The sequence below is a fragment of the Amborella trichopoda genome, chromosome 10 (assembly GCF_054954075.1).
Source record: "Amborella trichopoda isolate Santa Cruz 75 chromosome 10, AtrichopodaSantaCruz75HAP2 v2.0, whole genome shotgun sequence".
NCBI lineage: Eukaryota > Viridiplantae > Streptophyta > Magnoliopsida > Amborellales > Amborellaceae > Amborella > Amborella trichopoda.
This window is the reverse complement of record NC_142345.1, coordinates 11,020,416-11,092,504: the sequence shown is the minus strand read 5'-3', so window position 1 is coordinate 11,092,504 and position 72,089 is coordinate 11,020,416. Positions and strand designations below refer to the sequence as shown.

Sequence of the window (72,089 nt, the reverse complement as noted above, 5' to 3'; positions counted from 1 at the left end):
ACCTTTAATCCATGGAGGGGTGTCTCTTGTGAAGCCATCGGAACCCGCTCCAATACCAATTGATGCAGTAAGAAAATAAAACCAAAAAATTGATAATAAAAAGAATAAAGGTTGAGAGAAAAATACCCTCTCTCAAAGGTCTACAAGGGAATCCACACCCAAAACAATCTCTTCAAGAGACCAACTTTTATTCAATTCATAGACTGATTTACAATGAAAGGAGATGTCCCTTTAAATAGAATAAAATAAGATAACTAATAAAAAAGCTTCTCTCTACACCTATTCCTATTTTCTCTCTCTCATATTCATGTGCCAAAATTGGGCTTCTAGATAGCCACATTTTCCTTCTCATGTTTTACCCCAAAAAAAACCCTAAGTTGGTTATTGTTGATAAAGATAAACTCTCTTCTAAATTTACCCTTATCCTAATTATATCCCTCAAACTAACCTAATCGATACAAGATAAACACAATATAAACTCTAAAGTCTTGTCCTGTTAATTATCCCTGCACACTCCTTAAACAAAAGAATAATTAAAATAATCCTAATAAATAACCCTAATAATTTCTCATTATTACGTCATTACCCTTTCTTTCCTTCTTGATTCCGCAACCCTTCTTTGGCCTAGTCACGAAGGGGCAGGGTTGCATCAATCTCTAGAAAAAGTGTTCTTTTAGTTTCTAAAAGAAATTAGGAGTGGCGCATGAGGTATTTCATTACTTTATATAAAATAGGCGAATATTTAGATGTCGTTTTCGTGGCTGGATGTCAGTGTAATTATTAATTATAATATAATATATAATATTGCATCAAAATAATTTAAAAAATAAGAATTTCTCATTTAAAGTGAAATTAGTATCACATCAGCTAAATCGGCGGTTTCGGCCTAAAATAATTCTTAAAAAATCACCATAATTTCTTTAAAATCTAGTTTCTTAAATTTAAAAAAAAATAGTGGAAATTACATTATGGTTTTTCTTTATTGTATTAAAAAAATGAAAATACTGATAACTTGTTTCATTATTTTAATAACAATTTAATATAATTTAAAATTATATTAAGTTTTTATTTGTTGTATAAAATAAATTATTATAATAATAACAAATTACCAATAAGTATTTGTTGATATTTGTAAAAGTTACACATATATTAATTTAAAATTACATTCTATAATAAACATAAACATAAGATAATCTATATAACAATAATAGTTTATTACATAATATAGTAATTTAATATATTAAATTATGTGATCTTTTAATATATTTATAACAATAAAAATTTCAATTTAAAAATAACAATTTTAACTAATTATACATTTTATTTTGAAAGCACCTGAACTTAGCCCGAGCAACAAAAACACCTACATCTTGGCACGAGCAACAAATAAGCATTACCTTTAGTACAAGGTGGTCACAATTGATCTCAACCATTGAATGTAAAATTGGGTGGCTGCATTTATTTTATTGCCAAGTTCAAACTTTAAAAAAAAAAATTTCGGACTTTGTGGCACACCTAAACCATCAAATTTTTCATCAAATAATTGTAAATAATTGTGACCTTGATGTAAAAACGGTAAATGGTCTGATTGTAAACAATCCCTTTCTTAATATGTTCGTCGAGGTACAATATTATTGAACTTAGTGCGAGGGAAGGAAAAAGCCTCAGGGAATCTAGGAAGACAAAGGCTTTATAAAGTCCATGGGTCTGCAAAGTAAAATAGCATTAACCATGCGTGTTAGGGCATGTCCCAAAATGCTTTTGTTGGGCTACCATGTGGTGTGTTTGTACTTTTCAAAAAAAAAAAAATCGGCTGTCTCTCTTTTTTTTAAAAAAAGATTATTACGTAGTTTCAAAAAATAAAATTTTAAAGCAATTTTTTTTTTAAAAAAAAAGATTATTATCAAATGCGGTTTCATGATGTCAAAACCGATGTAGACCGTATCCGATTTGTGACATCATCAATTGAATTCTCTGTAGCAAATCGTTCGGATTTCATTTATTAACGGATTCAACGCGATGACACTCATGCCCGATCTAGATCGAGTCGGCATTTTTTTTAACCTTGGAGAGAACTGGCCATTGGGGAGAGAGTGGATAGGAGCCTTCAAGGATTAATATATTTTCTTTTTTCTGAACATGTGGCTTACCGGTTCATGAAGTGCCCCCTAACATTTTTTTTCTTCATATGGCACAACCACATCTTACTATGTTATCCCAAACATAATAAACAAAAGTGGTACTACTCTAAGAGAAAGCTCCAATAGGACTTATCAACTGACTTATGCCCTACCCTACTTAGAGAGTATAGAAGGAAACACTTTGGTCCACTCTGCTATTCAAGGTTATAGGCCTTTCTCCCTCCCATTTATTAAGAAAAGCGCAATTATCACTCCTATCGCTCTCATTTTTCAAAAATTTAAAAAAGCACTAAATTTTCATATATTATGCCCAGACATTTTTTCCCCTTCTTTTTTTCTTAATACTTAAAATGCCCTTGCTACGCATCTGTTAGGCCTGCAGAACGTTTCGATGCTATGGATCGAACAGATTTTTAGTGTTCCTAGTTATATGGACCTCCATCATTGCCGCTATGGACCTATAAGGTCTGTAGCTGTGCAACCTCTGTAGCATTTTGGTGCTTTTTAGAATTCAAGAAAGTCCATGAAGCATCAAAATTTGCACTGCTATAGGCATAATAAGACTATAGTGCTATCATTACAGATCCATTAGGTCTGTTGTGGTCAAAGATGCGATGTGTTTTTGTTAAATCCATATTGCTTTCCAGTACTACAGACCTACTAGATCCAATGTGAGAGCATTTTAGGTATGCATAAAAAAGTTAAAAATGGGTATGGGCATAATTTATTAAAATTTTAGATATTTTAAAATTTAAAAAGTAATAGGGGATATAGACGATAGATTCCCTGAAGAACATCCAACAAAAAGCTCATGATTTACTTTTAACAAATAAGTTTTTCAGAATTTTTTCTACTCCATTTATTAACAAAGTTGGTGGGTGTCCTAAAGAGAGCCTTATTATTCATGAAAAAGATAAGGATGAATATCAATCATTTCCCTTATGTGGGATGAATATTTAAGGAGCACATATACTAGTACTATGCATCTCCTCCCTCACCCAAAACACCTCCTTAGGAGATTGTTTTCATAAATACATAATAGTGACTTCATTATTTTTAAAAGAAAAATTTTGAATTTTAAGCCTTGTGACACTTAGATCTAGCCCTTTATAAAATTGGACAATCTATATTCTATCTTGAGGATTTAGAGAAAATTACATACATATCCGTTGTACTTTATGTTATTATAGTTATATCAAATAGTTTCCGTTATTATTCATCTGTCCATTTTTTATCTTCCATAATGCCTTTTTTATAAAAAGACAACTTTGCCCCTTTTCGGATGTTTAACATCCAAATTTTTGCAATTTTCAGACGTTCAACATCTGAAAATAGCCACAGCTCCAACAATGATTTTTCTCATTTTCGGATGTTCAACATCCGAATTTTTGAGATTTTCGGATGTTCGACATCCAAAATTTTTCGCGCCAACATTTCTCACGTACAGGCGGAAACTTTTTTATTTTTATTTTTATAAAGTTGGGAAAAATCGATAATTGAAGCATCATACCCCTTTTACTATCCCTTAATACAGTAACCCACAAAGTTGAAGAGATTGACTCACTATTTGGACGTGATTGGTACCGTTCTTACTATTTCTTTTTACTGTTGATTAATTGAAGTTATTATTTTTTAGGATATATTATTTTGTTAATAATACTTGTTGTGTATTTTTTATTAATAAAAGGAATTTATTTAATATTGATGAAGTTATTTGTTGTCTGTAATTATTTGTTGTTTGTATGATGATGATACATTGTATTCCTTGTTTTGGCTAAATAATTCTTAAACTTTTTTGTTTGTATTAAAATTTGTTGTTTATTTTGTGTTTATGTGAGTATTTGTTGTTTTCTTTTGTTTAATGTTTATTACTCTCAATTTTAGTAGTACACTATTTCAATCTTTTATGTAATACTCAAATTTTATAAACCCTTAAGAAGTTAGAAATATCTCAATTTTTTCTATATATTTAATACAGTAGTATTGATGATGTTAGTGAAAATTTAAAATGTTAATGAATGCCGGTATCATCTAGTTGATTTTGCAATCCACAACAGTTTTGCTTTAAAGTTTGACAAAAGTGAATTAGGACGGGTGTGGGCAAGTTGCAAGGCAGAGGAATGCACATGGCAAGTGTAGTGCTTACGAGTTGCCAATACCACATACTTTAAAGTGAAGTCTATGGTTAAGGAGCACACATGCATTTGTCCAACGGGGAGGATCCATCAGCCATTAGCTCGTTGATTGGGTGGCAAAAAAGATTAAAGACCGCCTTCTTGACCAACAAAAAATTAAAGCAAAAGACATTGTAAAAGATCTTCAACGTGATCACGGGGTCAGGCTTTCCTACATGCAATCTTGGCGAGGAAAAGAGGTTGCTAGATAGATGATAAATGGTCACATGAACAACAATACCATGACCTCCCCCTGTATATTGAGAAGATCAGAAGAACCAACCCGGGAACCAAAGTTCGCATCCACACAGATGAAGGCAGGTTCAATGACTATTTATTGTTTATCGTCCATGCATTATGGGTTTTGTTAATAGATGCAAATGCAGGCCATTAATTCCTAAAAGAAAAGTATCAAGGCATTTTATTATGCGTCATTGCGCTAGATGCAAATAATGGGCTCTTCCCATTGGCATTTGCAGTGGTTGAGAAGGAGAACTACCATAGTTAGTATTAGTTCTTAAGTATATTGAGTGAGCTATTGAATGGGTACCCTAATCTGTCTGCCTTAACCATTATATTAGATCGACAAAGAAACATGTCAGAAGCAATCGAAAAATATTTTCCCACATGTTTTCCATTATTTTACATGTGACATATGGGAGAGAACTTCAAGGGCTTTATGAAGAGATCGGCAAATATTGAAGTATTGCTGATGCTGTTTTGGAAGGCTGTTCGTTAAGCGACCATTGATGGTTTTGAAAAATTAATGTTTGATATAGAATGTGCAGACCCAGAAGCATATGATTAGATTAAAAATATTCCCCCCAAATTTTCGGCAGATGCCTATTTTCCAAGGTCTAGATACAGTCATCTTACCTCAAACATGGCCGAGTCTTTCAATGCTTGGATTTTATAGGCTCGTGAGAAGACAATCGTTACAATGTGTAAAGAAATAAGGGTACAGTTGATAACCAGGTTTGAAGAGAAGAGGGAGTTAAGTAATACTTGGAGTGGTATGCTAGTACCGAAGGCCAAAAAATTACTTGATATGCGAAAGATGAAAGATCAATTTTTGCACACAGTTATATCAGTCATCGACACGCAGTTTGAGATCCATTATCTTGAAAAGAAGTACGATGTCGATTTAACGCATTGGACATGCAGTTGTAGAAAATGGCAACTTAGTGGCATTCCATGTGCTCATACCATTGCGGTCATTAACCATATACATTTGGATCCCACTATGTACAGTCTTAAGTATTTTACAGTGGAATACTTTAAAAGGGCATTTGAAACTCCATTTGTGCCTGTCCCTGATGATATTGAGTTGATAGGTATTTACAACCAGACAGTGTTGCCACCAAGGACTACACGCTTTCACAATAGGCCAAAAAAACAACGAAGAATATCTGAGACGGAAGATCCGATCACCAGGCCTTTGAAGTGCAAACGATACAGCGCAGAGGGTCATAATAGGAGGACATACAGAGAACCGATAGAGTGAATTACTTGATGTTAATATTGTATTCTTGTATCGAATTATGAATTTCATGAATTAATGAATGGAGTAAATATTTTATTTTTGTTGTCAAAATTGTGTTAGTGCAATTGGATTTCTTTGTTGTCATAAATCTTCTAATGGAGAATTTGGAGCCCTGTCTAAAACTATTATGAGTTTCTTAATCTTTGTTTCAAGAAAGATGATTTCAATATTCCAAACCTTGAAGTCCATTTTTTTTCTCATGTCCATGCAAAAATCTGAGTCCATTTTTTTCTCTTCCAAATCATAAAGTCCATTGTTTTCTCATGTCCATGCAGAAGTTCAACATTCGAAAAAATACGACTGTCAAAATACAAGAACTTCCTGGATTATGGCAGTCAATTTTCGGATGTTGAACATCCGAAATTTTGACCAAAAATATGACATTTTCGGATTTTAGATGTTGAACATCCGAAAATTGCCAATTTTCGGATGTTAAACATCCGAAATCATTTTCGGATTTTGCACATCTGAAAATGTCATATTTTTAGATGTTCAATATCCAAAAATGTGACTGTCAGAATCCAGCAACTTCCTGGATTTTGATAGTCATATTTTTTAATGTTGAACATCTGAAATTTTGACTTTTCGGATGTCCAACATCCGAAATTGTTTAGACATCAGATTGATCATCTGGACATCAATATACATGAACATGAGAAAAAAATGAACTTTAAGGTTTAGAAATGATAAAAAAATAGACTCAAATTTTTGCATGGACATGAGAAAAAAATGGACTTCAAGGTTTGGAATATTGAAATCATCTTTCTCGACACAAAGATTAGCATACTCATAATAGTTTTAGAAGGGGCTCCAAATTCTACATTAGAAGATTTATGACAATGAAGAATTCCAATTGCACTCACACAATTTTGACAACAAAAACATAATATTCACTCCATTTATTAATTCATGAAATTCATAATTCGATACAAGAATTCAGCATCCGAAAGCGATTTCTGTCACATGTTCAGTTTTTCTATCACATGTTCAACTTTCCCAAGTTCAATTTAGTTCACATGATTTTTGTCACATGTTCAACTTTCCCTAGTTCATCTTCCCTTTCATGGTCATGCCACATGTGCACATTGAGAAACTCAAACTAAAAACAATTTTAATGTGCAAATTTAATACACATGTGCCACATGCCAGTCTTCACCTCTCAGTGATTATTTTCAGAAACTCAAATTATTAAACAATTTTAATACGCAACAAGCCACAAACTTCATTAATCTGTAAAAGCTTAAACAAAAGTAGAAAGAATGACTTAAGTGAAAGTAGAAATGATCAATACAAAATTCATTCAATAAATTGGGTAGGTCAAAATGACCAAGTGTTCCAATACATTACACCGGTCAAGACCCCATTACACTGGTCGCATTCTCTTAGGTTGTTACTGTTTATTTCGTGTGTTATCTTTTGGGTTCCTCAACTACAGGTTGTGTGGATGGAACTAGGTCGTTTACAGCCCGACTACTTTCACCCACTCCATTATGTCTGGCCTCGTCAGGTACACCTTCATCATTATATTGACGTTGCAAAATTTCCATCCTGGCTTCTATGTCACCCATGTCCACACCTACAAACTTAGACAACATTTCAAACGTGTTGTTAACACAATTATAAACTTCAGAATACCACTTATGTCTAAGTGTAAGTGCTTCTGCTAACATGACTGTAAATGCTTGAACTGCCCTAACCTGCACAAACAAGATTGCACAATTAATATATTTAAACAATTTCATAAAACTAATAGGTAAATAAAATACTATAAGAATTTGTAGGCCAATATAAATGTACTAATTGGTCCTCATAACTTCGAGGTCTCATTATATACTATGGTTCATGAGTAGGAACACATCTTCTTCTTCCTGGATATGAGGTTGCAATATGTTTTTGGGTGGGTTAGCGACGTTATGTATTAGAGGATAGGACACCAGATTGTACCACGTCTTCTATTCCTCTGAGAGCAACTCATTGTCAGTATCTTCTACAGGGCAACCCATTGTCTGCATTCACAGTTTGCCAATCTCGTTGTCCACCTTGTCAGCTAGCCCTCTTATTAACATCCAAGGGATTTCCTATGAATACCATGTTTAGCTCCAAATTGTCAGCGTACTCGATCTGGTATATACGGCTCCGCAATATCGTCAAATATCAGTGTTGTAATGCACATTGCAATTTGATATGCCTGCTACCTATCATCTGAAATGACCTCATCAGACTTGAAATAGGGATTCTAGATTACTTGTTATATGATATGCAATCAGTCAATAAAAATAATTACAAATACTTAAATACATTTGAAAGTAATCAATATCTAACCTCATTAGGTTGGAGGTTATCAAATTCTTGTCTGATGGGAGGTATTAGGTTATGTGGATTGCCATGATATTTCTTTGGTGGCTCCCATCTTTTGGCCCTACGCATATTTGGAGAGATACTATACGGTATGGACCTCATATGCATAATATACTCATACAACCAGCATTGCAATAAATTAAGATATGATAAATATTAAATACGTTAGGAAAGCAGTCTAAATTATTACACTTATGTCATATACAAAAAAAAAGGTTATCTGCATGAGAGTGGCTAAACCACTAAAATGTCTTCACTTGAAAGTACAAGCTTTTCCAAGTGAGTGATAAAGGAATGCAAGGGCTGCAGCACCCCAAGCATATCTGCTGGCTCCCTCAATATTTTTCAAAAACTGCAAGTACCTTAATGGCACTATTGAAATTGATATATCAACGAATATGGTGACACTGATGAGGAAGAGCAGATATGCTCGAGTATATCTATAAACTTAAACAGGGGTTGCATCAAGTGGCAATTCCCTAAAATTCACCTACAACCATGTATGCCTCAGGCTTGTCACGTTGTCATCAGGGACTATACCCAAATTGTCTTCTATATACTGTCGCAGGTCACTGATAGGACGATATGTGACTGGGTCACCATCCACAGCCAGTCTCTAGTTGGCCCAGTGGTTTTCTAATTATTGGTAATTAAATATTTGCTGTGTCCAAAATTCATTATATCCAACCACCTAAAAACAACCGCCCATTGGTAAACTATATATCAGAATCTGGAATAATACCTATTTCTAACCTTACAAATTACATATATCAGGTTAACCATTTTTAACCGTTCAATTGCATATATTCAAAAGAAAAATCTAAGGACATGACTAAAGAAAATCATATAATAGAGCTATAGAAGAGCAATAAGCATTAAAAAAAACGACAAAAATTTCACCAATACAATTTTTCACTAATTGGGCAACCATACACTTCATAAAATTGATTTAAATGATAATTGATCAAATGCAACTAAAACAGACCAATATTATATAAAAAAAGTAAATAACCAATTAAGAAATTTGCACCCAATATCAGGCCACTCTTTGAAATAGCTATGAGCCTTCATAGAACACGGAAAAAAGAGTTTTCCAAAGATTCTAGGGCCAGCTCCACTTGATCATTATTCATTGACCAATCCAAAAAATAAAGAAAATACAAAATGGTTATTCAATGGATTACTAGGAAAAATAACCAGAAAAAATAAAACAGAAAAACCATCCCCAAGTTTTTTACAGAATAAAATAGAGCTTCTATACCCAACAAAAAATAAAAAAGAAGCAGACAAAATAAAAGAAAAAATTCAAAAAATATAAGAACAAACTAGAAAATATTATAAAAAAAAATAAACCCGTACCCTTTCTATGCACGTATCAGTTAAAAGAAATTTTGTTTTTGCCAATACATGTTAGGAGAAATTTGTTTTTTGCATTAGATGCAGAGAAAATAAAAAACCATTAGATGCAGAGTACAACATTTATTTCCAATATCAAATTAGAAGGAAAAACCAGCAAAAAAAAAAAAATTGAAAAACCAAAAAAAAAAGTAAAAGAAACAAAACCTTACCTTGTTTAATAAGATGAAGAAGGTAGAAGATAACGAGACTTCGAAACTGATTATCGTTTGAGAGAGAGCACGATGATAGGAAAGACGGATGAGCCGAGACAAGGGAGAGGGGTGAGAGACAATAGGGAGGTTTTGAGAGGGAGCCGAGACCATCGCGAGGGTTTGAATGAAAGATCGCTATTTTTCGAATGTTCAACATCCGAAAATACCAAAATCTCTAATGTTGAACATCTGAAAATAACAAATTGAATGTGTTAACTTGCGCCCATTTTCGGATGTTCAACATCCGAAAAACATGCATATTCAGATGTTGAACATCCGCAAAGGGCAAAGTTATCTTTTTTAAAAAAATGCATTATGGAAGATAAAAAAAGGACAGATGAGTAATAACGGAAACTACTTTGTACAACAGTAATAATGTAAAATATAACGATATATACGTAATTTTTTTTTTTTTTATTGAGACTATTCTATGGGTTGTAAAGATTACATCCCCAAACTTTGAGATCCAAAAAGTATCGAGGGAGGAAATGGATAGTATCCTCCATGGGAAAAAGGAAATCTTTTATTATATTTAAAATAGAAATCAACCTTGGACTTGATTGGTTGGTCCATGGGAAAAAGGAAATCTTTTAGTATATTTAAAATAGAAATCAACCTTGGACTTGATTGGTTGGTCACTGAAAATGGCAACACCCAGCATCTTTACTAGGACACAAGGTGCGTGGTTTAGAAATCCAAAATTTGATGGTTCAGTGAACTATTCAAACTTACCTATACCCCAAATCTTAAGAAAACTTCCTAAAGTAGACACTTGAAGCTTAGTTAACTCAAATGAGCAACCGACTCATACCCTTAGAAGGCTTGAAACTGACACTTTAGGACACGTTTGTTACATATGGAAATACTAAACTTTTCCATGTGATTAGGTGTGGGAGTTTTTTTATATTAATTGACCTCAACGTACTTTTCACACTAATTGGCAGCCAATTGATGTGAAAGAACTCCTAAACATAATCACATGACCGAGTTTTTTTCATGTGAAAGTACTTTTACGGAAGTATTTCATGCATAGGGCATCTTAAAAACCAAACCTTAAAACTCAACCTAACACATCTCAAAATATCTCAAGATAGACTAAACAAGTTTTCATTTAAGAATCTTTTTAAAATTGACATTGTTGGAAAGATAAGAGCCAAATTAAAAAAAAAAAAAACATAAAAAACAGCTAAATTAGAAAAAGGTGTTGTTTGTATAGAGCCGAGGCTCTAAACGATCAAAGTACGGTTCACCTTCAAATAGTGTTGAGAAATGTGGTTTCAATACTAGAAATCTTTGTGATAGCCTTAAAATATATTTTCATCTTTAATTATAAAACTTAAAGCTTTAAAAATAGTATAGATCGAGCAGATCTATGAAAACTTGAAGATCTTGAAAATTGACAGTCAAAAAATGCGTTACAAGAAGCACTATTTCCAAAACTTGAAATCTATTTTTTTCTCGTGTCCATACATCTTGATGTCGAGATCATCAATACAAGAATATTTGAGCATCAAAACAACCTCTTCTAAGGAAATTTTGAGATCAGCTCTAATTTGAGTGTTTAGAGCCTCGGCTCTATGTAAACTTTTTCCATTAGAAAAACAATGGTAATGACAAAAAATACTTAATCATCTAGGGCTAGATGAAGTATAATTGGGAAAGCACCCCCATTTTTTATTCTTTGAGCCGCAGGATATCTCCAAAGGCCTAAATGATGCCCTAAAATTTAAGTGTTCCAAACGACGATTTCGGGGGGCCTCTAAGCCACGATTTTCGGTACTCCAAGCCCCGGACAAGCCAAGGTAATGGGCTCAAAGCCATGACATGGGGGCTGAGAGCCCAATAGCAACTATGGCCCTCAAAAATTTTAGGTTAAAATCATATCGAAGGACTCATTTATATCTATTTAGAGAATCAATTTTATGGATGTAGTGCTTGACTATTTCAAAAATTCGGTAAGGATGTATACGAAATACCAAAACCAGTATTGTCATATTCGCTTTCGAGTCACTTCAGTTTTGTCCGAAAAGCAAAGAAATTCAGCAATTCGGTCAGGTCAGAGGAAGTCTTTGGAATTTTAACAAATGTAATATAAATAAATTATATTTAAATATAAAACTAAATTAAATAAAAATAATGGAAAAGGCAATTATGTACTTTGGCCAAATCAAACTAACGTGGGCTTAAGTGGCCTGAAGCAGATGCATTGGACTTCGCTCTTCTAGCTCTAGGCCGAGAATCCGAAGATTTTGGCCTCTTCAGTTGAAACAAAACGAATCCGTTAGCATTAATCAAAACAAAGAATATAAGGGCTTGATTCACTAGTTCAAATCCTACCAATATGCTTGCTAATTTATAGAAGTAAAAAGGTCATTGGTAAGTGATCTTCCCAATGGCCAAATGTTTGCCATCTTGTAAAAGGAAAATGATAAAATGTTTGCAAGGATGAGCCTAAATCATTTGTGTGCAAGAGCAATATATCATGAAATCATTTATTGACACGGTTTCTCTGCAGCCAGCCCGCCTAGTGCATAAATGTGGGCTTGGAAAATAATATATTGTTAAATATAATTTAATACTAATTTTTAGAGGATATATAATCCTCTAAAAATTGAAAATTAAGAATAATAATTTTAAAAAAAATTTTGAAAATTAAGAATAATAACTATATTAAAAAAACATTTGGACTTTTAGTTAACACTTGTTTTAGATGGACCACCTATTTGCATCTATCTTTAAGATGGATACTTTATATTTTTGGACTGCATATTATAGCAATGCAGTCCAGCCCACATGAAACAATTTTTCATCATTTATTAATCAAATGCTTACTTTTTGGGTGACAATAAGCGACACATTGTAGCCATGGTTAATATCTTATATAATCTTAAGATGTTATTTTAGGGTAATGATTTCATGCAATGGTTGTATAATAATATAATGCAACTATATTTCTAGAAAACCATATTTAAATACATTTGTATGATCCCAAATTCTGCACACACACACTCCTTGCATCCCAATAATCAATACCAAAAAAAATAAATTCAATTTGCACTTTAGATATGGTCAAAATGAGTGCCCTCCAATAATGAATCTCGACCATCTATTTCGTGAATTTCAAGATCTAGACCTTTACAAATTCAAAATCAATTTTTTATTTCTACCAGTGTTAATCTAATGATACTAAAGCAATCTAAAAATTTTGAAAATAATAAAAAAATCCTTATAAGGCCTTGATCTAAGCATCCCATTAAATAAATGGCCTATATTAGTTGCGCTCAAAAAACATATTATAGGGTGTATTTTCGAAAGAAAAAGTTTATATAAGGATGCTACCTCATAATGTAGAACTACGGATGCCCCTCAAAAATCCATCAGAAAAGGTAGTTTTAATGTTGAAAATCTCATTGATTGATCATCTCGACACCGAGATATATGACTATGAAAAATAAAAAGATTTTAAATTTAAGAAATAGTACATTTTACAACATATTATCCATACCGTCCATTTTCAAGATTTTCATACGTTTATAGATCTATTTGATTTTAACTATTTTTGAAATTTAAAATTTTATAATTAGATATAAAAATAGATTTTGAGATAATTCTAATAACATTTTACATCACAATTACATATCATGATAAAATTTGAAGGTGCACTTTACATGTACACCTACATATGCATCCTAATGAAAATTGCATCCATTTTCAAATTTTTCTCTTTTGTGATTGTTCATTGGATTGGAAACAATGTATATTTAAAAACTGGGGTTAAACAAATGGTTCACCGTAGCTTTTGAAAGTTGTTGCATTACATTAGTATACATAATCACTGCCCCTTATTTTATTATTAGTTGTTTTCAGATATTGTATTTATTTCCATGAATGATTGGTTAACTTTGCCCCCACAGAAAGGCCATCCTTAACTTTTGGTATATCCAAATGCCAAACCAAACATATTTCCTCATTTTTATTCAAATGCTTTTCTTCAAGTTTCTCTCACTACAATTTTATCTCACTAGATTTTATTTTCCGTATAGAGTAGAAATTGGATCCTTGGAGTATTGGAAAAGAAGAATCCACTCCAAGAATTAAGGAGGTGTGTTTCTCTCTCTAAAATCTCACAGTGTTGCAGTAGCTGAACTCTCTTTCTCTCAAGAAGTAACTTTGAAGAAAACCATTCTGATAAATTTAGATCAATTCTTAAATCTGGGTTCCCTTATTCTCCTTCTAAGCTTATGATGGCTAGGTGTTCCTTTGATTCTTGGTTGTCTACAATACTATCACCTTCCTCATTTGAATGTGAGCAGCTTTCATGGAAATCAATGTGGCCAAATAGGAGAAATTCGGTCCATTTATTCCATGTTTCTGCAAAATTCTACAGGAGAAGGAAGCTATTTGGCAAGACCACTAATGGGTCATCTGTGATGGTTCTTTTCAAGCAAGATGGTAACCTTTTTCTTGAATTAGTTACATTTTTTTTCTAATTTATATTGGTAATTGGATCTTTTGATGATAGTGGGTTTTCTTCCTTTGTTCTTTCTTCCCGATTATGTGTCTAAACTGAAAAAGAATTGGTTAATGTTATGTGCTTCTCTCTCTAAACTTTGGAGAAAATTGCCTTTTCTCTTGTGTTCATTTAATTGCTGAAGTGGATTTCTTAGTAAGCCTTGTAATTGCGAGTTTCAGGCTTTTATTTTATTGAATAATCTGGGTTATGGGATTTTTTGTTTTTTTTTGCCGAACTGTAGTTGCACCCTAACGGTTTTTCACTATTGATTATAGCTTTTTATTTGATTTTTTTTTTGTATGTCTATTCGTTCTGTGAGTTTTCCTATTGGTCAATGAAGTTACTTGGTGTTTTTAACCGAAAATTTAGTTATTTGACATCAGACATCTGTCTTGTACATCTTTCCCTTCCTTTTGTTGTTTTACTCTTAGTCGATGAGGCCTTTCTTCTTGTCCATGCTTTACTTTTAGGAGTCATGGATATTCATTATTGGCTGGATTTTGGTATAGATGTTTTGTTGTAGATGACCGATTAGTTAATGATAATGTATGATATGACTGTACAATATTCGACATTCCTTACTTCTCATCATTCCTTTCTTTCTTTTTGTTACCTGTACAATATTTGAGATTCCTTACTTCTCATCATTCCTTTCTTTCTTATTGATATGCATGCTTGTGATATCTTTCTGGGTAATGAACTCCGATGATCCCTACCAAATTCGTACTGCATTTATCATATTGTCTTGTACTTTGAGATTCCATGATAATGGAAACATTTTTCGTCCCTGAATTTTCCTCATTTGGTTTCTTATTAATAATTGGTTATTTATATTGAGTTATTTTGATTACTGGATGCATTTTTATTATGAGGGTGCTTAGTAAAGTTTCTGTGATTTTCTTTCTCTTGCTGCATAAAATCAGATATTTTTTGTGGGTTTTACAAGAGGTCAGTGGTGCAGGCTTGGCAACAAATACCCCTGCAAATGGACCTCTTGCGGGGAAATCAACTATTGGAGAACTACGACCACTCTCAACATCAGAAGAGAATCCTGAAGGGGTGAATTTTGGAAAGGGTGTAATGGAATCTACTATTAGTATAACAGTTGTTGGTGCATCAGGTGATCTTGCAAAGAAGAAGATCTTTCCTGCATTGTTCGCTCTTTACTATGAAGGCTTTCTCCCAAAGGTTTGATTTCTGTTCTTGCTATTTTCTTGCTTTCAAAACCCATCAATTACTTAGGACTGATTGTAAAAAATGGTTTGGTACTAGAATAGGAATTTCATTGTTTAAAGCAATGTTCAGATTGACTTGAACAGATTTCTACTTAGGAAAATTTGATCTTTGATGCTTTGGTTGCTTCTGGGGAAGACTCTTTTTCTTTTAAAGATTATAATAATTTCAAAATTCAAAACATTAGGAAACAGAAAATGAATAGACGTCCAAGGGGAAGAAATAGAAGTCATGATAATACGTCTAAAGCCTAAAATCATCTGCATTTGCATTTTAATCACATCATTAGTTCCATAGATCCGTCAGATAATGAAAATTCAAAAATCATTCGTACATTTCCTGAAACATTGGCATTCAGAATTTCTCATTCACATTTGCCATAATTATGTGCATAAAGTCTTTAACCATTTCGAATGATCTATTGTGTACTCCTATATCAGAATACAATCAAGTCTATATCATTATGAATTACCATTTTCTTGGGTTTAAAAGTTTATAAAATTTACTCCTGTGGATCATAATATAGTCATGTTGTCAATCATTCCAATAGAAGGATTTCCAAGCAAACCTGTTTCAGCCAAAGAGCCGAAGAACCCGATGCAAAGAAAAAACATCCTTTGAGAGTAAACTCATCATAATTAACTCTGTAATTTCAGTCTTATTTTGTTTAATCCAAATTTTGAGTTGGCCGTTCCATATCAAATGTAAATATTTTCTCTAGTGCTGTTTCAGATCTAAGAAGACTTTTCAATGTTTAAATTGTGTTGCCTGTGATATGACAATAGACTAACTCTCTTTGGGTATTATATCTTTTAGTGATTTGCACCCGTCTGTTGATATGCATAACATGGTAAGTTTTTAGGCCTTATCTATTATGCATCATATTGATTATAGAAATTAAGACCAAGAACCCCAAAACTGGAGAACTCTAAGCTCCTTCCCTAGCGAGAGGGTCGGCCACATGGTTCTCTTCTCTCCAATTATTGGTCTTTACTTTGTCGTAATTTTTTTATTACATCTATCTAATGTCCAGCCCTGGGCTCAATAAAATGACTCATACTAACTCATTACCTTCCTGCAGCCATTTAATTAGCTGCCATTGTTAAAACTGAACAATATTTTACTTGCTCAAAAAAAATAAAAAATTGAACAATAGTTTGAGAATCCACAATGATCGAAAGTGATATTCAGAACTCTTGCTAATTCAACTGCATCTAAAACTTGACAAACAGGCCCTTTGGTGCAAAAAGAAAGAAAATTTACGGGGTTATGATTCTGCCATTGTGCAATCATCATAAAATTATGTTTCTCCTTTGATGTATTCACTACCATATTGTCTTGACTACTTATCTTTAAAGTTAATTGGCAGGGATGGGGGCATTGTACACAGGTCATGTAATTGCTTTATCAACTTGATCATTCGTTTGTTTTAATGCTATATGCTATATTGTTTTCTTTATGATATATGCATGGTTTGCTTCAAGCCTTGTCTGAAGGACCAAAAAAAAAACCTTTTAATTTTCCATTCCTTCTTCCAGTTTTGCTTATTTCACCTCCAACCTTCCTAACTCCTCTTTGATCCTGAAACCAAGAGATCTTTTTTTTGGGGGCTAAACATTTCTTGGCCTTATGTTCTTGACTGTATATGTCCCCTAGGAGTTCCCACTGTCTTGTACAGTTTTTCATATTTATTTCACTTAATAATGGTTACCATTGCCATTTGTGTCGGCAACAATATTCTTACTGGGGGCTTCTTGTTTATAACTGGGATACGCTAAATCTCTTCATGATTTTGTCATAATAAATATTTCAATCACTGGCATTACTTTTGCATGTAGCCGCTTGAAGTTTTATGAATCTTGTCAGGATGGAGCGTCTTAATTTTCTGAAAGAACTTATGAACCAGGGAACAAGGGTTTGACCCTTTATATCCTGACCGGGTCGAAATAGAGACCAGGGGGGTTAAATGACCTATTTTTCTGCCACTAAGAGCACCAACCATTTTGCTTGGAATTAAAAGAGCACAAGAATATTGAGTAGGCAGTTATTAATCTAAATGTTGGCTTTGACTGAAAGGGACATTCATGGCCAAACTGTTCAAAGTGGCCCAGAGAACAAACCAAAAAATACAGGCTTAGCTATGCCTGGTCTTGATTCTGAAGTTGAAATCTTTCACCTATTTGGCTAAAATGAAGTGAATATGATAACATTGGTTTAGTAGACTGGTTAGTATGTTTGACCCTACAATATTTGTTTATTCTTTTGAACAGCACTTTACTGTTTTCGGCTATGCACGCAGTAAGATGACTGATGAGGAGCTGAGAACAATGGTTAGCAAAACTCTTACCTGCAGAATTGATCAAAGGTAACTATTTGTTATTAATTATTCACTTCGGGTGTTTTATTTGATGAACACATACTAACGACATGGTTGCATATGCACTCACCCAGATGCCCATTTCTTGAAATTTGTTGACCAATATCCTTGATATGCAATTATTATATGTATTTTTCATTCAGAGCTACTTAAATCTTTTGTATGCTATTATTTTTTGCTTGAAAGTAGTTGAACAATATCTTTTGTATGCCATTATGTTTTGTATGTTCTCTCCTGTGATGTTTCCAATGCTTGGTTATCATTTGACATTATGATATTTCCTTGATATGGACAAAAAGAGTTTGTCTATTGCTAGCTAAATTTACAAAATTTGCCATTCATTTGAGTTATTTGGATTGTTGATTCATTTCTTACTTTGAGTATAATCTCCTTCACATGCATTGCATGAGGTGTTGATCAGAGATAGATGATAAGGCCTCTTTAGTAATAGGAACCTTGTACTTGCTGGGATTCCTTCTCTCAATATTAACATTCCACCTAGTCTTTATATATTGCTGTTGGTTTCTCTATCCATATTGAATGAGGAATTAATAAAGTTCTGCGCGGAGAGGTTTGCTGTTTACAACTAATGGTACATTGCCTCTATGAGCCTTGTTTTTTAAAACTTGGAACTCAGTTTTCAACTTGGTCACTGCCAAAACCAAGTTGACTCACTGAGTCAAACATTGATTTAGAAAAACTCGGGGATTTTTTTCTCAAAATTTTGCGGGACAATTAAAAAATAATGTATCTATTATTGGAATTGAACCTCATCAATCAAACATTCCACAATGCTACTTGCTTAGAAGAGCCCAATAAAATGCGGGGTGTGGTTTATATAAGGTTGCAACCTCACTTATAGAAGTAAGGTTGTCGTCCATTTTAGTTAAACGGGGTAGATTTGACATGTCTTTTAAGATAGTGAAAAAGTAATGTCTTTTAAGATAGCGTGAAATCTATACTGTCCAAATAAAATGGACGGCGTAGATTACTACCACATTCTACAAGTAAGGTTGCAACCTTATATAAACATTTTTCGAAAATAAATTATATAAAAGTAAAAAAACTCAGGCATCCCCGATTTTTCATTTATAAAGCTTGCCCATTAAGTGAGTCAACTTAGCAAGTTTTTCCTACTTGGAAGCAAGCATTTATTCAGTCACAGACCATTCTATTCTTTGGCAATATTTTGTAAGAGCGAAAGCAGGTGAATCGAGTATTGGAAAAACCAACAAATTTGGCTACAGTCAGTATGTTGTCCTGTATAAAGATATACATTTGGATTATAATGGTTTTATTCAATGCTTACCCAATGTTTCAGCTTTTGTTCTGTTGTCTATCATATGATGGAGATTATTTTGTTCATTTTTCAGGGAAAATTGTGGTGACAAGATGGAGCAATTTCTAAAGAGATGTTTCTATCATTCTGGCCAATACAATTCTGAGGAAAACTTTGCAGAGTTGGACAAAAAGCTAAGGGAAAAAGAGGTGTTGGGTCTCCTATGATTGAAGCCATGCATCGCCTTTATGTTTCTTTCTTGTCTTATGTTCATTATTACTGTAGTTGTTGTTTTTAAGAGGACTAATAATGTGGAAATTAGCCCTCAGGTCAAAATACCTAGTTAAGGATTTTAAAACCGTGCGAAAGATTAGTGAGTTGAAAAATTTGAGGTCGTAAAAATCTTGGCCAGAGGGCTATTTTTCTTTTTTGTTGTTTTTATTAGTAGTATCATTATTATTGTCCTTGTTGTTGTTGTTGTTGTTGTTTATTATTATTATTGTTATCGTTATTGTTATTGTTATTGTTATTGTTATTGTTGTTGTTGTTGTTGTTGTTGTTGTTGTTGTTGTTATTGTTATTGTTATTGTTATTGTTATTGTTATTGTTAGTAGTAGTAGTAGTAGTAGTAGTAGTAGTAGTAGTAGTAGTAGTAGTAGTAGTAGTATTTCTTCTATTGTTATTGTTATTAGAAATGCAATTCTTATTCTACTTGAATCCTAGAATGTGTGTGGGTGTGTCTATGCTGTAGTTTGTATAAAATTGTTTCTATGTTTGTAACCTCACTTGTAAAAGTATGGTTACGATGTTTGACATTGCTTATTTTAGTTGGATAGTGTAGATTTAACACATCTTAGAGTCAGTGTAAAAACATAGTATGTGTTTTAAGACATTGTCAAATGTACACCATCCAAATAAAATGGATTGTGTAGATTACTGTAATCTTACTTCTACAAGTAAAGTTGCAACCTTTTATAAATTATTTTCATGTGTGCATGTGTGTGTGTGATAAAGCTAATAATAGGTCTTCACTTAAAATGAATAGTAGTTTAGATCATGCTTCCAGCTGTCAAATCTTGATCGAATGGTGGAGAATGTATGTTACTACTTGAATTTTAATCTTTTCTCTAGAAATAAAATCTAGATGAAATTTTGTACGTGTACTGCATAATATGGTGCCCAAGAAAAAAATATAAAACAAATATTTCACAATTACCCATGAAAAATGATAGTGGTAAATTGGTCATTTTTAAATTTTGAAAATACTTTTATATTTTTATATTGTGCATGATGGTCTTTAGTACATATGCCTAAAGTTTCATATTAAACCGATTTATAGAGAAAATATTAGAACTCAAGTAATAACATGCATTTCGATCATCTGATTAAGATCTTATGGCTGGGAGCATGATGTAAACTACTATTCATTTTAGGTCAAGACTGATCGTTAGTTTATCTACATTCATAAATGCATACATACACACACACACACACACACACATACATGTAATTGTAAAAGATTTGAAACTACTGAACTATCCATTTGTAGAATAAGATGTTTTTTTTTTATATTGTATACATAAGGAATAGTAAGGAGACAAACATTCTCTTTTGGACAACACATGGGACATGCATGTCTTTATACATAAAACAAAAATAGTTGTGTAGGTGCCTGAGATCATGAATATTGTGAATTTGCAATTATTTCTCGTCTTGGTCTAATTTAATCATATCAGGTCGGAAAAGTACCAAACCGCTTGTTTTACTTGTCGATTCCTCCAAATATATTTGTGGATGTGGTGAGATGTGCTAGTTATTCTGCTTCTTCTTCCACTGGATGGACAAGGGTCATTGTTGAGAAGCCATTTGGCCGTGACTCAGAGTCATCAGCAGAGCTCACTAGATGCTTAAAGCTTTACTTAAATGAGGACCAAATTTTCAGGTAGCTTTTATGTTGAAACCTAGGTTTTGAAATTTCTCTCTGGTAATTATAAGAAGAAACAAGAAAATTCTCTCTAATGGGATCTTGGTGGATCTTGGACATACTGTTAAGTTCAAAGCAAGGGCTGAAGTTTCTCTCTTGAGTGGGTTTCAGATATATTTTTAACATTGGTTTTCATATTGTGCATTATAGGATTGATCATTACTTGGGAAAGGAGCTTGTTGAGAATCTCTCAGTGTTGCGCTTCTCTAATCTTGTTTTTGAGCCTCTATGGTCAAGGAATTATATAAGAAATGTACAGTTTATATTCTCTGAAGATTTTGGAACCGAGGGTCGAGGAGGGTATGATCTAATTTCTGTCTACCTCTCTTCTTTTTGGTTCTTTTGTTTTGATGATTTCCTCTTGCTGGTTATATTCTTTTTCAGGTGTGTGGTATATCTCATTTGGCTTAGGATTTGAACTCTCGCTCTGTCTCCCCTCTCCCCGACCCCCCTTTCGTCCTCTCTTCTCTCTCTCTCTGCCTCTCTCTCCCTTCTCTTCAGGTATTTTGACAGCTATGGGATCATTCGTGATATAATGCAGAACCATCTGCTCCAAATTTTAGCATTATTTGCCATGGAAACACCAGTCAGTTTGGATGCAGAGGATATAAGGAATGAAAAGGTACTATGTGTGGATTTAACTTTGTTTAGATTCCTGTATTATATTTCTTTGGTAAATGATACATTTAGACTGTAACTTACCAAAATATAAAAAAAGTGAATGATATATTTTCTAATTTATGTACAGAGTGAGTGAAATTAGCCTCAGGGAAAAAGAAATTTAGATTTCCAGATGCAAATATGTACTGCATGTTTCGATCTTGATCATCACTAAAACATAATATTCATAGGAATGCTTGCCAATTTATTTAATGCGTATGTTCATTTGATACTAGCATGTACCCCATACAAAGAGTTACGAGATGCAGAAAGAAAATATAACAAAGGGGAATTGTCCCATATATTTTAGATACATGGTGTTGCGATGATGAGAGCTTAGAAGCTTAGGATTGAGAACCCATCTCAAGGTCTAAGAGATAGTTAACTGGTTCACCCAGTTTCACTTTAAATATTCTTGACTTTGGCTTTTTCTCGTATTTACTAACTCTTCTTATTTTTTATTCTGACTAAGTTCACACAGAAGATCAGGCTCCCTCCCAGTTAGAGAAACTTCGAGATTCAGTTCCTATTAACTCTGCTATAACTTTTGTTGAATTTAGAACTGAGTTGGAAAGGGCCACTGTGGTTTAACTCTGCCTTGGCCAGCCCCCTGCCTGTCATGCCAGTCCCAAGGCCCGGGTAAAGGAGGAGGATTGTGCTAAGTAGACAGCTATCATAAAACGTTTCCACAACTTTTCATGAATAGCCGACCTGGTGATGATGATGACAGGGAAAAAAACAAGAAAGCTTTCTTGGAGCAGAATAACACACAGGAAAGGATGACCTTAGGTTACGGTGTTAGTTCCATTTGTTCAATGTGAGTATTTCCTTTTTGTCCACAGTGCTGTGGCCTCATCGTGATTGCCTTCCTTTAGCCACTCAGCGCAATACCCCTTCCGATCATCAGTTCAATTGTGAATGATGAGGAAAGAAAGGCCGGGAAGGGCTGTCTTTATGGGGGTAAAAGTCTGTATATCTCATGGGGCGGGGGACTATCTATAGGGATCAGTCTATATCCATCCATCCAGATACTACTGTTTAGGGTTGTTTAAGGTTATACATTTTGAATTTCAGAATTGCTTTCATTGCTGCTAATATCTCTTTACTGATTGGAGGATATCATTCCCTATCTTCAGAGCAAACCAAACGACTTACCATCATCTGTTACTTGTTTCAGGGCTTCACCGAACCAGTGCCAGACTCATCTATTTTGATGATCTTTTTCTTTGTATCATGAGGTAAGGCGAATATGGGTCATTTCTAGGCTCTCTTTAACCTCGCTGACTGTTCCAGTATGGTCGTCTGGCCTGACTTTTATCGTCCCTATTCTGAAGAAATCAATGAGTAGCTTCCTTTGGCAAAATCTATGTATTATGAAAGATATTTTGGGCACCCAAGGCCTCACTGGAACTGCTTTTTCTCCTGCTTCTGATCTGAAACTTGGATGCAAATTCTGCATTGTGGTTCTTGAATTGGATTTTCCCATCTTTTATCTTCTTGCCCGGAATTCTACCTCTTCTTGAAAAAACATCTTTTTGGCTGACTAGGATATCCCATTTTTAATTTAATCTCCATCCGAAGTGTCTCTAACTAGTTGAAGTGTGCCTCCAAGTTTTTGCTGAAGATGCGGACAATATAGTCAATGGCAAAGCTGATGAAGAGCTCAATTGTTTCATTCATGAATCTTTCTAAGTTCCAGGGTTCACATTTGAAACCGAATGGTATGATGCACCATTCGTACTGCCCCATCTGTACAGCAAATGCAGTCTTTTACGTTTTTTTTTTTTTTTTTGAGAAAACAGTCTTTTACAGTTTTACCTAACCTTCGCAGAAATCTTGCCCTGCCAGAAGCTAGACCTAGTGTCAAATTTATTCAAGTTCCATACCCTATGGACTGGCCCGTCAGAGTTTGGCACTGGGTATTGGATCCAATCCAGGGCATCATTTAATGGCTTTTAGTAAATCACAAGCCTTGGAATACCTCTCCCGTGTTCATTGTATTTGCTTTTGTAGAAAGCTGCACCAGGGGCCCTTACTTAGCCTGATGAGCACCTCCGCCAGGAGATCTTCAATCTCCCTCTGATTTAGCTTACAAAGGCATCTGCCCTGCCCATGACTTAGGATATTTCTCTCTGAAATGTTTTTCCATATTGGAGCTGAAAGTCAAATGTATGTCTTTCCTTGAAGGTTTTGGGGTTTAGGGAGAAGAGAGAAGAGAATATCCTCAAAACACTTTCGAACTTTTGTGATTTGTGCTTCACAATAGGGCTCTTGGAGTTGCTCCTAAATACACAGATGAGGTATTTGTTGTTGTGCACTGGCAATTACCTCATGCACACCACTCTCCTTCTGCAGTTGCCTGGTTGCAGGGCGCATCGGCATGGAGAAATGGAGGACGACATCTTTTCCCTTCCGTTAAACCCTTCTTTATCCTCTCAGCATACTGGATAAGTGACAGTAAAGGAATCCTTATGAGAAAGTTGCACCTGATCCTGGGCATCATTAGTAAGTCCAGCTTTGGGCACACTTCTCCTTTGCAGGCATGGGTGTTGCAGACCATCCAAGGGATTCAAAAGTTTGATCGACGGACTGTGGCTCTGCACATTTCTTGCACTAAGCTGCCAGGTCTAGGTCTGCACTTATACAATTGTAGTCGGAACCAGAATCAAAGCGTGTGAAGGCGTCCCTATGGCCCCTATCTTTGACTTTGATTCTCTGCATGGTAACCCATTTCTGGGACTGGTGGGTCATACCCCCTTTATATTTCTTCCATTCTTCTTCCCACTTCATATTGTCTTTGATCATGTCATCTATTCCAGGTGCTTCTCCAGTGTGAGTCCTTGGGGGTTGGCATTGGTATTCCAAAGCTTGGATATGGGAGTCAAGTGACTTTCCATGGGTTTGATGCTGTTTCATCTCATCCTGGAAATCCGAGAGAATTGGAGGACGAGGGGCATTACTGGTCTTCCAGATAGATCATATGTACCTTAGAGGGAAACAAAATGGTGTGTTGGAAGCCTTTCTTCATAGGGGCTGGGAAATCCAATGTCATGGTTTAAATGGTCCCCCATCCTATGCGGATCGCTGGGGTCTGAAAGTAGGCCTGTACTTTGTACCCAACATGGATCTTGTGAGTCCTTTTGCTTTTGTACCACAGTTGCAGCTATCTGTATTCTTGATCTGTACTGTTGAAAGCCGCTTCATAGTATTGGAAGCCAGTTATTTCGAGTCTGTTTGGTTTATAAGAAACCTGGAAGGAGTTCGGTTGGCCAAACTTTAGTTTTGCAATCTAGTATGGAGCAGTTTACCAGTGGATCGCCGCATATTTCCCTAGGTGACCTAGAGATGAAATATGAACTTTCCATATCAGAGCCATTTTCAGGGCACAGACACAGGTCCCCAAAAGAATATAAAACAGTTAGCAACATAGGACAACAGTGCATCGTCGTTCAACATATGAGTTTAAGGAATTGCCTTGTCCGTTACATACTATGCAACTAAGTTCATGCAGGGTTGGATAATATGCCATGGAACCAAAAAACTTTGTTGGGGCTACAATAGTTTTCCAGTAGAGATGTAAAACCATATTGCTAGGATTTTAGATCAATCAACATTAGATGTAGAGCTGAAACTCCCATAGTTTTGATTTCATTAATTTCCCTTACTAACAGGTAATGGCAGGATATTCTTGCATGGTAGCAGGGAATATGCAACAAGAATTGGAAAATCCGCAAAAACCACACACACCTAGGTTTCTTATCGCAATGCATTAGGTGTGACATGCAAGATATGGCAAATTATTTGGGATGGAGCATTTGTGAGGTGTTACCTACTGCTTTATCCTATTCCATATGGAGTATCTGGAGATGGAGGGCCTCAATAAATCAGGTTCCCTTAAATATCATGGTTGCTGAGTTTGTTGGGGGGCAAGGTCGGCAGTGGAATCCACCAAAGGGTTTCCTTGCCTGACATTCAAGAAGCAATTTCCATTTTAAAAAGGTTCTCCTTCCTCTAATGGCTTTCCTGGACAGATTTATTTGGGAGTCGTCAAACTCGGTGAACAGTCAACTTGGAATTTGGTGTGTTTCAATTGCACCCCAGTGAGTTGGTGTAAATGGATTTAGTTCCCTTATGCTCCAATGAAGAACTTGATTTTTGTATGAATTGTGAAAGCTTCTATATGGGAAACTGGTGGTTGACTCTATGGCACGGGTAAAGGAGGTTTCCTTAGCTTTTTGGTGTTACTTATGCCATAATGGTGAAGAGGATCTTGATCACCTATTTTGAAATTGTCCTGTTTCTTTGTTGGTCTGCTTTCTTCTAGCGTGACTTTTGGGATGGCCGTACCTAATGGTAATGGACAAAATGATGCAATTACTCCATTGAATCCTCAAGCCTACTTAATGGTAAGTTGCTTCATCGTTCCTTTTGCGGTCTGAGAAATTTGGCTGGCTCAGAATAAAACAAGATATGAAGGTGCGGTTTTAATGTCTGAGGTGGTTCTAAAAAAAAATTATGTAATGGGTGGCTAAAATTCTGGTGTGACCCCAACCAAGGACCTCCACATGAGAGAGACATTTCTAATTGAGAGTTGGGGGACTTTGTCCTCACATAAGTAAATCTCCAGATATTACATAGGTGCAATGAATTTGACTACTAGACTACAGAGTCAAACTCAATTAAAATGGTTACTTGATCACAATTTTAGGACTCTCTGGCCGTGCTGGGGTTAGTAGGGACTATGGAGGGTGTTTAATTAGAGGTTTTTTATTGTGGTTTTTTGGATGGTTCTGAAGCAGAAATGAAGGCTCCTATTCAATCGCTGGTTTTGGCAAAATCTCTCAACCAAGGATTGAAAACCCCTGATCTGGATTGGGAATTGCCGATATGGAGCAGGAATCAGCATAGGATGAACTGGTTCCTAGCAGATATTGGGAACCGGTCTCAATCTATGCTGGATCGACGGTTTGTGTCAGAGAATCGGCAATGCTGTTTGGGGGCCAGGTGATCAAGATCGGCCAGATTTGCTCGGTTCCCATGCTTTAGATTTTTATTAATTAAATGTATTTTTTATCTCTTTTTTCCCCTTTTTTTATGGACCGATTCTCACCACTGAGAATTGGTCAGATCATCAATGTGGATCGGCTATTTGCCAATGCGGACCGGTTTCTTGGATGACTCGTTCCTCTGGCCGATCTGGGTTTTAAAACATTGCTACGAAAAATTGCTTTTTGTAGAGTGAGTTCTTATCAACTATATGACTACCAAATGTGGGGCTCTTTGTCATATAGACATGGTGGAATTCTATATTGCAGCTGCTACATGGAACATTTTGGCTCTCCTCACGTATTTACTAGGAGTAAATCAAGCAGTGGATAAGTTAACCCAAATTGAGTCCCAATCCTCCCTGGAGGATATCAAGGGACTAACTAGTGCTGATATTAATAGTCGGGTGGCATTTCAATTCCATTGATAATTGTCCATTGACTGGTGTTCTGTTGGCACTATGGTTATATGACAATGTAGTTACCTCTGTTGTAATCTTCTTTAATTTCAATAAATTTGTATATTTAACCAGCAAAGTGATTATGAAAAATTGAACTGAAAACAAGTTTAGAACAAAGATTTTAACGGAATTAAAATAAAGTAAATACATGAGGGATGAAAAGAATAAAAAAACAGAGTGAAATTTAGAAAAGGAATTGACGATTATGACAGAGAGGGAGAGATGATGATGAAGATTAGTATGCTTGACCTGGCTTCTTTCAGGTGAAAGTTTTGCGATCTATGAGGCCACTGCAACTCGATGATGTTATAACTGGCCAATATAAGGGGCACATGAAGGGTGGCAAAGCTTATCCAGCGTATACTGATGACCCCACAGTACCCAACGATAGTCTCACTGCAACATTCGCAGCAGCCGCACTTTTCATAGACAATGCACGATGGGATGGGGTTCCGTTCTTGATGAAAGCTGGAAAGGCTTTGCATAAAAGAGGGTAAATTTTGCCAAAAATTTTCAGTTTTGATATATATTAAGAGATCCCTTAATTTTATATAGAAGATGGTTTAAATTTAAGATATATAGATATGGTTTATTCTAATGCTATTCAAGTCCTTTGTAGATAGGGCCCATAAAGCTAATAAACCCTGAAGATTACCAAAGGAACTCGTAGCCTTTGGTAGACATTCTCCTCTTACTCAAGGTTTGTGGTATGGTGGAAATATGAGGGACATTGGTATTGGATGACCCTAATATAGAAATAAAATAACAGCTACGCCTAATTAACAAGGGCACGTATTGGGTGATATTCGCATGACATCATCCGTTATGCATGAATGTGGCAATTGCCTACAGCCAAAAGAGATATATTACGAAACACTTTCAATTATTTGCACTGCCACATATGTGCTTAATGATGGATGGTGCAGATGAATTGTACTTGGTTGAATGCCAACCATCAAGGGCTATGATGACATACAGTACATGTTATGTAACCTGATTGGATTATCTCCTTCCATAAACAATGGCCAAAAGCATTGATGGGTTTTTATTTTACCTGTGCTTTCAAAGTATCGATAAGAGAATCAAAAACCAATTTAAGTTTATGTGAATCTTGGATTAGATTGTGACAAATGGAGGTTCTCTATGCTGTGTATGAGATTACAGTGCAGAAATAAGAGTGCAGTTCAGGCATGTTCCTGGCAATTTGTACAAGCGAACCTTTGGAACCGATTTGGACAAGGCAACCAATGAGCTAGTGATCCGAGTACAACCCGATGAAACTATTTACCTGAAGATCAACAACAAGATCCCAGGCCTCGGAATGAGATTGGATCGAAGCAATCTCGATCTTCATTATGCTGCAAGGTAATTTCCTCATGAATATAATAGTGAGAATCTCATCTTCAGAGATTTTCTGGAGCTTTCGAAAATTTTGTTTTTCGTGTATGAAATTCTTGATTGTCCTAGGGAAGGTATCAGAAAGAAGAAACATTTATGAAAGAAAAATGGAAATTCACACAAAAATCCATATGGAAATTAGATTTAAATTGCTATACCCATAGATTTTGAATTTAGACTGAAGCAATACTTTATCATTCTATAAAAATTATGGGAAGCAGAGCAAACAAGGGAGAAGACCTCTTGGTGATAGCAAGTAATCTTACTGAAATTTTTTGATATGTTTGTGACACTTTTTAAGAGAAATAGTGATATTTGTGACTATACTATTTTCGTATTAAAACACAATTTACTGCCTTGGATGGAAACACAAAAATCAATATGGAAATGAGATTAAATCGATTTACCTATAGATTTTGAATTTAGAGTGAAGCAAAACTTGATCGTTCTATAAAAATTATGGGAAGCTGAGCAAACAAGGGAGAAGACCTCTTGGTGTTAGCAAACTTACTGAAATTTTGTCATACGATTGCGACACTTTTTAAGAGAGGATATTTGTGAGTATACTATGTTCATATTAAAGCACAGTTTACTGTGTTGGATGGAAAACTCACAAAATGACTAAAAAAGTCTATTATACCTGTTAGTTTTCGAACAGTATACTAGATGCTTCTCAACTGCCTGATGTTGATAGTGGAGGAGTTCTATTCCATGAAAAAATTGATGGTCTCTTTATGGAGGAGCAACACTCCTCAGACCATCCTGTATTGGCACTGGAGGGTTGGCAACCTGCTAGTATATTGTTTCAAACCAACAGGTATTATATCTCGTAGGGTCTTTAACCGAAGTGTAACCCCATTTTTAACTGAAGTGTAACCCGAATGGGCTTTTCTTAAAAAGGTACCCACGAGAAATTCCTGATGCCTATGAGAGATTGCTCTTGGATGCTATTGAAGGGGAGCGTCGCCTATTCATTCGAAGCGATGAGCTTGATGCAGCTTGGGCTCTTTTTAGTCCTCTATTAAAGGAATTGGAAGAGAAGAAAATAGCACCTGAGCTCTATCCTTATGGGAGTAGAGGCCCTGTTGGTGCTCATTATCTTGCAGCCAAATACAATGTTAGATGGGGTGACCTGAGTAGCGATGGTCAAGAATAGTTTCCTTACCTCTTGTAAGTTTTTGTGTTGTGCCTGTTATATCACGTAATGGTCATTTCCCACCTATTCAATTGTTCATTGTCAGTATGTAGTGAGTGCCTCGTATTCTGCTATCTCATTGTTAAACAAATTATGTTTTTTTAGAGGGTGAAGTTTGCATAAGGTGTCAACGTTATGCTATTGAAGTAAGGTGCTCCTCAAAACTCTGTCGAAAATACAGTTTTGGTGTTGCGAATCTTTATGATGATTTGAAAATCTATTGTTGCCCTCAATTATGAAATTTAAATTTTAAAAATTGGTGATGATCAAGCAGATAAACTATTTTAGGACTAGAAATCTTTTTTTTTTTTTATCTTGTCGATGAATCTCAAGGTCAAGATGATCGATTTGAGGGTTTTCGAGCATAAGAATAGCCTTTTCTAGTGGGTTTTTAAGTGCAGCCTACTCATACAGTATAAGGTTGATGCCTTACATAAATTTTTTCCTTCTCTAAAACATAAGAACATGTAAAACATGTGATACATTGATGCGTCTTAAATGCATTGTAAGTCTAGGGGTATGTGGATCCATACGCTCATTGGCTCAATACTTAACGTTGGATTCCCACTATAAAATATGTTGCACATATTACCCCTTTTTTTTTTTGTGAAATGTATTAAACTACTTCAAATATTAACTAACATTTATTATCAAAACTTTTTCAAAATATCAACTTATTTAACTCATAATTATGTGTCCTTTAATAAGATTTTTGAAATCTAATTAAAAAAAAATGTGAAATGCTAAATGGTTCATGGGTGCTCTTTGATAAATTTTGGGAAATTTGTTTAAAACCCCCAAATATGAACTTTTTAGGAAATTTTACCTTCAGTCCAACTTTTTCTAACATATTTTTCCTCAAAACCAACTTTTTTAGTTAATACCTCCCAATCTAAAAAAATGGTGAAATAAAGACTAAACTACCCTCCCTTTTATGTTTTACCTTAAAACCATTTATTTCACATGATGTTTTTACTTCAAACCTATTTTTTTTCCTTTAGGATTTCCTTTTTCCCTCACTACAAATTTTCCTCTTTCCCACTCTTTAGGGTTCATGATTTTCTCATTCGGGTCTCCATCAAGCACACGATTTTCCCTCTTTTTCTATCAAGGCTCACCAAGCTCACGATTTTCCCATTGGGCACAATACAAGGGTTTTCTCTCTCTTGTGAGGTGAGCTCTTGTCTCCTTCTCTTTCTGCCAAGGACCCACTCACTCTCTCTTACGATCTACTTTTTTAGTTTTCCTCTCTCTCTATTAAGGCCCCGCACTCTCTATTGAGACAAAAACTCAGCTTTTCTCTCAATCTCTCTTTCTACTAAGGTCTTACAAAGCACCACGTTTTTCTCTCCCTCTCTCTCATCGAAGGTCCCACAACTCTGTCATTGTCTCTACAAAGGTCCCATAGAGCACTACTCTCTCGAAACGACACCCATGAAAGGCCGAGCTCGATTTATGAGCCCCAGGTATGAAAGAGTATTTTAATTTATAGCATTTTCGTGGAGAACTCCAAACAAGTGTCGATGGGATTTTAGATTATATTGGTGGTGATGCATTTACCTTTTTCACTGACTGTAGAACTAGGTTAGATGACATGCAAAAATACTCTCACTTGATATGCATTTGATATCACTGAGGTATTTTGTCCCGAGAGATAGAAGATTTATAGTGAACCTATTCATTGACGATGATATTATTAGGATGTTGAACGCCTATGAAGGCGAGAATCAAGTGTTCGTCTATGTATTTCATGGGAGTGAATGTAGAGGTAGAAGTACTTCACATAATACTATAGCAGTCGAAGAGGTCAAATCCCCACAATCCTCTAATGCTTTGGTCTCTAGCTCTGAACAAAGGAATGCAGCAAGGTTGCTTAGCACATGGGATGATGCACTTGTTGGGATATGGCAGCAGTTTGAATCTTTAGAAGATTTCTAAAAAGCCCATAGCAAGTTTGCTATAGCAAACCATTTCACATATCGTCTTGTTAAAAATAAAGGGTATCGTATAAGGTCAAAATACAAGGATGATGAATACAAATGGGAGATATATGCTGCGAAACTTGGCGGGACGAATGTTTTTAGGATCAAAACATAGAAAAAAAATCACTCATGCAATATTGGGACAAGTAATGATGTACAGAGAAGAGAGTCATAGAAATTTGTTGTATCCTTAATCAATGATAAATTGAGTGACACTGTGCATTACAAGGCTAAAGAAAGCATGAGTGATTTGTCTCAAGATTATGGGTTAGAATTACCTTATTGGAAGGAGCGAGGAAAAGAAACGACCATCAAACACATACATGGTTTGCAAGAGAAGGCATACAACCAGTTACCAACATATGTAAACCGTGTGATAGAGACATACTGGTAGTTATGCGACATGACAAGTATGGCCAGGAAGTAGATTTCGTTGATTGTTCTTAAGTTTTTATGGGTCAATACATGGCTTCAAAAATGCATGTCATCCACTTCTATTTCTTGATGGGACATCACTAAAGGGACGATACCTTGGGACTTTACTTACTGTCAACTCACTTGATGGGGATGGACAAATGTTTTCTGTTGCATTCGTAATTATGGATGCCGAAGTACTTATAACTGGTTATGGTTTATGGGATCTCTAAAGATTGCTATTGGGATAGATCGTGAAATAATTCTTTTGTCAGATAGACACTCTGGTCTGGTTGATACTGTCTGTTAAGTTTTTGAGAATGCTCATCATGCTTTCTGTAAGCGTCATTTAGTGGAAAATTTCAAGAAGGAAGAAAATAACATACCTAATGATGTTAAGAAGGCAGTTGTATGTGCCTTTATCAGAGCATATAGGTATCAAGAGTATCTTGATAAGATGATGAAAATTAGATCACTTTCTGACATTCAAGTGGTTCATGGAAACATCACCAAATCGTTGGCCCACATCACAATTCAAGGGTAATCGATATGACCAAGTAACAACCAATGTGGTCGAGTCATAAAACAAGTGGATTCTAGAAACACAAGATATACCAATTCTCCAGTGCGTTGACTTGATCAGAAGACAAATCATAGAACTAAGGGCCCCTCGCAGCTTGAAAGCTGAAACCTGGATTACAACACTTACCTCGAAAGCTCAAAACGAACTAAGAAATATCATAAAGTAATCCCTTTAAGTGAGGGTCAATGTGGCATCGAATGGAGCAGTATATGAAGCAAGGGCTAATCGCATGAATTATAAGGTAAATATTATTACACGAAAATGTGAATGATGGGGTAGGCAAATGATAGGTTTGCCTTGAAAGCATGCTTGTAAAGCCCTTCAAGAAATGAATCGAGATCTTGTTGACTATTGTGAATAATATTTTACAGTTGCAAAATTCTGTGAAATATATTCCATAGCTATCATGCCAGTTACCTTGATCGACTTGTCTGAGCATAGTTTATGTGAACAACTTCCTCCAAAGGAAGTAAGAGTGCTTCCACCTCACTCAAGGCGCCCCTTTGGCCGACCTAAACAGACGTGCATCGAGTCACAAGAAGTACCTATGCGACCTATTCACTGTAGTCAATGCAAAGAAACTGGTCATAACAAGGCAACATGTAAAGCACCCACTTGAAGCCATATACTTATATTTATCTTCTTCATTAGGTACTTTTAATTTATAGCACCCACTTGTGGGAAATTTTGTTATTACATATATTAATGGTGTTTCCTTTTAGTATTTGTTCCACTTATGTTAATCTTGCACTTTGGGACACATATACTTATGTTTGTTTCTTTTATTATTCTCTTTTTTGTTAGTACATATATTATTCTTTTTTTACCAATTCATATGTACATATTCTCTTAATTGATGTGATGTACACATGTAAAATTCGGATAATATAAATAGATTTAGCGATGCAAGACCCAGAACAGTCAAGAGGAACAATGGGCCCATCCACTTCATCTGACCACATGGAAAATGTACGATAGTCTATTTACTTTAGTTCATGATTTACATTAATTAAGTAATTCTTATATTGTTAATGACTATTGTCATTTCTTATTGAACTTTATTTGAAAAGAAAATTTTTTTTGTATTAATGAATCAACTAAGACCCTAGAAAAATGGGAGCTAGATCTACGACAAGTAGATTTGGTTGAAAACACCAAATTGAGCTATTTGATAGACATTGTGGTCTCTCATATCGATTGCAATCTATTGAGGGCCTTTTCAGGGAATAGTGCAAGGTGAAAAATACCACACGTGTAACTGTTAGTAAGATGACTCCAACCCTGTACGATGTGTGGAATATATTAAGGATACCTGTGACAAACGAGCATGTAACAAGCATCAAACCTAAAAACTACAAGGCTTTCATCATGGAGTATTTGGGAGATTGCCCTAAAGGTGATAAGTTGAGCCGTTTTAAACATACTTGGTTGAGGACGAAATTCGGGCAACTACCAAAAAATCCTACTAAATTAACATTGCTCCAAAACACTCAAGTTTATCTCCTTTATTTAGTCGGTACAACTATATTTGTCAATACATCTCAAGGATCGACATCTACAAGTTAACTGCAACTGTTCCGAGATTTTGATAAGGCAGGGAAATATATATGGGGTGCAGCAGTATTTGCCTTCTTGTATCATTCATTTTCTAAGGTCGTAGACGGGGATACGTATTTTAGTGGGCCAGCAACACTACCACAGATAATTTTCACTATTTTTTTAGTCAATATTTAGATATTTACAATTTCTTTGGCTTCAAACTAATTGCTTTAAGCTATTTTTTGTACAGTGTTAGGTCTATGAGCATTTTCTAGCTCTAAGCACGAAGCCTAACTATCACCATAGAAATGCCTAGAGCTTGCAAGTGGAAGAAACAACTACGCTGCAAAGGCCCATTAATATTGTTTGAGGACATCTCAATTGTCATGGTTAGTGATTTGCTTGTGTGATTATGTAATTGTATGTAATCTATCAAATGCAAATACAAATATGGTTGGTGGTTTTTTTGTATGCTTATATAATTGTAGGTAATATATCTAAGGCAACTACAAATAAGTGATTATTGTGTTATGTTTTTGTTGTAGGTAACTTAGTAACCCATATGAGGAGTACAACCCATTAGATACACTCAGCTACTATATTGTAGAGTACTATATGTTTGATCGTATGTTGCGGCAATTTGAGAAAATGCAAGAGATTCTTGTTGGGCCACCCAATTGGGATAGGAGGGAGAAGGTCAGTATACACTCACAAGTTGGATTGACGAGTTGAGTAGCGATATAAGTGACTGGCGGCAACGAGAACGTAATGTTGTCAAGGTAATAGTGGATAAATATGGTGAAATGCCTACAAAAGATTCAATGTCCTGGTACAACATGTTCACCTATAGATATATAAATACTTCCATTTACCCCCCCCGCCCCCTGCAGTCGCAATCAAATGCGCCCCCCCTAGCAGGCCATGATGACAAGACGAGATTGCTATGTTATCTAATTTATGTATTTTAGTTTTATTGACTTAATATGTATTCAAAGTAATTATCTATTTTGTTTTTTATTGTCTACTTTCAGCGATTAACTTGTATCGGGATACTACAAGCTGCACTTAGTGATGAAGTATTAGCAGGGGAATCCAGACGTCATGTATAGGAAACCCATGATTTGCTATTGCAGAACACTCTTATAAAGACAGATACTGAGGAGATGGTAGAAGGGGATGGTGGAAGTGAGAGTGAGAAGAGTGATGGTGGAGATGACGAAAGTGAGAGCGAGGATGGAGATAGTGGAGATAAGGAAAGCGAGACTGAGGAGGGAGATGGTGAAGATGAGGAAAGAAAGAGCTAGACTAATGAGGTAAATGAGAGGAGAACAAAGAATAGCAATGACAAGGGCAAAATCGACCAGATTGAAGCAGTGCTGGCCTTACATGAGGAATCAATGTGGAATTTGCGATCGCGGAGAGAAGAAAATGCACCGAAGGAAAGGACTGGGGAGGAACCCGATATAAAGGGCAATGATATTTCAAGCTGGGTAAAAAATGGTTGAGGCGAAGAAAGTGAAAAATATATATTTTTTAGTTTGATATTTGATACGTAATTTGAAAAGTGACTAATGTACGTTGCAAAATACTATTAATCTTTTTTTTAGATAGATGTTAAGTAGCGAGTTTGAAAGAGATGTTAAGTAGTGAGTTTCAAACAGTGAAATGGCCATTCTTTTTGTACAATTAAAGCTACTCTATCATAGCAGCCAGCTAATGAAATGCCCATTCTTTTTGTTATCATTGTATTAATGGAAACAAAATCTAATAGCAATATCCTTTTTATCCATTATTTTTTATTTTATATTGAATGAACTCATTTCTTTATCAATATAGTTCTGCTTTGAAACTTGGTCAGTCATAGGCTATGAATTTATAAAGATTGATATGATATGGTCAATGCATATGAGACTGATATGATTGACAAAATTGTTGATGGATTCACTCTTTTGGAATGTGACAAAAAGCTTCTAAACCATTTGCTCTCTCTCTCTCTCTCTCTCTCTCTCTCTCTCTCTCTCTCTCTCTCTATACCATACTATTGGGATTTATTTGAGGCCAATCTATTGGGAATCATTGCATAAGAAGTTACATGTTCGTATCATGTTCATCAAAGAGCGATCTGGCACTTTACTAAGAGTGGTCCGATAGTTTGCTTCCTGGAAAAAGGGGCAATTCGACACTTGACTACCCACGGTCTGGCAAATCCTCCACTGTAATCAGGGGCGCTCTGGCACTTCATAGGGGCGGTCCGACATAATTCTCTCTAGCAGAAGGGCACACCGGCAATTCAAAGGAGCAGTCCAGCATTAACGTCAAACAATCCGGCACTTCACAATTGCAGTCTGACAACATCTTATTCAGTCTGACAACATCTTATTCAAGTATGGTGGTCCGGCAATTTAAAGCTTCGGTCCGGCACTACGTTAGATCAATTCGGCACTTACAGAGGGGTGGTCCGGCAGATATCTTTCTGCCTGAAGGGCAGTTTGGCATTTCAAAGGTGCGCTTTGGCTCTTGCTTGAAGCAATCTGACACTTCACATGGGCGGTCCGATAGATGTCTTCTTGAAGTATGGATGTCCGGTGTTTTAAAACTTATGTCTGGTGGTCGGTCGCAGTCTGGCATTTGAGTTACTGGAGTAGGGGAAGCCCGACAATTTCAAATAGTGCTCCGGCCATTAAGTTACTGGAGTAGGGACAGTCCGACATTTAAAATGTGTGGTCCGACATTTGTGTATGGAATAATGTGCTGTCTGGCATTCTTAATCTATGGTCCGGCATAACGTTGTCTGGAATAAGCAGTTTGGTATTGTAGAATTGCGGTCTGGCAAAATTGATATGGCTATCAATTTATAACCACGTTCCGGCGAAAATAGTAATGGCGTATGTCATAGCTGGCGAAATGATTTTTTTCTGTATGGGGAAGGTACGGGAAAGGGTATTTTTGTCGAAAAACTTATAACTTTTTTGAATTGGGGGGTATTAGCTAAAAAAGTTGGTTTTGGAGAAAAATATGTTAGAAAAAGTTACACTGAGGTAAATTTCATAAAAAGTCCATATTTGAGTGTTTTAAGTAATTTTTGCTAAATTTTTCGTTCTATGATTTTCAAAAGTACGATTATCACTTTCTCTTAATAATATTCTCACCCCATATGAGTGAGAGAGAGAGAGAGAGGGAGAGAATAGCATTTTGCCATATAAGCGTTGTTTTGGACATGGATGGCATGCACCAAATTAGGTGGTTAAAGACCTATTGCCAACATCCAAGGTTGAAATTTTGGCTCAATCAAAAGAAAGGACACTGTTTTTATGAGTCCTTGGACTCATATGTAGAAATGCACCCTCTCTTAGTATTTTGGCCCTAATTTTTAAGTAGTATATAATCTTTAACATCGAAATCATTAATATGTAGAAATAGATATATTTTGAAAACTAAAAATAACAATTTTTTAATAAAGTATTTGAACTTGATTTTGAATTGTTTTTCTTTTTTGGAGGGACCATGGTTAACATCCATTGATCGATGGCGTATGCCTTAGGGGACATAAATGTACAAATGCCTCCCCCGACGCATGTGACACTTTACTCAAAGCAAACATGATATTTTTCTTAAATTTGTAATTAGGTCAAATATCATTTGCTCTTTATGAGTTTTTTTTATTACTTTAATTTGAAATATTCACATATGGAAAAATTTATCGGGAACTGTATTTTCAACATTTGTTATCCTCGAAGATGGATGCAAATAGGTGGTCAATCTAAAAACAATTGAAACTAGGGTAATTATCGCTAATATACCTATATTTTAATAAAATTAGAAAAAAAGACCCCAATTTTCTAAAACCTCGCCTACACCTTTTTTCTCAATTTTGGCTATTTCAGACGAAAATACCTTTCACGGTGGTCTTTTTACCGTAAAGAATATTACGGTAATTTAAATACCATAATGTATAGAAAATTCTTATACCGTAATTCTAAGAATATTTTATACAGTAATTTAAATACCGTAAAGAACATTACGATACTTTAATTACCGTAATGTATAAATATATTCTTCACGTCATTCTTATTACCGTAATGCTTTGAAAAGCTTCAAATCAAAGCTAATATCAGGGCTACCCCTCTTCTCCTGCACTCTGTGAACTTTCTCTGTCTTTCTCTCTAAAACCCACCTTTCTCAAATCCGTTATTGGAGAAAAACATTTTCCCTGAGCCTTTGACTTATAAAATTTTGATTGAAAATGCTTGCAACGGGAGTGGCATTGATAAGCCTATGGAGATTCTCCTTTTGTTGTTGGTAAAAGGTCATGTCCTTGATCATTTTGTTTATAATCTCATCATTGAAAGGTTGTGAAAAGAGGAGAGGTTTGAGGAAGCAGGCCAATTCCTCAAGAACAAGCTTGAACTGGAATCTTATAATTACTGTATTTTGCTTAGTAGTTATTGTAATCTTCAGATATGGGAAGATGCGACAGGGGTTATATTGGAGATGACCCAATTTGGGCTTGATCTCGACTCTCTCACCTGCAACACCGTAATCAAATCATTTTGTAATGTTGGACTTTTGAGCCATTCTATTTTGGTTTTGGAAGAGATGATTGCTAGGGAGATTCCTACCAATATAGAGACTTATGACCTATTGATAAATACATTGTATAAAGAAGGCAGGATGGATATGGCCTTGGAATTACTGGATTGCTTGTTTTCTAAGGATCCCATTTTCATTATTGGATTGAGAAAGGTGGGTTTTAGAGACAGATGTATTATGATAATTAAATTACCGTAATATTTTTTACGGTATTTAAATTACCGTATAAAATATCCTAATAATTACGGTATATAAATTATCGTATGGACTTTTCTGCACATTACGGTATTTAAATTACCGTAAATGTAATTTACGATAATTACGGTATTTAAATTGTCGTAATGTTCTTTACGGTAAAAAGACTATCGTGAATGGTATTTTTATAAAAAAAAATCGAAAATTGAGAAAAAAGGTGCAAGCAAGGTTTTAAAAAGTTGAAGATTTTTTTTTTCGATTTTATTTAAATATAGGTATTAGCGATAATTACCCTTAAAACTAACAATCCAAATGTTTTATTAATAGAATTATTATTTCTAAATTTCTAAATTTATTTACTTTTTTATATGCCTTATTTTCGAAATTAAATATCCTTGAAATTTAAGTCCAAAAATCCATGTTAAAAATAGATTTTTAAGTGGTGACTCCTTTGTATATGTATTCGTACAAACGATGTCCTTTCGTGAAGGGAAACTTTCGATGACGTCAGTCACGGCACTCGCCTGCGCGTCTCACCGAATTTCAGCCCAAGCCTAGGCTGAAACGAAATATCCGAAATTCCGAAAACTTTCGTCAAAAGCCGTCGTCACGTGGACACAGACCGTGCTCGCAAAAATCGCAAAGGAACATAATCAACACGTGTCCACAACCAGTTGGCAAAGGCACGAACCACTAACAACACACATTAAATGCCGGTATAATCAGGCCCAACATTCAGCCGCCACTTCTTCTGTTTTACGGCGCGACCCTTTCAAACTCTATCTCTCTCTACATCTCCCACTATTTTCTCTCTCTAAGTTTCAAACTCTTTCTCTCTCTACAGCTCCAGTTACTTAGCCCCCACCTCTCTCTATTTTCTCTCTCCAAGCTTACCCCCTTGCAAACTCTTTCTCTCTCTACATCCTAGTCTTATTTCTTAACTTCCTCTTTCAACTTGTTTCTCTCTCTACATAACAGTCCCATTCAACTTGTTTCTCTCTACATCAAATGGGCCTTGGTCCACCTTCTCTCTACAATTTACTGTCGGCCTTTATTTTGGCTCTTCTGTGTTTTTAGTTGTCTTCAGGTTTTTGTCACTGTTTTTAGTAATTTTCTCTCTCTAGAATGTCATTGACTATTGTCTATTTTTCCTTCTTGCATAGCCATTTTGGTAAAGTTTTATGCAACTCACTGTTTGAATTTGAAACATGAGTGCTAGTGAATGTGTTTTTTTGTCTATGGTCTTTAGATTCTGTTTTTAATATGTAAAGGGTGGGATTGGAGGGTCTGCCCTCCTAGCCACCGGTGCCCCAACACCATTCTTGTTTCGAGTGTTAGATTTGAGTAATTAGTTCTGGCTTGAGCCGGTAAGCCAAAATAAGTTCGAGTAATTCATCTCAGTAGTGTTGAGTACTATAGCAGTAAAAAAATATTAAAAATTATAAAAACATATAAAATTTTTAAAGAAATATGTAATTAAATAAAAATTAAGCAAATCACTCAAAAATGATATTAAAAAAAAGTTAAAAATAAATTTTAAAAGATCAACTTGCGACAAAAGTTATTTTTCAAGTAATTTAAAAAAATAAAAAAAATAAATAGTTATAGCGAAAACACTTTCTAATCTTTGTAAAAAAGAAAAAGTTTATACAGAGCCGAGGCTCTAAACAATTAAATTTAATCCTATCACAAAAATTTCACTAGGAGAGGTTGTTTTGATGTTTAAATATCTTCAAATTGATCACCTCGACATCAAGAAGCATAAACACGAGAAATAAATGAATTTCAAGTTTTAAAAATAATGTATTTTGTAACATATTTTTGGACCGTTAATTTTCAAGATTTTCAACTTTTCATAAATCTGTCAATCTACACTATTTTTGAAAATTTAAAATTATAAATAAATATATAAAATATATTTTAAAGCTATCACAAAGATTTCCAATATTAAAACCACCATTTTTTACACTAGTTGAAGGTAGGCTCCAATAAAAAAAGGTTCATTTTTGCATACAAATGCACTTGTGGGTGTAAAGGTATGATGCACCTTCAAATTTTGTGATGATATATAATTTTGATGTAAATTGTTATTAAGATTATCTTAAAAAATATTTTATATCTAATTATAAAATTTTAAATTTTAAAAATAGTTAAAAATTAACATATAAAAATTTAAAAAATAGACGATGTAATTAATATGTTGTAAAATATACTATTTTTGAAATTTAACATCTTTTTTTCTTTTATGCTCATACATACATAAGTAGATGATCGATCAAATGGTTTTTCAACATTATCCCTGCATTTGCTTTTGAGGAGCATTCGTAGTTCTAAACAGCCCTTTATAAACTTTTTTTTCTATGAAAAATATCTTAAATAAATTTTTGACCTTTTAAAAAATTTTGTTATCTTTTTTGAATTGTTTTGATTGTTCTCTCTCTAGGATCTACCCCCTGCACCAAAACAGTACTATATTTCTCTCCCTTCCTCGCCTCGCTCTTTTTAGATATTATGTTTTCAGTCTTCATTTATTTTTCTCGGACAAAACGCCGAAAGATCTCGGTCTCAAATCAGTTACTTAATCCTTCCCTTCCCCAGGAATGTTCTTTCACACGTTCATCAATCACTTCACGCCACGTGGAACTCAAGCCGCCTTATCGGCTCCAACGAGCCACATATTAAATTCCATGAATTAAATGAATACAAAATCGAGGGAATTACTCAATGACATAAATGCCACGGGAACGACTGGAACAAAATACATAGCAGCATGCACAAATGTCGGGGTAAAATAGAAAACTTCGATGTGGGTCAATACGAAAAATTGAAAAAAATAAAAAAACATTAATTATCCAAGTTAAGAAAAGGAAGCTGAGGCGTTTATTTCACGTCGCCCTTTTAACCCGAGGTTAATATGCTTTAACGAGACTGTTAAGATTTAACCCGCGGTTAAATCGTAGTATTAAATTAAGTCTCTGATCCTTCTTGTTCTGTTGCCTTCTCGCGGGCTCTGCAAATTCATTAACTCCGAGATCGATAGATGCACTGGAATCCCCACTAGTCGGAATTTCATTTCTCCGGCGATATTCCGGCGATTCACTGTCCCTTGTCTTGGATCAATGAGAATGGAAGTAGCTATTGAGTTTTATACTCAAGCTTCATTGTTATTAAAATGAGCTCTTTATTACTGGATTTTAGGTGGGAAACTGAGCTTTTCACCTTCTGAATTCCATTAGCTAAGCCGGAAAATTTACCAGTAATTTTTCACGGATTGGAGACTTAGTGACTGGTATCGACGACTACTATGCGCCATTTCGACAGACGGAGTTCACATTCGATTTGGTATGAGAAGTCGGAAACTGATTTACTCTTAGAGAGATGCCTATTCTTAACCGTCATCTTTATTTTTCAAGCGAATTTCTGGTAAAAGAATGCTTAATGTATCGAATTTCCTGCAACTTTAAGTATTTACCCTGAAGCTCTTTACTAATTGTGAGGCCATCAAGTAAGGGCAAATTTCTTTGAAGGCCTACCCACTAGCTGCCGGAAAAACTCTTTGTCTGCTGACTTTACAGAGAACATACATTTTCCGGAGAGTACTAGTAATTTTCGGGTCGGAATATTGATTTTTACGACGAGGAGTATCAGTACCCGGGCGAGGTAACAGATTAGCATTTTCATTAGGGTTTTGGTTCTGCTTCTTTTTGGTCGTGAATCTGCGAGTTTGTAAGCCACTTTCTTACTCACAATGTCGGGTAATGTCGTTCCTTTCTTTGGTTTGAATGCAAAAAATTTATCCCTGTATCAGCTTTAAATTCCAAAGTGCCCCTATATTTTTCTATATCAATCGTATATTGATCAAACTCTCTGCTATATTCCTACAAATCTTCAGAATTCTCTTCTCTCCCGAATAAATCTTGATCGATGAACATCTTTGAAGTTTTGCGATAATTTTTTGTTTCGATCTCGAATTATCGCATGATGTTTGATAAGTGAACCAAGTGTAAGGTGATTTTGGAGAATTGTTGGAACTTTTGAAGCTAATTTCAGTTGATAACATTTTTAAGCTTCTGTTTGTTTTCTTGTCGCTTAAATTTAAGACAACTCTCGTGATTCCTGAATAGAAATGGTAACTTTAGTGCTCTTCAATAATGTATTCGTCTCTTTTGTAACATGCCCTTTTTCTTGATCTCCTTTATGTAGTGGGAGCTTCATTTTTGAAGCTTTCACTATAAGTTTCAATCTGTTTGTTTCTCTATTCTTTTATTCCTCTTTGTCTCTGTCTAATTTCTTTTTTAAAGGAACTTTGTGGTTTAGTATGAGCTTAGAAAGTCAATTTGTTTGGTATTAGTAGTGTTCTTATTATGATTATTATAAGCTAACTTTTTGAATTTTGGGGGCTCTACACGTAGTAATCTGTGTTCTTGTGTTTGTTTTTTATTTAATGTGCAGGTTGGTAAAGTGACAGATAGGTTTAAGCCTGATTTTGACTTCATATTTGGTTGTCTTATATTGTGGTATGGGGCCTCAATCTATGAAGAGATATTATTGTGGGCTCTGTTTGGTGGCAATGGCTTTGTTTTTTTGTCATCTGTTTTCTCCCGAAAATGGTAATTCTTCATCTGTACACATTAGTCGGATATTTCCATTCAAATCTTTCGCACCATATGCCTTTGAAATCGTGGATTTAGTATTTAGTGTAATATAAATGTTCTCGAGTCTTAAACGAGCCAATAATTTGATTAGTGATTAGATACGGTTTTGATTACTCGGGGGAGCCAACTCGGACTCGCCTGCCACATAACTCTAGCCAGCCTACGTAGCCCGAGTTGACATTGGGTAGTCAACTCATGGGTCTTAAAAGAAATTAAAAAAGAAAATTTTAAAATAAGGAATTTATTTATAGTACTTACATTTACATGTTCATTTTTTTTTTTTTTTGGATTATTTCTAAAAATACTCCGCATCCTGATTTTTTTAAAAATCCATTTTTAGTGCTTTTTAAACCTCGTTTGGATTCACTTTAAACATATTTTTCCTAATTTCTGGTTATTTTTGCATTTTATGTTTTTTGAGCACTTTTTGTCTTGGCCAGGACACAGCTCGAGCTTCCAGGCTCAAGGAGGGATCGAGTCCTTTTTACATTGATCAAATACTTAGCCTTTTATTATGGGAAAATCCACAGGTATAAAGCATCCATCTTAAAGGTGGATGCAAATAGGTGGTCCATCTAGAAACAATTGTTACCTATGTGGTCCAAATGTTTTTTTAATGTAATTATTATTTTTTCAGTCTTCAGTTTTTTTTCATAATCATGGTTTTCAAGTTAAAGATTATATATTCTTTAAAAATTAAGATTAAATTGTATTTAAAAATATATTTATTGCCAAGCCCACATCTCTACAATATCAGGGCTGGCGGCATAGAACCATGTCCTTGACCATTTCGTACGAATTTTATCATACTTGATTGGGATCATGTTTTTTGTGTATATTTCAAATACTTGTTAGCGATGCTCTACTTTTTTTTGTTCTGTTATTCTTTCAGGCTTGTCTTACCCATGGAGTAAAATTCTTAGTCAAACTCTGGTCGATACATTGAGGAATTCCAGTTCTCGTGAACTTCTCACGCTAGGTAACTTAACTCATGATTTGAATTTTATTTTTCGTGTTTAATTTATAGGCTTTGAGGAAATTTAATATAATAAATACTAGGGGTGTTAATGGGCCCGACTAGAACCGGGACCCAATGGATATACCCCTCAACTCTGGGTATGGGTCTAAATTTTTGACCCGAATACTATTTGGGTTTAGGTTCGGGTCCACCTTGGCCCAATCTGCACTCTATTCATGACCGTGTAGTCATAGATTATATGATAGTAAAAAAATGCCAGAAAAAGAATTCTCCTAGTCATAGGGTGGCAATGGATCCAACTAGATCTAGGACCCGACAAGTATCTGGATACGGGTCCAAATTTTAGACCCGAATACTATTTGAGTCTGGACCCAAACCTGGACCTGATTCGTATTGCCACCCCTAATGAATACGCACCTTTTTTTGTTGAAAGTTTACTTTTAGCGTCTAAAAATTGAGAGGGAGTGGATTAGTTTTGCCTCCCATGTGTTTTATTTGAAGTGACCTAATCTGGATTATGGGGGCAAAGTAACCCCTAAAACATAATTGTGTCATCAAATAATTCGGTAAAAAGGTAACGAGTGGGCTTCTTTCTAGAGTGAGCAAGTGCATCGCATTTGTGATGTTTGCCTTTTCTTGCATAACTGGGGCCTTTTTATCTTTTATTAATTGCTTAAGCATTCTCGGAATAGAGATGATGGGTCTAAAAGATGATTTAGGATATGACTCATTGCACATTACCCAAATGAAGAAGTGCTGGGGAAAACTTACTATAATACTTCCCCACCCATGTGTAAAAGCCACAAAACGTAACATTTACATCCACCATCTCCAAGCCGTCCGATCTTAATGAATGGTTCGGATGATTTTAAGCCACTAAACTTAAAATTTAGATTTGTATGTCTCATAATATTATATTTTTATTTTATTTTTTACAAATCATAGGAATATGAATTTTATGTCATGTTCTAATCATCTCCATCCGATGCACTTAAAAAATATTAAAATAATATTTTAAAAAATAAAATAAGTAAAATAACTTTAGAATTTTTAAAAGTATTTTGGTCATCTTACTTTATCAGAATTATTTTATATAATTAGGAGTGGATTACCTAAACTTAGTGTCAAAATATTTTGTTGAAAAAAATTCGAAACAAAACAGTATATATGGGTGGCGAATTATAGCAAGGTTTGAATACCATTTCTTAATTTATTTAAATGCCTTAAGTACCTTTCCTACTGATTAAATCACGTGCGCGTAGCTAAGAAAAGACATATATGCCACCTTGTGTCGTCTTTCCTTTGCTTGTTGGCATTCTTTATTTTACCCCTTTAAAAAGGCGGGTAAAATCGTCTAGGTTAATTTTTATGAGAACTCGATTGTTTCAGACGAGTCCATTTGTTTTTGTTATACAGCTGAAGAGACGGATCGAATCGGTGACTCGTGTTCGAGAGATGACATCGAGGTGTATCAAGGCGACACACGACCTTTACCAAATGGTATCCCCACTTATACAGTCCAAATCCTTAACGTTTGCTTGAGAAGTAACTGTGATATCTCAGCCATCCATCTTCGTTGTGGATGGTTCAGCTCGGCTCGCATGATCAACCCCAAGATTTTTCGACGACTGGGATTCAACGATTGCCTGGTTAATGATGGTCGTCCTCTTAGATCAGGAGGAAGCCTCTCTTTTCAGTACGCCAACAGCTTCCGTTACCCCCTCTCCGTCTCCTCTGTTATATGTTCTCAATAGTTTTCTTTTGTTTTTAATTTTTAATTTTGTAAGTTGTGTTTGGTCGGTTTTATGTTTTTTTTTAAAAAGAACTTTCAATGGTTTGCATCTGGTTTTTCTTTTTTTGAAACGTATCTTGTTTTTCTCGGGCAATTAAATGAAGAATGCAAACAATCAATAGTACAAATCGTCTTAAATGAAGCCTTTTTGCACTTGGGTCTTAAATTGTGGCAGAAAAAAAAAACCCTTGTCCAAACTAAGTATGCTTGACCCATTTCATTTTGCAATAAGCATATATTATATTATGCTCATGCCCCCACCTTTTTTTTTTTTTTGGGTGTTTTCCAATTTTGGGGTTCTCTTGTTTCTTCAATGCGATGAAAATGCCTTTTTTCGGTTTCCAACTGTTGGTAAATTCGGATTCTTATCCTAACCATTTGGAGTTGGCTCTTCTTGAATGAGTAAATCATCACCATCCGACCTTTAACCTCAACTATTTGGGGTTGGCTTTTCATTCACCTGTAAATCAATATGTCAATATGCAGTTGAAGTGTGTTGCAATTGCAAATGGCCTCTAATGTCTGCCCATCATTTCTCTATGTTGCTCTTAACCAATCAATCCTTGCTCTTGCCTCTTATTTTATGTGAAAAATGATCATTTTGTCCTTCTTGTTGTCGTGTTTGGATTGTGGATATGGATATGGATATATGGTCAGAGGCATGATATGATGTCCGAGATTAAGGTTTATTTTTGGAAGCAGATTGTAGCTGCAATAAATATAATTTTTTTTTTGTCTAAAAGGAGGTTTGCCAGTCGCTTTTTTTATTTTATTTTATATTAATGGTGTTGAGGACATAGTGGCAGGGGAGTTGTAATTAATGAGTGAAAGAAATCTGGTCGTAGATTCGGAGATTAATTTGCTGTCAATTTGTGTCGAGATTTAACTGCCTCCTTGGAATTCATTGCTTGAGATCAACGAAGAATGAAGAGAAGGAGGGAAGGTGCGTTAATGGCGGTGGTTCAGAAGCATGGGATGATAGGATTAGAGCCACCGAAAACTCTAGAGAACCATGAAACGACGTCAATATGAAATTTTGGGAATCACTGAGCATTCAAGACAATATTTGAGTTTTTGAGTTTTGTACCTTGTAGGTCTCATTATCTAAATATTAGATGATTTCTATTCAATTTCATGATTTTTATTTTTTCATGTGTACATAGGATATAATTAGGAACGCTTTTTTATTTTTAATTGATGTTGATTTGTAGGTTGAAGAGGTTACATCTCCACCTCGATAAGGTTTAAGCTAGGAAGTGAAAATAAATGGACATTTTAACTTATGAAATAAATGGTGATATTTTACTCCCAATGGAGTAGATTATATTTTGATTAAATGATGATTGAAGGAGTAGAGATTTGATAAAAAAGTTTAGTAACAGAAGCGTGAGACAACGTCCTGAACGTGCAGGCCGAGTAGCATTAATAAGATTGGAGAGCGTGGAAGGTTGAGTTGTGTTGGATTTAAGGGGTTCTAATTTTCGATCTTTCCAAGAAATAGATAGACAAGGGTCATGGTTTGGAAGTGCCTGAGAGTATAGGTGTGTCAGGTGATGTACTCGTTCAAATTTTCTCCCTTCAAAGAACCTGGTCAAGGCAACATTTTCCATTGAAATTTTGAGGATCATTTTTTTGATGGGATTGTATACAATCGGTCTACTTACTTTTGATCTAGGGAAGGTCACAATTACTTACAACCAACCCATGTGAATTCTAATATTGGTCTAGGGAGGTCACAATTACTTACAACCATCCCATATGAATTCTAATAGCTTGTGTGTGTCATGAAGTTGAAAAGTTTTTTTGAACTTTAAATTTGGTCAATGAAATAAATGCAACTACCTAATTTCACATCCAATGGTCAAGGTTAAATGATCTTTTAATATACTTTTTCTTTTGGATGTAGTTTGTATAGGGCTCAGGCTCTAAACAATCAAATTGGAGCCTGCCTTCAAATAGTATCACGAAATGTGGTTTCAACACTAAAAATCATTGTGATAGTTTTAAAATATATGGTAATCTTTATTTATAAATTTTAAAGCTTCAATTATAGTGTAGATTGACAAATCTATGAAAACTTGAGAATCTTGGAAATTGATGGTCCAAAAATGCGTTACAAAATACATTATTTCTAAAACTTGAAATCCTTTTTTTTTTCATGTCCATGCATCTTGATGTCAAGATGATTAATTTGAGGCTATTTCGACATCAAAAGAACCTCTTCTAGTGAAATTTTCGAGGTAGGTTCTAATTTGATTGTTCAGAGCCTCGGCTCTATATAAACTTTTTCCTCTCTTTTCAACATTACAATTGCAAATTTTTTTTTCTTTTTTCTTGGGGATGAAGTCAATGGAGAACGGGTATATGGCCCCTACCCTATTTCATTTAATGAAAAGGGTTCGGTTTGTATCGAGCCTAGGCTCTATACAATCAAATTAGATCCTACCTTCAAATAGTATTGAGAAATGTGGTTTCGGTACCGGAAATATTTGTGTTAGCTTTAAATGTTTTTTCATCTTTATTTATAAAGTTCAAAGTTTCAAAAATAGTGTAGATGAAGCTGTTCTATGAAGACTTGAAAATTGACTGTCCAAAAATGCATTACAAAATATACTATTTCCAAAAATTTGAAGTAGGCTCTAATTTGATTGTTTAGAGCCCCGGATCTATATAAACTTTTCCTAATGAAAGATATGGAGCAATTCTAATCTCTCTTTGGACTGTTAATTTTGTTGATACTTTGAGGCCACTGTTTGCATACCGCGAGCTGCCAAGATTAGTGTGGGTTAGGCTTCGCTCTAACATCGGCCCATGAGATGATTGCTGAAGGAAAGGTGGTTATGGGGTTTCCTTTGAGAAGTCTGGATTGGGTGATACAGTTATTGGTTGGTTGTAATTGGGAGTGCTTTGTGGGGGAATACTTGGGATTTTATGTAGTGAGTGGAGTTGGATCCTTCCAAGTTAGAGTTGCAGCCTGTGCTGTGGTGCTACATTTGTGAAAGTTGGGGATACTTGTATTCCTTGATTTCTTCCTTCTTATTGTAATCTTGGAGGTCTGCTCCTTTTTCTAATGAAATTTACTGTTATCATTAAAAAAGGAAAATAATAGAGCAATTTTAAGTTAGGAAAATTTTTATATTAGGGTGATGCCCAAACCAATCAACTTGAGGCGTATCTCAAAAAATTTACTAGAAGAGCTTATTTTGATGCTAAAAAATCCTCAATTCTACCATCTCTCACTTAAGATATATGGACATAAAAAGAAATAGATTTCAAGTTTGAAATAGTACATATGGTAATATATTATCTAGGCAGTCAATTTTCAAGTCTTCATAGATCCACTCAAGTAGACTCAAATGCGACCCATCAATCATTTCCCCTGATCTGGTTGGGTTGACCATTCGGGTCCATAGGTCAATATATTACATGATTTACAATTTTTAGGATTGGATTTTTTTTTTCCATCATATTACATGATTTATAATTTATAGGATTTTTTTTTTATTTTTTATATCTAGATATCTCGAGGTCAAGTTGATAAATTGAGAAATTTTTTACATCAAAATACCTTTTTCTAGTGGGATTTTCAGGTGCATCTTACTTCTACAGTGCAACCGCAAGTTTGATGCCTTATATAATTTTTTTCCTTTAAAATTATCAATTTTTTGCAATTAAAAATTTATATATGTATTTTTTTCTGATTAATAATTGTGTTTGATTTTAGATACAGAATCCATCACTCACGTAGATAAGGTGCATCTATTGATGAACCAAATCCCCAACATTTAATTCAAGTGACCCTGTCAAAGATGGAAACTTTTGGTCCCCATCTTATTTTGCAGGATGAGCCCGTCTTTGTAGTGGAGACTGGCACTTGGCTCCCTGGATAACTGGGTCTTGGGATTGCTCGGAGCATGTGTTGCTTCTTACCCATGTTGTGCTATGGATATGTACCAAGGTTATAAGAATCAAATTTTAAAATAAGGGTGCAGTTAGCATACGGACGCATAGGTGTAGAGGTACGGTGCCCTGCAAGTTATATCATGGTACATAATTTCGATGTAAAATGTTATTAGGATTATCTGAAAATTTATTTTTATATTTAATTATAAAATTTTAAATTTAAAAAATAGTTAAAATCAAGTAGATCTATAAACATATGAAAATCTTCAAAGTGGACGGTGTAGATAATATGTTGCAAAATGCACTATTTTTGAGACTTAAAATCTTTTTATTTTTTATAGTCCGACATCTTGATGTCGAGATGATCAATTAAAAGGTTTTTCAATATTAGACTACCTTTTCCGATGGATTTTTGAAGGACATCCGTAGTTCTACATTATAAAGTAGCATCATAATATTAATTTTTTCCTTAAAATAATGTATACATATGTGGTGATTTGAATTAGTATATATCAACCTAATGGAAAGAGATTTATACCAAATTAAGATTGAAATATATCGGAGAGATTTATACCAAATTAAGATTGAAATATATCCGAGAGAAACAAGAATTAGTAACGTACCTCTCTCTCTCTCAATATTTAGGAGGCGTATTCTTTTTCCTTCATCTTCTCTACCATTAATTCTAGTAATGCTATAGAGGTTATAAAGTACTTGACTTATTATTAGGTCACAATCCCATCTTTGAGGCACGCATAAATTATAGGGACATAAATTCTTGGTGTTACATGCCATTAATGGATATGTATCAAGGTTATAATAAAGTACTTGACTTATTATTAGGTCACAATCCCATCTTTGAGGCACGCACAAATTATAGGGACATAAATTCTTGGTGTTACATGCCATTAATGGATATGTATCAAGGTTATAATTATGGATATGTATCAAGGTTATAGATATTTATCAAGGTTACAAGAATCAAAATTTAAATTAACGTATACATATGTGGTGATTTGAATTAGTATATATGCATATACTGGAAAAAGATTTATACCAAATTAAGATTGAACTATATTAGAGAGAACAAGAAGTAACAATGTACCTCTCTCTCAATGTTTAGGGAAAGGTTTCTATACTTCCTCTATAGCATAGAAGTTCTATCTTCCCTTTACCATCCAGCAGTCCAATTTTGATCAAGAGAGCCACTCGCCGTTTGCTCTTAGATCCAATGTCTCAAAGTATTTTATTTTTAGGTTTTTTTTTTTATACAAATTGTATGAATATAATTTGGTATGTGCCATCTTCTCATTGGTGCGCACCTATAAAAAATATTAAAAATAATTTTTTGGTGCATACCTATAAAAATATTAAAAATAATTTTTCGATAAAATATAATGATCAAAATACCCTTTGAAACTTTTAGGGGTATTTTGGTCATTTTATTTTATTAAAAAAATATATTTTTTTTATATTTTTAACTAGTGCGAGTTTAATAGAGAAATGGACGTCCAAAATTTGGTATCAAAATAGTTTATAGAAAAAAAATTAAAAATAAAATAGTGTAGAGACGTGACATTGTGATTAGGCAAATCTTACCCCTCCATTCAGAATCGATGGTTGGATAAGGGGGGATAGAACTTCTAAGGGGGGATAGAACTTCTATACGAGAAGCATAGAAAGCTTGCCCATGTTTAGGAGGCATATTCTTTTCCCTTCATCTTCTCAACCATTAATTTGTGAATATAGAATTCTCTAGGATAGCATTGGCGGTTGATGGAGAAAGACGTATTTTTAAGGAAGAGATAGACTTGGAGAGGATATTGATTGGAGAAATAAAATGTAGATAGAAAATTGAGAGAGAGAGTGATAGAGAGAAAATCATGGAGATAGATTGGCTTTCATTTTCATTCCCCATATTTAGAGAGAGAGAGAGAGGGAGCGAATCCTTTTTTAGGAAATTTATATAGGAGAGACGCATTTTGAGGAAGAGATCCACTAAGGAGAGGATATTGACTAGAGAAGGAAGAGATCAACTTGAAGAGGATGTTGATTGGAGAAAGACTCGACTTGGAGAGGACATTGATTAGAGAAGGAAGAGATAGACTTGAAGAGGATGTTGATTGGAGAAAGACTCGACTTGGAGAGGACATTGATTAGAGAAGGAAGAGATCGACTTGAAGAGGATGTTGATTAGAGAAAGAAAAGGTAGATAGGAAATTAAGAATCATGGAGATAGATTAGCTTCCATCTTCATTCCCCATATTTAAAGAGGGAGGGAGAGAATTTTTTTTAAAAATTTATGTGTTTATATTTTTTTGGGTAAGTAATTTATGTATCTATTTAGGAAACAAAAGTGGGTTGTGGGAGAGCTAAAATTATAGAGATATACAATCAATTAAAATTTAAATAAATATCTTATAGTAGACCTGGTGGAAATTACATGATATATAATAAGATATTAATTGAGAGGCATGAGATAAAATGGTTGAGAGAGGCGTGAGAGGGAGAGAGCATTTTTTATTGTTATTTTTATTTATTTGTATTGGATATCTTTTAAAGAGGCGTAAGAGACTTCTCCTATCATATCGAGGGAGAGAGAGACTACAGTATTTATTGTTATTTTTATTTATTTGTATTGCTTATTATTGTGCAGGTATTGATAATGAATTTCTTATCCTTAATGACGCCAGAGGACCTTTTAAGGTATGTCAAAATATTTGTTTATTTATTTAATATTTATTTATTTTTTATAACTTTAACATCATGCACATTATTATGTAATTTGATGAGAATGAATCTCAAAGAAGTTTTTATTTTTAAAATTAATTTCTTAAGCTTTTAATTTTTCCCCACAATTCATCATCTTGCTTTGTTAATAAATTGAATATGAAATTGAATTTTTGGTGAAAGTTCTATGGCTGAAAAATAGATTATGACAAATTTTTAGAAAGTTATATGCCTGAAAAATAGATTATGATTATGACTTTTTTGTTAAAAAAAAGGAAAAGATTATGACCAATTTTCACATTTATTATTATGAATTTAATAATTTTAATGGCTTTGTATATGAAATATATAGCAAGTGGTTATGATTTTGCTTATTGAGTATATCAAATTATCTTGATAACTGAATTATGATCTATTCGTTGCAAAATAAATTTTTTTATTTTTATTTTTTGGATTGGTGTGTGCCATTGTTATTGTTTGTTTTTTTGTTGGTGAAGGTGATGAACAACGTTCATCTTTTTTTTTTTTATTATTAATCTTAATTTTTAATATATCTTAGGTTATTTATATATTATAAATTATTAATGCAATGATAAGTACAAAGCAATCCCCTGCTATCTCTTTGGATTTTGTGATTTTCAGGTATGATTTACCATTGAATGACGCTTAGCATTTTTTTTTTGTGTTAACTATGCTTGTAATTTTTTAGGTGTTTTTCCCATTTTATGAAGATTGAGGAACACATTAATCTTTAAAGGAAGAAAAGCTTTGCTTTTTCAAGGAATATAATTTTTTTTTTTTTAAATTTTTTTTATAAGTACCTACTTTGAATTAAAATATATATTATATAGTAAAATATTAATTAAGAGACATGAAATGCCACTCCCATGAGAGAGAGAGAGAGCATTTTACTAATTATTGACTAATTAATTACTTATCACCATCCAATGTTTGAAAAATATGTTGTCTTAACCCAAAATAAATAAGAAATGAAATGAGCATTTCATTTAAATAACATTATTTGAATTTTTCTTTTCATGTCTATCCTTATGTTTATATTTAAAATTTATCAATAATTTCTTTTATCTTATAGATATTTGTCAATCCCTTATGTGTATATATATAAATGTATACACACACAAACTCTATATTATTAAGCCAGAGTTATGGGGTGAACACGTGTCGTGAAAATACCAAGGAACCTTAATTTTATAAAGATTATAGGACACATTCCTAACTTTAAAGAAGAGAGATAGAATAAACACTTATTTTATGATAATTAAATTTGAGAGAGAGAGAGAAAGTATGAGTATACACAAGAGAGAGATCTCAATATTATTTCCATATCTCCACATTATTTCTATATCCTAATTACAAAGAGGGAGAGAGAATATGAGTGTGCATAGGACTGAAATCTCAACATTGTTAGAAAATTTGAGAAGGAGAAGGAGAGCATACATGAGTGATAGAAAATGAGAGATTTTAGGATAGATGAGATATTTTTATGGAAGCTTTTGAAGAATAGAGAAAGAAAGAATGTCTTAAAACATGATTTTAGGAAACCAAGGTTTCCGTAGAATTTATTTTCATAAAAATGATAAGTAGGTAAAAATTTCTTATTATCTAAGAGATGATTTCTGATTTATCAAATTTTTTATTAATAAATTTCTTTGATCATTGAATATTTACTTAATCTACTACAAGTAATTGCGCAACACAAGTAATTCAACTAGTGTTCTTTATTTAGAAGTTGGGAAATGGTCAAGACTTGAGTTGTCTCAAGTTGGGGGTCCAAACCGGAGATACTAAAAAAAATCTGAAAGAATTATAAAAAAAACCCTAAAACATAAGAAATCTACTTGTAAATTGTTTTTTTATCACTTTGACAAATATTGGAAAGTATTTTCGCCATGACTACTTACTTTTTACATTTTCCCTTTTTTTATTTTTTATTTTCAAAATGTCCCTAGGCACAAATTGATTTTTCAAAATCATTTTTTTTGCTACTTTTTTTTTTACCACATTTAGATGTGTTTTGTTTAAGTTTACTTTAAATATATTTGGGAAAAGTTTAGATAGAGCCGAGGCTCTAAACATTCAAATTGGAACCTACCACAAAATTTTCACTAGAAGAGGTTGTTTTGATACCCAAATATCCTCAAATAGATCGTCTCGACATCAAGATGTATGGCATGAGAAAAAAATAGATTTTAAGTTTGGAAATAGTATATTTTGTAATGCATTTTTGGACCGTCGATTTTCAAGATTTTCAAGTTTTCATAGTTTGTCGATCTACACTATTTTTTAAGCTTTAAACTTTATAAGTAATGATGAAAATATATTTTAAGGCCCACAAAGATTTTAGTACTGAAACCACATTTCTCGACACTATTTGAAGGTAGGCTGTAATTTGATTCGTTTAGAGCCTCGGCTCTATACAAACCACACCCAATATATTTTTCCTATATTTTTGGATTTTTAATTTTATTTTTACTTTTTTTAACATTTTTTTGTTGCTATAGTACAACGCCCTACTCGGGCCGAATACTCGGCTTGGGCATCGGCCATATATTTGGCTCGAATAGTGGTTTCGAACATTGTGAATAAATAAGTGAAAAGGTGCTCACAGGGGATGAAATGTTTCTATTTTGGCATCCTAAATTATCTAGTTTACAACTTTGAGCCTCTCCTATGCAGGTAGCACTCAGGTATCGGTCTAGGTTTCCATTCCCACTGACACATTCAAAATACACTAAACAATAGCTAGTCCATAGCCATGGGGACTTAGGGATGGCCAATTAGGGGCAGCAACAGATCGGGTCTAGCTGGACTCGTACCCATACCCAAAATAGACTATATGCACCTGGACCTGGACGCAGACCCGACAAGACTAAATTGAACATATATGTACCTGTACCCGCACCCGTATCGAATGGGTAATTTTTTATCCAGGCATGTATAGCCATGAGCCCTCACATGATTTAGCCTACAATTGTGGGTTTGGAAGAATCCTATGTTTTATTATAATTATCTATATTCTCCAACGTTCATATGGATGAATTGGATGAATATCCCTGAGATCAAGGAAGACTTTTTCTTAGAGACCCGTTGAAGAAAGATGAACGTTAGTCCTTCTTCTTCCTATAAAATGAGAAGTCAAAGAGAGGAAGATACAAAAAAAAAAGGTACGTAGCTTCCTCTGTAAATAGATAGCTTTTCTTCTGTCTCTCTAAAAGGCAAAAGGGGTTCCTAATCTAAAATCCGAGCTCTGCAATCGCCAGCCTCACGGCAACCCTCCTCTCTGATCTCAAGTTTGGTCTCATTCGCGCCATCAATTTTTTACTAACATTGGTATCAAAGCCAGCAGAAGCCCAACTTTAGTTACATTCCTATTTTCTTTTAATATAAAGGCTCATGTTTTCTTGACATTGGAATATATTTGGTAATACTCCCACTGAGATTGCTCATTTATATTGCTGATATTTCTCATAAGCCCAATTTCAGTTGCATAATTATTTTATTTTAAAATAAAGACTCATGCTTTCTTGACATTGGAATATATTTGGTAATATTCCTGTTGAGATTGCTCGTTTATACTGCTAATACTGCTTAGAAGCCCAATTGTAGTTGCATTATTTTTTTCTTTTAATATAAAGGCTCATGTTTTCTTGACATTGGAATATATTTGGTAGTACTCCCGCTGAGATTGCTTGTTTATACTACTGATATTGCTCAAACGTACTTGATGTTGCTCATGCACCCCAAATAAATAATATAAGGGGGAATTTTATATTATCTTTGATAATTGTAGTGCTTACTTATAGATTGGGGGATTGCTTATTTCATAGTTTTTTTTTAAAGGCATCACTTAATAACTGATATTGTTTATAAAATAATTGCAGCTCTCTCTGTACAAGCATTGACCACATATTAAAATTTTTGGTGCCTTGTTTAGCTTCTTTAGAACTAAGAAAATAATTTGCCTGAGTGTCAAGGCCAGATTGCTCATGGAACCTGACTTCTAGAAGCTGGATTATATTCTGGTCTAATAATAACTGGAACAGCGCATGGACCCATTCCTTCTCGAAGGGATAGACTTTATTCCTATGCTTGGTGAAATAATCACTCCGATCAAAGTTGGCTGGTGGAGGTACCCGATTGTACGACTGTTGCTGCTTGACAGCCTGGGGTGTTACCTTTGCCGTGCTTACCTCTTTAGAGAGGTCCAAAGTTTGAGAGGGAGCCTTCTTTGAACCAGTGACCATAACGGCTGCAATAATTGCCCCTTTTTGTTGGCTTCCCCATGTGTTATTCCGAGAACCACCATTGCCTCGATTGTTCGCTGAACTTGTAGATGGTTGTCGTGCCCCACCATGATGTCGTGACAAACTTTCTATGTGAACTGATTTAGAGATCAACTCTGACATGGAGGTCAGATTAGAGGCCTCTACATGTAGAACGATTTATGGTTGCTTGTTCCGCACGTAAGTTTGGACTGCTTCCTTCTCGGGCATAGGATTAGGATGGCAGGAAGCCAAGTTTTTCCATCTTGAAATGAACTGATCTACAGGCTCATCAGGGTCTTGAGTCAGGGTGAGAAGCTCGATAGTTTGAACTTCTCTCACAACCTCATAAAAGCATTGATAGAACAGTTTCTTCATCTCCTCCCATGTATGTACCAAGTCTGGAGGAAGTCAGGCATACCATTGGAATGCTGCGCCATCAAGGGTCTCAATGAATTGACGGAAAAGAAGTCTCCCGTCAGCTGCTGTTTCCTGACATGCTGCCTGGAAGTGGGCGATATGCTGGTTTGGGGAGGCGGTTAAGCTGAATAGAGGAAACTTCCTCTACTCACACATAACTTAGGAAATGGCTAATAAAAATGTAATGACTGAACTTTCTAGAGTTGAAAAATTGAATACAATAACTTTTGGCATGTGGAAGAGGAAGATTAAATATCTCATCATCCAAAATAGAATCATATATGTATTAAAAGATGATCCACTAGTAGTTGGTGATAAAGCAACTAAAGAATAAGTGAAAAAGTTTGAAATTTTTTTAGAAGATGGCCTCATAGCAAAAACTTCTATGCTAACTTTATGCAAGATGATCTTATTAAGGTTTTCGAATATTATGAAATATTTAAGAAAATGCTGGACGTAATAAAAACAAAATATGACTCAACCTTTGAAACACACCTTCAATTGCTATTAGAACAAGATAACTCATTTAAAATGAGGGAGGATAATAATGTAGTAGAATATGTAAACAAGATGCTTGTTATGGCTATAAGGACTTAGCCATTGCTGGGAATAAAGTCCCTGAGCGCATGCAAGTTTCCACAATCTTAAATAGCCCTTCGACCTTCATGGAGGATGGTAACAATTGCACTTAGGTTGAATGCAAAATCTCTTACATTATGGGACCTACCTATACAACTAGCCTTAGAGGACCTGCCTATGCAATTAGCCTTGGAGCAAGACTACATGAACAAAGATAAAAGGAGTAAGTTAATGCTTGCTCAAAGACCTCCCAAATCTACCCAACCTAAGCCTAACAACCAGAAATTTCAAGGGAAGTTTAATAAGAGGAACAATAGGTTAAAAAATAGAGGAACAAAGCTCACAATCAAGATACTAAACAAGGACTGCCAAAATGCTTCTTATGTAATCAATCAGGTCACTTCAGGAACCGCTGCCCACTGAATAGAAACCCACAAAATCCAAAGAATAACGGGAACGAAAGTAAGAGATGTGAAGTTGTTTGTGTGGTTTTTGAGTGCCTATTGGCAAACCATAAAATCAAAGGATAGTAGGTAGATTTAGGCACTAATCGGTATATCGCAAGCTCAAAAGGCTTTTTTGAGGACTTCAAAGAAATAAAAGATGGGGATAAATACATCTATATGGGGCACAACACTTATTCTGATGTATTAGGTGTAGGAACATGTAGGTTGTATGTAAGGGCAATTGAGCTTTTGTATTAATTGATGTATATTTTGTCCCTTGTATGAGACGAAATATTGTATCGGTCTCCTTGCTCATTAGAAAGGGTTTTGAAGTTTGCTTTCGATCAATGAAAATATCAATCGGAAAGCATGGACAAATTTATGCTTGGGGAGAATGACCACAACTTGTTTCTTTTTCACGTAAATGAGAAAGATGATAATAAAATTACCAGTTATTCTGGCTATGTTGATTGTGTAATGGTTGTTGATGCATATACTTGGCATCTTACGCTTGGCCACATAGGAAAAGACAAAATAAATAGGCTAATAAAGAAATATCTTATTCAAAATCTAAATAATGTGGAATTTCCAATTTGTCAGCACTCCTTGTACGGAAAAATGACTTGAAATCATTCAATAAAGGCGAAAGAGCTAATGAGTCATTGAATGTAGTCCACTCAAAATATTTTTGGGCCCCTCAATATTAAAATTTATAGAGGGATGTCATACTTCATTACTTTTATTGATGATTTTTCTAGATTTGGATATGTTTATCTAATCCACCTTAAATCAGAAGCTTTATAAAAATTTAAAATATATAAAAAAGAACTAGAAAGCCAATTAGTTAGGAACATCAAAGTTCTTAGAATTGATAGGGGAGGTGAATACATATTCGAAGCTTTCAAAACTTATTGTCAAAACTATGGTATTAAAAGACATACCACTATGCCTTATACGCCACAACAAAATAGAATAGCTGAAAGGTGAAATAGAACCCTCTTAGAAATGACTAAATCCATGATGACTCATGCTAATCTACCCAAGACCTTTTGGAGAGAAGCAATAAGCACTTCCATGTATATTCTCAATTGGGTTCTAACTAAGGCAATATATTCTACCCCTTATGAACTATGGACAAGTAGAAAACCTGATTTAACCAACTTAAAGAAGTGGGGGTCAACTGCGCATGTCTTAATTCCAGATCAGCATAGAAATAAGTTAGAAAACAAAACTTTAGTTTGTAATTTTATAGGATACTCTAAAGGTTCAAAGGGATATCGATTTTATCATAAGATAAGGGACTCGTTGAAAGTAGAGATATTGCGTTTCTAGAAGATTTTATTGAAGAAAATGTACCTATAGTGGATAATGATAATCCACTTAATATCATAGATGACTTAAAACCACTGCCTATAGTAGATATGGATAACCCTGATCTACATGATGATGTTGAAGTACCCACACATCCAATGTTAAATAGTCAAAAGAGGTCTAGAGCTCCTCCATCATACCTTGATGATTTCTATATCTATATGAGTGAGGAGATATACAACTTTATTGACCTAGATGAAATCCATGACCCTTTTGATTTCAATGATGCTCGAAAATCCCAAGAATCTCAAGAATGACTTAATGCCATGAGAAAAAAATGAAATTCTATTGAGAAAAATAAAATTTGGGATTTATGTGATTTACCATCAGATAGAAAACATATATGTTTTAAATGAGTACTTAAAAAGAAGTTAATATCTGATGGATTAGTTGATCAATTTAAAGCTAGGTTAGTAGTAAAAGGTTTTTACCCAAAGAAATGGAGTCGACTATGTCGACACTTATTCCTCAGTTATAACGTATATATCAATTAGAATAATTTTGACAATCGTTGCATATTATGACCTAGAACTTTGCCAAATGAATGTAAAGATTGCATTCTTGAATGGTTAATTAAAGGAAACCATCTACATGAAGCAACCTGGGGGCTTCATAATTAAAGGCCAAGAAAATAAAGTATACAAATTAAATAAATCTTTATATGGTTTAAAACAATCTTCAAGACAATGGTACTTAACATTTCATGATGGCATCCAATAGATGGGATATGAAGTAAATAGATTGGACCATTGTGAGTATGTGATGACGTCCTATAGATGAGATATGAAGTAAATAAATTGGATTATTGTGAGTATGTCTTGAAGAGTGGAAGTAAATTCATAATACTCTCATTATATACAGATGATATCCTAATAGCTGAAAATGACTTAGAAATGATTGATAAGACTTAGTCATGACTTTCTTTTCGGTTTGAGAGGAAAGATATGAGAGAAATTTCTTATGCCTTAGGCATAAAAATAACTAGAGATAGAAAATAAAAAATGTTGTACTTGTGCTAAGAGAGATATCTTGATTCTTTTCTCAAAAGATTTCAAATGGAAAATTGTTAAACTATTATCTACTTCTGTTGAAAAGAGAACAAATTTGTCTAGGAAGGATTGTCCATTAGAAGGATAAGAAAAACCTAACGTTCCCTATGCACAAGTTATTGATAGCTTGATATATGCAGTAAGATGCACAAGTCTAGATTTGAGTTATGCCGTAGGACTTGTTAGTAGATATCAAAGTAATCCAGGCATAACTCATTGTAAAGAAAAAAAAGAATTCTATGGTACATTAAGGGAACAATCATCTAAAATTGTGTTTTTAAGCAGATAAGGTTGAAGTTATAGGATATTCAGATGCAGATTTTCTAGGGATAAGGACGATAGTAAGTCCACCTCAGAACATACTTTCTTTTTTAGAAGGGCAGCTGTTTTTGGTCTAGCAAGAAACAAGGGTGTGTAGCTAGGTATACACAAGAAGCAGAATACATTGCATGTAGTATGACATATACTTTCACCATCTGGATAAAGTGCTTCATAGATGACTTGAAGCTGCAAATAATCGACGAACTGATCCAAATGTTTTGTGATAATCTAGCTGCAATTAAATTAATTCAAAGTGGGGCAAATAACTCCAAAAGAAAACATAGATGTCAAATACCACTACATTCTGGATGTAGTTGAGAAATGTAAAGTAATTGTTAGTTACTTGCCCTCATCAGACATGATAGTTGATCCATTAACAAATGGTCCAAATATTGAACTGTAGTTTAAGAATACTAGTTTAATGAGACTTAAAAATGTTTAAGTCAGTCAGTTTTCATGAGTGACAAATCCGCATTAGCGTGAAAATCCTCATGATAGATATTTGTTATGAGAGGAATATCCATGAAAGCATGAGAAAAACGTCATGCTAAGATATTTTCTTAAAGGTTATACTCAAAAGTGGGAGTATGTGTGACTTATTATTATGCTCAACCATCATAGACATGTGGGACATGTATGACAATGAGGCCTCACATGACTTAGCCTACAATTGCGAGCTTAGAGGAATCTTATGTTTTATTATAATTATCTATATTATCCAACGTTCATGTTGTCCAACATTCTATATGGATGAGTTAGATGAATATCCCTGAGATTACGGAAGACTTTTTCTCAGAGACCCATTGAAGAAAGATGAATGTTAACCCTTATTCTCCCTATAAAAATGGGAAGCTAAAGAGAGGAAGATACATAAAAAAGAGCTTCCTCTATAAACAAATAGCTTTTCTTCTCTTTCTCTAAAAGGAAAAAAGGGTTCCTAATCTAAAATCTGGGCTCTACGATCACTAGCCTCACGGCAACGCTCTGCTCTGATCTCGGGTTTGGCCTCTCGCAGATAAGACCCAATCTGAGATCAAAGAGGATGGTTGTCATGAGGCTGATAATCGCAGAGTCCAAATATTAGATTAAGAATCCCTTTTACCTTTTAAAGAGAGAGAAGAAAAACTATCTGTTTATAGAGGAAGTTCTGTACCTTTTTTTTTTTTTGTGTTTCTTCCTCTCTCTAGCTTCCTATTTTTATAGGGAAAAGAATGACTAACTTTCATCTTTCTTTAATGGGTCTCTGAGAAAGAGTCTTCTTTGATCTCAGGGAGATTCATCTAACTCATCCATATGAACGCTGAACTATATGAATGTTGGAGAATATAGATAGTTAGGGATAATTATAATAAAACATGGAATTCCTCAAAGCCTACAATTGTAGGCTAAATCACGTGAGGTCTCATGGCCATACGTGTCAACATCTCTCATTTGGCTATGACGGTCGAGCGTAATAATAAGTTATATGCATACTCCCACTTTTGAGTATAACATTTAAGAAAATATCTTATCATGAGGTTTTTCTCACTTTTTCGCGGATATGTCTCTCATAATAAATATCCATCATGAGGACTTTTACGTTAACGCAGATTTATCACTCATGAAAACTGACTGACTTAAATATTTTTAATTCCCATTAAACTAGTGTGCTTAGACAGTAGTTTAACACTTAGACCCTTTGTTAATGGATCAACAATCATATCTGATGAGGGCAAGTAACTAGCAATTACTTCACCTTTCTAAACGACATTCTGAATGTAGTGGTAATGGACATTTATATGTCTTCTTTTGTAGCTATTTGCTTCACTTTGAATTAATTTAATTGTATTTTGATTATCATAAAATATTTGGATCGGTCTGTCGATAATTTGCAACTTCAAGTTATCTGTGAAGCGCTTTATCCAGACGACAAAAGTACATGCAGTGCTACATGCAATATATTCTGCTTCCTGTGTGTACCTAGCTACACACCCTTCTTTTTTGCTAGACTAAGAAACAACCACCCTCTAAAGAGGAAAACATGTTTTGAGGTGGACTTACTATCATCCTTATCCTCAACAAAATATGCATATGAATATCTTATAACTTCAAACATATCTGCTTGAAAACAAAATTTGAAATGCTTTGAGGTGAACTTACTATCATCCTTATCCCCAGCAAAATATGCATATGAATATCTTATAACTTCAAGCATAGCTGCTTGAAAACAAAATTTGAAATGCTTTGATCCCTAAAGGTACTTTAGAATTCTTTTTACTACTTTCCAATGAGCTGTACCTGGATTACTTTAATATCTACTAACAAGTTCTATGACATAACTCAAATCTACATAGGGAACGTTAATCAAAATTATCTATGATAATCACAACAATTCCAAACTTTATCGAGCAGAGATAATATGGGGAGCTCTGAACAGAGATAATTTTTAGAGAGAGAGAGAGGAAAGTAGCATGGGGATCTCTGAAAAGAGATAATTTTTAGAGAGAGGAAAAAGAGAGAGGTAAAGTAGCATGGGATTAAATTTTAGGGTATCATTTTAGTGTTTGTTTAGGTAAAAACTTTATGGTCAAAGGGGTCTAGGGGATTATAAGATAGAAAAGATGGAGATCTTTTGCTTATAAGTAATATTTTTAATTTTTGGGTCTCATGAGATGTAGAAGTTAAAAATAAGGGGTAAGGGGTATGGGGATATTTTCCCTTGATCAAAATACCTCTAAAAAGTTTTGGGGGTATTTTGGTCAATTTATATTTTACGAATTATTTTTTTCATATTTTTATTAGGTGCACCTCACTAAGATCTACATACGGTCCAAATTTCAATTCATTCCGATTGATAAAAGAAAATGAAACGCTATCGGATAACTGTGACCGTGTGATGAAGTTTTGATGGTGATGATGGTAGGCAAAATTGTTGTTCATTTTTGCCTATAAGCGTTTTGTAGTATCTTCCATATATATAGGGATAATCTAAACTTCACAACCTTCAAATTACAAAGGTTCAAGATAGAGAGAGTTGTGAAGGGTGGATTTATTAATTTTGTAGTCTATTGTTTTAAAAAAGTTATTTCTGTGGGGCAATTTTGTAAATATTACTACCAAATATAGGGTATTTTTGTCAACTCCATAAGGTGTAAAGTTGAAATTTTAACTAAAGGACAAAGACACTCTACAAACAAAGTTCTAGGACAATAACTTCCAAACTGCCATTGTATTTTTGTGAAAATTTCAAATTTGCCTTTGCATAATAGTAAAGTTATCTATTTGAATAAATTTTTAATAAAAAGTAATGATTGTTTTGATAAATACACTCATCACAACCCCTTCTAACTTGCACATTTGTATTTTGAGAGGTTGTTAACATACATATATATATATATATATATATATATATATATATATATATATATATATATATATATATATATATATAAGCTAAGGTCAGCCCACCAGCTGATGGAAAAGTGTAAGCCCAACGACCCAGATTGAATTTGTGTCGATCAGATGGTCGTGATCTCATTTCGTAATATAATTTTAATATGTCTTCTATAAATTCAAATCACATGAAATTTTAGACATCCATTATTCTCATCAAGGCGACCCTAATAAAAATATTTTAAAAATAATTCGTAAATTAAAATGACCAAAATACCTCTAAAATATTTTAGGGATATTTTAGCCAATTTATTTATTACAAATTATTTTTTTGATATTTTTACTATATTTTAATATTTTTGAAGAATAGCTACTCGAAATTTCCCATGATTTTAATTTGTACAAAAAATAAAATTCAAATACGAAATGCAATCGTGATTGTCAAATTGGCCCAGGTTCAATCTAGGCTATTGGGCTAACACTGTTCCATTAGCAGATGAGCTGACCTTAGCATTTTCATTCATATATATATATATATATGCAACGATAGAAAAGAAAAATTCGTTCTTTTTTAAACCTCAAAGAAAGAAAAATTCAATATGAACTCTAGATATTGTGAAAATGAGTCCCTTCCAACAACTAATCTAGACCATTTATTTGGTAAATTTCAAGATCTTAGCATTTACAAACTCTAAATCAATTGTTATTTATTTATTTATTTTTTAAAATTGTTTATCTAGTGAAAAACTGGAAATGAAAAAATCCTTCCAAGGCCTAGATTTAAGCATCTCACCAAAATGGACGGTCTATATTAATTGGGCTAAAAAAATACTTTCTAGGTTGCATTTTCAAATTTTTCTTTTTTGTGATTGTTCATTAGAATGAAAAGAGCGTGTATATATATATATGTATATATATATATATATATATATATATATATATATATATATATATATGAGTAATGACACTATGAGACCCTTCCACACCGATGTGAGTAGGACCCAGAGGATTACCATTAAATTTTGACACAGATCTCTAAACAATCTACCTTGTGAGACTGGGTGAATGAGTTTTATATATACATATATATATATATATATATATATATATATATATATATATATATATATATATATATGGTTCGGTCTGTATGGACCCTAGGCTCTAAACAATCCAATTAGAGCCTACATTCAAATAGTGTCGAGGAATGAGGTTTCAATACTGGAAATCATTTCGATTGTCTTAAAATATATTTTCATATTTAATTATAAATTTTAAAGCTTAAAAAATAGTATAGATCGATGATATCGATGAAAACTTGAAAATCTTTAAAATTGATCCGTTACAAAATACACTATTTCCAAAACTGGAAATCAATTTTTTTCTCATGTGCATGCATTTTTATATCAGGATGATCAATTTGAGGATATTTGAGCATAAAAAACAACCTCTTCTAGTGAAAGTTTCGAGGTAGGCTATATATATATGGTAATGATTTCATGCAATGGTTGTATAATTGTAAAATGCAACCACACTTCTAGAAAACCATGTTTTTGACATTTGTATGACCCCAAATTTTGCACACACATTCTCTTCATCGTCATAATCAATCTTATGGAAAAAAAAAATCAATTTGCACCCTAGATATGGTCAAAATTAATACCCTCCAACAATAAATCTTGACTATCCATTTGGTGAATTTTAAGATCTAAGCCTTGACAAATTCAAAATCAATTTTTTCGTTTTTAGCATTGTTAATCTAATGATGATAACACTAGATAAAATTTTTGTGAATAAAACATTCCTTCTGAGGCCTATATCTAACAATCTCACTAAAATGAACGGCTTATATTAATTGGGCTAGAAAAACACTTCCTAGGGTGTTTTTTTAAACATTTTCTTTTTTGTGATTATTCTTTAGAATGAAAATAGTATACATCTATAAAATATGTGTCGAACAAATGTCTCTAAAATGGTTTTTAATGTGGTTGCATTATATTCTGATGCAACCGTTGCATGAATTCATTGCCCATAAATATATATATATATATATATATATATATATATATATATATACATACAAAGATCTGTTTAGAGGCTATATATTTAACATCGTTTTTCAGGATATCTTTGGCAACCTTATAGTCTACCCTTATCGAGAATTCTTGATTTAGAATATCACTTTCAAATTTTGTGACACATTTTACTATTGAAAGTATTTCCTTTTTTATAGTTGAATAATTTTGTTATGCTGGATTCCATACCCCTGAAGTGTACCTCACCAATTTTTCTTTGTCAGTAGGTTGAAACCTTGTTTTAGGATTCCTCCATATCCTTGCTCTGAAGCATCGATTTCAATAATTTTAAAAGCTTGGGCTGTGCAATTACTAAACAAGGTAGTTGTTTGGCTTTTGCTTTAATTCTTCTTTGAAAAAAGGGGTTTGTAGTCAACCGCCAGATTTTTATAATAATCCGCAATATAATTTAGCGACCCTAAAAATCTTTGTAACTGATTTTTGTCTCTTATTTCATCAACAAATTTGTCAACAAATTGCAAAACCCTTTCAATAGGAGTTATAGTTCCTTGGGAGATGGTGTGTCCCAAAAATCTGATGTTAGTATGGAATAGCTTAATTTTTCTGGCAGAAACTACCAATCCGGCCTGCATAATTATTTTATGAAAAATAAACAAGTGTTTTCAATGCTGTTCTATTGATTCAGAGAATACAAGTACATCATCAATATAAACAATTGTAAAAGTAGTATATGGATTAAATATCTCATTCATAATGTTTTGAAATTCAGATGGGGCATTCTTGAGTCCAAATGGCATGACAATCCGTTAATAATGCCCAAATGGTACAGTAAAAGCGGTCTTATATTTATCTTTTTCAACTATTTGTATTTGCCAATCTCCTGATTTCATATCAAATTTTGAGAATACAGTTACTTTAAACAATCTATTCAGTAAATCCCTCTTATTAGGGATTGGATAACGAATCCACCTCAAGGCTTTGTTTAATGGTTTATAATTGATTACTAATCTAGGAACTCCTCTTTCTATTTCAGCTGCTTTTCTACATAGAAAGCTGGACAACTCCATGGGGAGTATGATTTTTTGATAAGTTTCTTCTTGAATAAATCTTGTATCTCTTTCTTACAAATTGCCAATAATCTACTATTCATCTGAATAGGTCTGGACTTTGCTGGAATTAGTCTCTCGTTAAATTCTAGTTCGTAAGGTAATTCTACCACGTGTTGTTTCTTGTTCCAGAAGGCATTAAGGATTTCAACACAAACTTTTTTTTCTAATTTTTCTTGAAATGTTTTTATTTGTTTTTGATTATGTTGGGATTGTAAACTTTTCTCAATTGTTTTATAGTTTATTTCTTCTTTTAAAGAGAATAGAAATTTCTCTTTATTTTTCAATTGATTTTGAATCTGATTGATCTCTTTTAATTTTGGTTTATCAATAAATTTGAATTTTACTTTATGGCCATCAATTTCAGATTTTATACCCATGTAATCTAATAATTTTATTGGATATAAGAGCTTTAAAAAGGGTGTTCCAAGAATAACAGCTTGTGATAATCCTTTTACCATTATGAATGGTAATATAAAACAAGCTCCATTATTACAAACAACTGCATTAGAGAGTTTATAATTAATTATCATTCTTTTACCATCAGCGGTATTCAAAATTTGTGTGGTTTTGTCAAAATATTTAGTAGGGACAAAGCCTTCATTAATACAATTTAAATCAGCACCTGAGTCTATTAGGGTGACAGTTTGAAAGTTGAATTATTTATTAACCATGATTGTAACATAAGTGTGCCATTTTTGGGATATAACCTTGTCAACCAGGTTTACATAAGTTAAAGTCCCCAGATTTTTATCAGTAATATGATTATTTCTAGTTGAAAGAATGTTTAAATCTTCAAATTCATTCACAAGTGGGACATTAGGTTTTTTTTCTTTTATAACAGGAGTCTCTAATTGTTCAATTCTAGCTTTAAGCTGTTTTATTCCTTGTTTAATGTTATTAACTTCATATTTCAATTCTTCCATGGTAGTATCTCTGAAGGTTCCTCTAGACTTTTCCTTTTATTTCATCATACTAATGATATTTTTAAAATCATAAGTAGGTTTCGCATAAGAATCCTTTTGTTCTATTTTTTCATCATTGAGTTTAACTTAGACATATAAGTGAGTAAAGCTTCTCTTTTAGAAGTGGGATCCTCTATTTTGTCAATAATATCCAGAATCATATTGTCTTCTCAGGTTAAAGTATTTATTTCTAACCCGTTCATAAGACAAATTAATTTATAATAATCACAATGGCATTTAGTGTTGTTATCCAATTCTTCCTCACTAGTGGAGTGAGAGTCATCTATAATATTAATAGATTCTTCAAAAGACGAGTTTGACTCTTCATCAGAAGTTAAAAGGACCTGGCAAAGTTGTCTTTTGAGGCCTTCATCAATGTTTAGGTTATATATTTTCTTTTTAGTTTTGCATTTATTAGCCAAATGGCCAAATTTGCCACACTTTCTACAAATAATAGGTTTTCTTTTAAACCTAGGGGATCTATCTCTTTCTTCTTCTGTGACAGGCTTTTTCTTTTTTAGAAAATTTCTTTTAAACCTTTTAGATTTTTTCTTGTATATTTTAAAAGGTATTTTATCAGTTTGGGTTTTTCCAGGTTTTAATTTTATGGACTCAAACCCGAATTATTCACAAAAATCTCCTAGCTCTTTTCTCCTAGTTAGCTTTTGTTTTTCTAATTGTTTTCTAAGCTTAAGGTCAGTACAGATCTCTAAACCTGTAGCATAGATTTCAACAAATAATTCTCCAAGAGTATAGAGGTCGTAATTTAATTCTCCATTATTTTTAGTTTTCAACTGATTTTTGACCGTTTCAACAAATAATCTTGGAAGGGTAGCAATAAATTGATCCTTCCAATATCCAGCTCTTCAGTCTTCAATTGTCAGAAGCCTAGAAGTAAATGTATCCTTATACCATTTGTAATGGGAAAGGGTAGGACATCTAAGAATTTGCAAAAGGTTTGACTGTCTTTGAGTATTGACACATTCATCTTCAGTAATTTGAACAGTTTGTATTTGATCTGGCTATATAGCTTTGGTTATGGTATACTGCTTTTTAACAGTCAGGATATAATTTTTTTCTGTTTCATTGAGATAATTATCCCACCAACCTCTTAATTATCTTGTAAAACCTACTATGATTGCTTTAGCTACATCTGGATCTTGATTTCTATTATTTATGCTAGCAGTAGTATATATCATCATATGTCTAAGCATGATAAGTATTTGATATTCACTTAGGGTATCAAGATTCCATTCTACTATTGCCTTTCCATCATACATTGCTGATCCCATTAAGATATCTTCTTCATGTTGAATGTTAACAGGAGAAGGCCTTGGGTAATACATTTTTGTAGGGACTGTTGGTCTGGTTTTAACTCCGTAACCAATTTTATTGATCTCAATAGGCTTATCCATAGCTTGCTTAAAGACTTGTTCTAAACTCTCAATGTCTTGTTCAGAGCAGCTATCAGTAATATCTTCAATCATGTTACCAAAAGTCTCAGGAATTGTTTCAAGGGTTTTTTCCTTTTCATCTATTTTTAGATTTCCTAGCCTAGACATAACTTCATCCAGAAATTCTGAGCTCACAGGTTTCAATTTGAACCTATTCTTTGGTAATTCAAGTGAAGGTTTAAACACTAGAGGGGCAATAGTCTTAATTTGGGTTGGTGTAGGTTTAGATAATAATGGTTTGTCTTAAAAAATATCTGTTTTAGATACTAAATTTTCTATTCTATCGGCTTGTTCTCCTAGGGATTTAAGATAGAGATTAGTGTAATTATTTTGTTCTATAATGGATTTAAAACCTTCCTTATTAGGGTTATCCAAAGTTCTTTTATAAGGGGCTGCAATGGACCCTTTGACGTCTAGAATAATGTCTTCCGTTGGATGTCTTGATTTTATTTCTCCTTTTTATGTCTTCTAAGTATTATACAAAGTATTCAGTGTGTTAACATCAGGAGTTTTTTTAACATATTATTTGTCTATATATTCAAATGGAAAGGTTAACTTATGTTTTTTTACAAACCTTTCTCCAAACCACCTGAAGAAGAACTTGTTTCCTTGAACTTCTTCCATGGCTTCAATATCTTTTGCTTTAATGTATTGTCTTGATCTCTCAGTTCCTTTATTTAGGAACCATTCTCTAATTTCTTTATTATGATCTGAATTAAAATCGGCTTCTATTTTCTCATAATTTATCTGAAATATTTTATCCTCAATAACATTAACGGTTTGGGGATCATATTCAACATTAGAATGTTGGTCCTGGTGATTCTGGTATGGAATTATCTGTTTTAGGGGTTTCGACATTATAGACAGGTTGTTGAACTTCTCCGACCCTTCTTAACTCTTGTAGCATATCATTTATATGCTGATTCTCGTATTCTGTATGAGGAATAGATGAGGTAGAGTTTCTAGCCAGAATTCTAGGACTTTGGGAAGCAATATGAATTCTAACACTCATTTGAGGATTAAATTGTATTTGGACTTCCCCACTAGGGAACTCTATTATAGACTTAACATTAGAATTCTGAACGGGTCTCGAAGGGGTCTCATTTTGTAGATTCCATTGAGCTGTTAAATTTACCTGATTCCATGTTATAGTCTTGGGTACTATCAAATTTGATTTTTCTACATTAGTTTGGAAATAAAAGGTTTGTCCCCTTTTATCCATTTTCTTCACATCTGGGCATATAGTATTCATAACTTTATAGCAAATTCTACATAAGACTGCAACATTTTGGGAACCAGTTTCGATATCAAACCCATCAGTTTTGAGGTTTAAAGTTAAAACCTTTAGAAGATT

At 34.0% G+C, this 72,089-nt stretch overlaps 2 protein-coding genes and 1 long non-coding RNA gene across 13 annotated transcripts; all 3 read left to right on the top strand.

Moving 5' to 3' along the window:
- Nucleotides 1–13,533: 13,533 nt before the first annotated feature.
- Nucleotides 13,534–30,204, top strand: LOC18446086 (glucose-6-phosphate 1-dehydrogenase 1, chloroplastic). Of its 9 annotated transcripts, none has more exons than XM_020674752.2 (12): nt 13,534–13,761; nt 13,875–13,928; nt 14,140–14,278; nt 15,301–15,527; nt 17,843–17,937; nt 19,323–19,437; nt 20,965–21,170; nt 21,363–21,512; nt 21,714–21,834; nt 27,642–27,871; nt 28,543–28,743; nt 29,677–30,204. In XM_020674752.2, the coding sequence occupies exons 3-12, from the start codon at nt 14,155–14,157 to the stop codon at nt 29,930–29,932; spliced, it is 1,725 nt and encodes a 574-aa protein (XP_020530411.1). In that variant the 5' UTR covers nt 13,534–13,761; nt 13,875–13,928; nt 14,140–14,154; the 3' UTR covers nt 29,933–30,204. The 9 variants fall into 9 exon arrangements, 7 of the variants coding, with proteins under 7 accessions (XP_020530411.1, XP_020530412.1, XP_011627794.1 ...); XM_020674753.2 differs by having other exon boundaries at nt 13,535–13,761; nt 14,214–14,278; XM_011629492.3 differs by having other exon boundaries at nt 13,615–13,761; nt 13,870–13,928.
- Nucleotides 30,205–34,739: 4,535 nt separating this feature from the next.
- On the top strand, nt 34,740–36,229 carry LOC110008276 (uncharacterized). Its single transcript, XR_002283026.2, has 3 exons — nt 34,740–34,878; nt 35,035–35,268; nt 35,521–36,229. It is a non-coding gene; the product is annotated as an uncharacterized LOC110008276 (long non-coding RNA).
- A 6,030-nt stretch (nt 36,230–42,259) lies between these two features.
- LOC110008279 (TPD1 protein homolog 1) lies at nt 42,260–47,306 on the top strand. 3 transcript variants are annotated; one of them, XM_088849617.1, is made up of 5 exons: nt 42,273–42,934; nt 43,727–43,884; nt 44,370–44,459; nt 44,822–44,908; nt 46,325–47,306. In XM_088849617.1, exons 3-5 carry the CDS (start codon nt 44,444–44,446, stop codon nt 46,660–46,662), a joined length of 441 nt encoding a protein of 146 aa, XP_088705743.1. In that variant the 5' UTR covers nt 42,273–42,934; nt 43,727–43,884; nt 44,370–44,443; the 3' UTR covers nt 46,663–47,306. The 3 variants fall into 3 exon arrangements, with proteins under 3 accessions (XP_020530525.1, XP_088705743.1, XP_020530524.1); XM_020674866.2 differs by lacking the exon at nt 44,370–44,459 and having other exon boundaries at nt 42,260–42,616; XM_020674865.2 differs by lacking the exon at nt 44,370–44,459.
- The last annotated feature ends 24,783 nt before the right edge of the window (nt 47,307–72,089 follow it).

Coding starts and splice junctions, on each gene's coding strand:
- LOC110008279 (XM_020674866.2), top strand. CDS start 43,794: ATGGGGCCTCAATCTATGAAGAGATATTATTGTGGGCTCTGTTTGGTG. Junction 43,885..44,821: donor TCTGTTTTCTCCCGAAAATG/GTAATTCTTCAT, acceptor TTATTCTTTCAG/GCTTGTCTTACCCATGGAGT. Junction 44,909..46,324: donor TCGTGAACTTCTCACGCTAG/GTAACTTAACTC, acceptor TTTGTTATACAG/CTGAAGAGACGGATCGAATC.
- LOC18446086 (XM_006856227.4), top strand. CDS start 14,068: ATGATGGCTAGGTGTTCCTTTGATTCTTGGTTGTCTACAATACTATCA. Junction 21,171..21,362: donor AATGAGGACCAAATTTTCAG/GTAGCTTTTATG, acceptor TGTGCATTATAG/GATTGATCATTACTTGGGAA. Junction 21,835..27,641: donor AGGATATAAGGAATGAAAAG/GTACTATGTGTG, acceptor GGCTTCTTTCAG/GTGAAAGTTTTGCGATCTAT.